This window comes from Netta rufina, assembly GCF_964035555.1.
Source record: "Netta rufina genome assembly, chromosome: 19".
NCBI classification, from domain to species: Eukaryota; Metazoa; Chordata; class Aves; order Anseriformes; family Anatidae; genus Netta; species Netta rufina.
Window position 1 is genome coordinate 2298597 of NC_140143.1, and position 72089 is coordinate 2370685.

At 43.4% G+C, this 72089-nt stretch overlaps 2 protein-coding genes across 2 annotated transcripts; both read right to left on the minus strand.

The window, feature by feature from the left end:
- Positions 1–42698: 42698 nt before the first annotated feature.
- KCNJ2 (potassium inwardly rectifying channel subfamily J member 2) lies at positions 42699–53439 on the minus strand. The gene is made up of 2 exons (XM_084298643.1): positions 53300–53439; positions 42699–48219 (listed from the first exon to the last, which is right to left on the minus strand). Exon 2 carries the CDS (start codon positions 48001–48003, stop codon positions 46720–46722), a length of 1284 nt encoding a protein of 427 aa, XP_084154769.1. The 5' UTR covers positions 48004–48219; positions 53300–53439; the 3' UTR covers positions 42699–46719.
- A 16366-nt stretch (positions 53440–69805) lies between these two features.
- Positions 69806–71095, minus strand: KCNJ16 (potassium inwardly rectifying channel subfamily J member 16; the record flags this gene model as incomplete). The annotated part of the gene is made up of 1 exon (XM_084298291.1): positions 69806–71095. One exon carries the CDS (start codon positions 71093–71095, stop codon positions 69806–69808), a length of 1290 nt encoding a protein of 429 aa, XP_084154417.1.
- Between the last annotated feature and the right edge of the window lie 994 nt (positions 71096–72089).

A 72089-nucleotide genomic window follows, 5' to 3' on the forward strand; every position in this document is an offset into this window, starting at 1 on the left:
ATTTCACTAGAAAGGATGTTGAAAGAAGAGAGTTATGGAAACCTGAAATTTTACTGTAAAATGATGACATTGTGAGGATCAAAAAGGATGTTGTTATACTTGGGTACAACCAGACTTTTACGGCACATTTGGAACTGAAGTCATGTATAAATACTCTTTCTCAGAGTACCCATGGGATTGTTTTTTTCCCAAGGACTATGAGACTTTACAAGCTACTTTAAGGAAAACAGCATTTGCCCTTTCTGTGAAAAGCTGGACCATACGACCCCGATCCACTCCAACCCGATCTCTGCTCTTCTGGAGAGAGGAGGAAGGGCTTTACCAGTTTGTTTACCAATAGTTTACTGACAGTTACGTGGTGGATGCTTAAAATTACACCTCAAAATTCCTCTTTAGCCACCAAAGTATCAGACAGACTTGTAAAGCACTTTAGCACTCACCACCCCCAGTAAAGTCAATGTTTCAACATAACCACGCTTTGGCTCAGATCAATCTGTGGACTTTTTTTTTTTTTCCTAGTTTTTCAGTTAAGACTCAAAGCATTTTTTCACCTTTCTGGAAGACATTTGCGCACACAAGCTGTGCAGCACACCCACTCCTGCATTAGAGGGTGGTTAATTATTTCCGGAACTGTTACAGAAACATGTGGGTCGCAGCCTGATGTTTTCTGCACGTTTGTCCATGCAGCAGATGAACTCCTGCCCAGTTGGCAGCCATGGATGGGCTGGAGGCAGCTCTGAGGGTGGGCTCTGCCCCAGAAGAGCTGCCGCCGCCTGGGGACACAGCTCCCCGCTTCGTGAGAAAGTGCTCCTGTGGATCCTGCACAGAGCAGCTGCCCCCTCTCCACGAATATTAAATTCCCTGCGCTCAAACAAAAATCCTCCTCCTTCTCCTCCAAGCCTCCACGTACAAGGACTTCATATGCTGTCCCGCATGTCGGGGGTGAGCTGCTCAGATCCAGCCTGATAACACGCTCTCCAAACTGCAAAATCCTCACTTCGCCTGTCAAACCTCAGCACCGAGTATTTCACTTCTGTTTGTACTGGATATCCCCAGGGACCAGTGATAACATTTTGACTTGTGACAGATGCTTCCTTCATAAGGATATTTTCCAGGCTGACTTTTCCCCAGCCGCCTCATAAAAATAGTCTCTTTTTATTTGAAAAGAGTTATTTTAACTGTTGGGATGTGGGGGAGGGTGCTGGCATCCTTTAAAATTTGTCTTTTGATTAAAAATGAAAGATATAATTCTAAAGTAATTAACATGGATGTTATTGGATGTACACTGATGATTACATTATAGGACTGGTTATCAAAGGATTACAGTTAAGAGGTTTAATATTCTCCAGCTGATCCTGTAGCAAATTAATCCGGTCTGACCTTTACTGTTCTTTGTTATGTCACCATAGTATCATTTCAGCTATATCATCTCTTACCCCATTTCAGGAAAGTTAAATAAATAAATAAATAAATAAATAAATAAATAAATAAATAAATAAAAAGAAAAGTAGGGAACTTCTAAATCATATCTTTTAGGAGAAAGACTAGCAAAATAAAACCTAGCTTGTTCAACTGATCAACTGAGAAAAGTAAATCTGCAATGTGAACTGTTGCACCTCTGCAGATCTTATATTCCTGTTATAACACTAACAAACCACAAAGAACTCCATTGCCTCTGTGTGGTTTACATTCAGTACTAGATAAAATGTGAATTGCTTGACACCAAATACATATTGTATTGTGTCTTCTCCCTAGAAACAAATTAAAATATGAGGCCAATATTCTGCATTTAGCTATTTCACGTTCGAACACATTGTGTTTAATCCCCTGATGTCCACATGAAGCCCACACAATTAAGTGTTTATATACGACAATGCAATCTCACAGCCATGAGGTCATACTGAGCGGAGTGGATTAAAAACATGCTACCTCAGTATAATAGATTCAGACTTCATAGATAAGAAAAGCTGCATAATGACAGATCTCTGAGCTTTTTGTCTGACTCAGCAGAGAACAAAAGACTAAGCCAATTAAATAACTGACATCTGCTTTTATATACTTTTGTTCATATCCATGTAAAGCCATCTTAATAGGTATTTTTTACTGCTGTCAGAAGAGCAGGTTTGTCACTGATCAGGTCTGTGCTGATGAATCTTCCTGTTGGAAGTGTTAAAACTCACCAGTGTTAGCAGTCAAACATATGATCAAACACGATTACAAGAACACATACTCCAGGGCTCTGTAAAACCGGGAGAAGATCCAGCAAGCTCTCATGGAAACAGAGCCCGAGCCAGCTTTGCAAAATGCAAATGCCTTGCTGATAAGCCACAGGTGCACAAAACCACACTGGTTCAAAGGAGATTCAGAAGGAGGGAATTTTCTGTCCTGGCATCCCTCCCTCCATGGGGCTCTTTATTTAGCTCTACTCCTTCCCAGGCCGTTCATCTCCCATTTAGGATTCTGGGCTTAGAATGGCTGATTTTTTTGTATGCTCTTAATCTTGTAATGCCAGACCAATGCTGTTTTACCCTTTGCCTGGATAACAATCTTTATTTATCTAAAACTGTTGTCCACACTCCCATGAAGCTGTTCTAGCAGACCAGCTCCTGAATCTCTCTGTACATAACATCAGTGCTCCTCGGCTTCAGTTTTCTTTCTTGATATGAATTTGGATTGTCCCGTCTGTGAAAAGGTCACAGCTCTGCCATCTCAGAACAAATTGCTAGCCTGCATTTCTTCTTCTTTTCCTAGGAAACTTAAAGCATTACTCAGTATAAATATAATCTTGGCATATTAAGGAATTAAAACTCCTCTCCCGTCACAAGACTAGTGACACTGCTTATCATTTTTTCCTCTTCCTGGGAAGGGAATTAGAACTTCATTGTTCCCCTCAATCTGCTAAACCCTTGATTTCATATTATTGCAGTTACCTGTAGCAGAAAATACTTTTCTCATGACCCTGAGGAGTTGTGGCACCTCCCAAGCCTCAAGACAAATGATTACTAAGAGGAAGGCAGACAAACTCATGATCTAGTAGCTTGCTGAACATTCTTCTAGTGAAAGCAGCATACTCTGATACACCTTAAAACAAGCCTTGTAGAGTGATGGAGAATACAGAGAATTCTTTCTTTACCTTAGCCATTTATTAGCCAAATATTTGGATATCTGGTCTGAACTAATCATCCAGGCAGCTTCTTTGGTTACTTGAGAGTTAAAAGGCATCTTCAGAGATGATTCATCCCACCAGCCTGAATGAATCACCCCTTTCTTTCCCGGATCACTCTACTGGGAACCTGGGGTTCCACCTCAGCCATGATGCCCAACTCTTAGATGTTCAACATTACATCACACAGATGCCTACATAGCTGTCCCTGAAAATACAGCATATGTTTAGGGCCTCAATTCCTGCAGACATATTTTCATAGACCAGAGATGATATTGATTTCCTTTTTCTCTATTGTTTCCTTATCTCCTGTCTTTGTTCTGTACACATGGGAGCTCTCATTAGTCACGAAACTGAAGTATTTCTGTTGCAAAATGGAAAAAGTTTAGATTTCCCAGCATCCATTTCAACGTGGCATGAAAACACAAAATCTGTGTGTGACTGCATTATACGTGAATCACAACAGTTGGAAAGGCACACCCCGTGTATGGTCCTCCAGTTATGCAATTGTGTTTAAGAAATCAGGCATTTCTTCAGATTCTACTTTTAATTTGCCAAAAGGAATTGGTTGCCCAAGTCCGTTAGTTGCCAGGAAATGCATGATGTTCAGCTCTGCTTTGATAGGGCAACCTGGAAACACTAGTAAATAGGATTTATTCTGTGACTGATGCCATTTATTTCTACATGATTGTAAGTACCTATAAATTAAGTGGTCCACCTATAAATTAATCAAAAATTTCCCAGTCTGTCTCTCAACATTCCTTTTGGTTGATAGTAAGGGTAATAAATTCACTTTATAAGTGTCCTGTTAGTACTATTATTAGTTTTGTCCTCATTTCCTTTTTATAAGCTCCTGGTTTGGGTTACATAGAACACTGAAAAATGTTAATTGTTTGAACCAAAATTGTATGTGCTGGAGTGCAGGTTACAGACAATTTTTCATTATTTTTCCTCTCAAGTTAAAATAATACACTAATTTTCCCTTTAAAATAAAAATAAATAAATAAATAAATAAATAAGAGAGAGAGAGAGAGAGAGAGAGAGGAAAAGAAGGGAAGAAGAGAAGGAGAGGAGAGGAAATCAATTTTAATATCATGAGGCTTCGGGTGAGGGGCTTGGGACAGGGCCGCAGTTAGAGATGTGTGCTTTTTGCCTTTTGTGTGACAGTTTTCACATGTACATAATGTATGTGTATATATATTTATATATATACATATACACATACAGGCTGTACTTCAAAAAGTGGTAGGGAACTGTTATTACTTTTCTCTCTCACCCCTTTTTCTGCATCCCCTAAAACAGGAAACTTTAGGGCCGTACTTTGCAAAGCATGCTACATTGCTGGACACACATCCAAGGTTTTTAGTTTGCTGTTAGTTTACTGAAAGCTTAGCGAACTCTTCAAGTCCCCGAAGACTCTGTGCTGCAGATGGCATTTACTAATATGTCAAACTCCAGCTTGGGAAACTGAGTGGAAAGTCAACTCTTGGACTTGTCAATAAGAATGATGCATTAAAACTTGGTGTACAAATATTAGGTTTAGCAATGCTTTAGCACTACTTGTTAAGGAAAAAGAGTATTTAATGACCATATTTTCTAGTCTGAGTGTATTTCCAACATAAACTATGATACTAGCAAACACTATCATTTATTTGCTGTCCACTCTTAGCAGTTTATTAGATTTTCCAAGATGTATTTTTCATTTAATTGAATGAACAGTTAATGAACTCCTAATAAATACCTTTATATCCAAACAACACAATGAGATATCTCTTTGTGCTCTCAGAGCTGTGGTAACAGTGCAGTCAGGATCCCTGACTTTCCTGTTGCCTAAATCAAAGCTTTGATGTCAATATGAAAAGTAGCAGCTTTGTGTCAGACCCAGAGAAGCCATTGGAAATCTTTTTTCCCTCTCCATTATGGTTCTCTGGAAGTAAATCATCCAAATTCTTCTATTCTGCTTTTCCAGGAAAGTCTAATTTTCCATCCCGTGACAGAAATATTTATATATATATTTACATTTATGTTTTTATTATATTCAAAGGAACCAAACATACTAGTTTTCTTTTGCATAAAAAAAAAAAAAAAAAAAAAACATTACTCATATCCCAGGTCTCTTAATCTTTTATGTAAGCAAATAAGCACACGGAGAGGCAAAGAAGAGCACACACATTATGCAGAGGGTTGTTGTTGCTGTTATTTTTGTTTGTTTGTTTTTCAGTAAATCCATGTCACAACTAAGATCTCTGTATATTCAGCAGGACACTGTACTTCCCCCCAGAGCCTATACCTTAGTTAGAAATGATAGGCACAGATCATGTTACCCACTTTACAGATGATGGATAAATACAAAAAGAGGCATGATATTTCAATAGTAGAAGTGAAGTTCAGATCCTGTCCTCATGGAGTGCAGTCAATTTCAGTGATGCTGAGATCCCAGAAGAAAAAGGAGTACATAAAAATTGTGGTGGGAAAGAAAACTCTGCTTGAATGTCTTTTATTAAAAAGTAATGAAAGCTTTGCCTGTTCTGGAGCTATTCTGTTAATTGCTGAAATCTAGACCCAGGCTATCAACCGTCCTAAGGAGCACTGATCCTCACCTTTACCAGCACTGTGCTCATTCACACCAGCTGATGATTTGGTCTTTGGTCATTTGAGTGTTACCCATGCTCAGAAATGTTAATTAAGAATAACAGAACCTCTCTTGCGAATAGTGGTGGCTCTGTTTCTTTAGTTCTTTTAGTAAATACTTTATTTCTGAAACTTGAGCTTCTGAACTGATTTATGTTACAAGAGTAACTTTCCCTTATAATTAATTAATTGATTACTTAGTTAATTGCTTAGTGATGTGATCACTCAGGTCTGTTATGGCATTTGGTATGGTTGATAATGAACTCTTTCTAAATGGCTTGTTCCTGCTGAGGTCTCTCCTCAAAACATGGGGTTTGCTTCTGTTTGGATGTGAAACAGAAGGAGGGTTTTCCCACGCTCTGCTCTGATTCTACATTTCTTAACAAATTTCACATTTTGAAATCTTTTGGTAAGTTTTACCCATGGTTCAAGAGAAAATGCTATATGCATAGATTGATGCTCAAAACATTTCATGAATCGCTGGGTTCTAGTGAAAAGATTTTTATTTATACAGTTTATAATTAAAAAAATGTATATAATTACATCTCATTAATGGTTACAGTTCATGTTTTTTAGGAATAAAGAATATATGTGTTAAGGTTATTTTCTACTAAAATTATTTGGGTTTAGTTTTGCTTTTAGCTAGAGTTTCTTTCAGAAAATATAATTATAACAAATATCTAGTTCATTAAACTTCAGTATGAATGTTTGAAGGGAATTAATCATCTCTGGCCAGGTTATTTCTTGAATATTCATTTCTGATTACCATCAAAACAAGTCATCTTCAGACAAGAATTTGCAAAAATAATGTTTTGACTTGAGCATTTAAACTTCTATAGCAAATAAAACTTTTTTTTTCTAGTGAATATCATCTACATTTCTAAAAATTAATATACCCAAATTGAAATATCTATCCCTAAAAAATGATATTTTTAATTTCCATTAAAACCTGGATTGCACTCAGCTGCATTTCATTTCATAAAAGCCACCCTAATGGATTTTACTTCAGAAGCCCATCTTTTGCCCTGTGCAATGAGTTTTAATAAAGTGTCATCTCTGGTTTTATTCCATGTCTGGTCCATGATGAGATTTAAAAAAAAAAAAAATAAAATAATAATCCTCCTGTAACATATCCTATTTTCCAAAGACTTATTTTACGGTTAATTTTTAATGAATTATAACAAATCCCTGAACCTTGTGGAGTTGGAAGCCAGGATCAAGTTTTTCAGGCCAGGCTTTCCCTTAATATGAGATTTTCTATTCACCTTTAACTAATCTTAACCCAGGATTATAAAGCAGAAGTACATGGAAAAAGTATCTGGTGAAAAAGTAAGGAAGCCGTGCTTGAGTACCAAGCAGGTTTGTTTCATGGTTGACTAGCTCTCGTTTTCATTTATAAAATTGAATACAAACTACTTGTATCTCCTTTCTTTCTAGCTGTAACTGACCTGCATTAACCTGGCTACTCAATACCACTGGTTTTATCTTTCCAATACAATAGACATAGAAGTCCTTTATTTTTCCCCCCTTTTCTCTTCCTTCTCCTCCTATTCAGCTTCAGCACCATTTGGGAGAATGGAAAAATTAATTGATTTTCCTTAATGATGTCTCATGGAGCAGATCAGGTTAACTGTGGGCAGCAGCTGCAGTTTAATTTGTGAGCGTGCAATTGAAAATTACGCACTCCTTGGATTACTGCACCTGACCATGAGGCTGGCATGCTGCCTGCTTAAAAAATAAAACTCCCGAAAAGTCTACAGAAATTCTAGTATCTGTGTGGAGGTATAGAAGGAATATTAAATAGCAGAAAGGGGAATATAGACCCATCCATATGTGTCTGGACAAATAAGGAAGTTAGTCATTTTCTTAAAGAAATCCAAGAAAATTGCTCTCGGGATTTACTTTGATGTCATTTGGTGGTGTTAAACCCAACCTTGCTGTTCTGGAATTTTCTCAGTAACCAGAAGGTGAAAATGAGAAAAACTAAGCAAAAAGCATAAATGATAAGCCACTCAACACTGGTTAATAATCTAAAGTGCCAGGAAAGTATCAAAGTCTTATGATTTTGAGCATTTTCAATCATATTTGTAGTTTGTTTTGTTTAAAAAAAGGTAGCTTCAACCTGAAAAGAATATTGATCAGTGTTATCTTAATATTGGCAGTGTGTGTGTATTAAGTTGAAGCTTGGGGTTTTTGTTTTTTTGTTTTTCTAATACTTGACGTGTTTAAACTTAAGTCATTTCACTTCCAGAATATGCTTAGTTTCTCTTAGAAAACAACAAAAAACATATTTTAGGTGTCCCTAAAATAGAAAAAGAAAAACCAGTGTTTGGACCATTAGATTTTTCCATTTGAAATCATTAATATTTTGCAATCTGGATGAAGCTGTGGATATTTGTACTCTGAAATGTCAGCCAGAATCTTACAATTTCACATACTTGTCACCATTTTACAGGCTTCAGGTTCATATTACAAATTGGTGGTAATATTTTTCAGGTCAGCTAAGTGTTCCCTTCTCCTGTCTCCCTTTCCCAAAATCTCGCATTTTAAAGAAAATCAAGAAACAAATTGGAGTTCCAGACAAATACATCACCTAGATATCACAAAGGCAGCCCTCCTGCAAACCTTGGAGCAGGCTGGGCTCCTGCATGTCCAATACAGCTCTGTAACACCATGGGCAGTGGAAAACCTGAGAAAAGATGCCTACAGACTGCAAAGATGATGGCTGGGTAAAGGGACGTAGGGGTGAGTAGTGGTCTAAATTCTGGAACAAAGACTAACCAAGAAGCTGCTTCAGAAAAGGTGGGAAAAAATCATACTTAGCTGTTACAAGATAGTCCACCAAAGAAAAATTCCCATCTCATCTCTGGAAACTTGGAGCCACCCCCAGATTCTTCATTTTCCCTGCTTTTTGTCAATTCTTTTCTTTCAATGCATTTCCTTACATGTCACAGGGAATTCCTGTGCCAGCGCTCCAACAGCACAAGTGACATGCAGTGCAAGACAAACTTCCACTTGCGCTCCTAACAAATGCACAAAGCACAAATGTATGAAGCACAGCTGCACTCGTACCCTCTAAATGTTTCAAAAGGGTTTGTCTTCCAGGAAACGTGGTCATTTGTCAGCTTCCTACACTGAAAGTGCTTTAAAGCAAATAGCTCTGCAAAGGACAGCCCTGCAAACTACTACTTCCATTTAGAATTACTTATTTTTTCTGCAGTCCATATGAGAGGAGTGGAGGAAGAAAACTCACCATATTCTACATCTTTGCAACAGGAGAGAGGGGCAAGCTAATGCAGTTCACCTGTTCTGCTCTTCTGGCAGGGTAAGTTTTTCTTCTATGCTTATATCTTGCCCAAGCCAACATAAAAGGTTTCTCTGTCCAAATACTAGTTCTTTTGCTGCTCTGAGCTCAGAAAATGGAGAGAATTTATCACTTACAATTTCGTATTGTCCTGGTTCAGAGGCGAGAGATGCAGTCTCGAGCCACTGTTGACATTCCTGGCATGTATGGATAGCACAGGCAGTTTACATTTACAAGCCAGAAACATAAAGAACAACCTTTCGTAAGCATTTGCTTTTATTGTGACATCTCAGCTGTGCAGCTGTGCTGTAATCTCCATGCCAAGGAGATGAAATCATTAACTTGCTTGAATTCTTGCTTTTATCAGAGCAGAGCAGCTATCATAATGGAAGGAGTAACTTCTCGCTAGGTTAAGTGGTTTTAATTTGTTCTTAGCAGGAGTCTTTTGACTCGACTGTCAGATGGCATTTATATAATGCCGATCCTCTTCAAAGCACTTCTGCAAGACCAATTATCTCAGAACACGCTCTTGCAAACTCATTGTTGCTGCCCTTCCTTTGTAGTGAGCGAGGGACCGAGACACCAAGAGCCTGCTGGCCTGGCTGCTCGGGGCTGGGGCTCGCACCTTGCATTGTCCCAGGCTGCCACAGGAGGAGACATCACGGAAAGGCTTAGGAGAAATCACAGGGATGAGGGTCCCCTCTGCACTCAGAAAAATAAAAAGTGAATTAAATGGAAAGCTAAATCCCCAGCGTCACCCAGAGCAGCCCCTGCCCTGCTGCCCAAGCTACTGATTTAAATGGAGAAAAATACTGCATACAAGGAGGATTTTAAAGGGAGTCTCAGGTTCAGGTATTTGGGATGAAACGTAACAGTTTTCTGCTCTTACCAAAAAGTTCATCTGGTGCCAGACAAAACATCAAGTCAGGAACATAGTGGGTTTTCATGGAGGAGAGAGGAATATACGGCAGTGTTAGAAGCTATGTTTTTTAAATGTGGAAGTATTTATTAAAAAAAAAAAAAAAAAAAAAAAAAAAAAAAAAAAAAAAAAAAACTTTGAAACTAAGAAGACTGCTTTCTTACGAGAAGTTCAGATCCTGTGTGCCAAAGTCACTTCTGAACTTGCAGCTGTGGTGGATTTGGTAATTCAGTAGCATCTCCTGTGTTTTCACCTTTTGGATGAGGTCTGATGCTCTCTGCCTCCTCTGTTTGTGGCCTGTTTATCTCAAGTAATTCAGTAGTGAAGACAAAACCTCAAGGGCTTCTAAAATCAAGAGAGGTGGATGAAAGCTAACCACAAACACAAACAAAACATTCAGGAGCAGGCACCTTCGTGCTGGTAAAGCTGAGAGCAGGAAGATCTGGGATTACACTAAGGTGTCTGAGGTCAGACAGGTTAGAGTAAGGTCTAAGGTTCCTAGGCTTCAGGAGGACCAGTTGCCTTCTCCCATCCAAATTTTGTTGTAGGCAGGCAGTTTAAAATATTTGTAACAAAAAGAAATAAGGTATAAAATAGGATTTTGCTTATACTACACCCCTTTCTGTGATTCCAGGTGTCCGATGTGCAAGGGACTGTGATTCTAAAGCAAACAGTGACCATGGCAGTCAATGTAATCCCTGAGGGGCTGATGTGTGTTTATATCATTCCTCTAAGGTTCCACATCTTCTGTGTAATGAGTAAAAGAAAAATATTCCCAGAGCGGAAGAGGTGTGTGGCTGAGCGAACACTTTGCTGAGGAAAGGAGACAGCTCAGAGAAGGTGATGGGAGAAAACCATTCACGAAACTTATGGAAATCTTATGAAAACATGGACCTTTGTCTCCAATAATTCTGCACAGAATGTATTCTTCCTTGCACTCAAATTGTCCTCTCTATGAACATTAACAAATAGAAATAATATCTGTCAGGAATAAAACCTGTGAATATCCTGGACACAGCATCACTCCGTTCCAACTTTTACTTGAGGGAAATCAGGGTCTACATGCTTTCCTGTGCTGTCATTACAGCTTAGACAGGGCCTCTTTGTACCAGCTGTCTCAGGTTCTGAGAGCCTCTGCCACACAGCTTCCAAACCATAACTTTCTGCATTATGTTTCCTGCAAGCTGTTCCTAGCCATTCCTTGCTCAATTGTATCGAACTCGAGCAGGCTGGTGTTATTTCAGAAGAGCTCACAGACAACAAATAGCAGCATTTGCTGAATACATGACTGCCAGATTCTACGTGGAAGAGTAATAAAATGCAAAGTACATAACTCAGCTCCACATAGCTTGGTCTGGCTGCTTGCCCTTTTGCCTCTGAATGGCTTTTTGAATCCCTGCCCTGCCCAATACAAGTGAAATTATTCTAATTATACAGTTTGAAAGAGTCCCTGGTGACATGCTGGATAGTGATCGTTTCCTAGTTCACTGCAAAACAATTTTGCATATAATACAGATTACACAAAGGGTCATGAGCTCATAGAAACTCTGAAACCGTCTTTCAAAGCTTTGTATTCACTCCGAGTCTAGGTCACTTTTGGGTATGGATTAAAGAAAGATGATGAACCTTCTGATATTTTCAAGTAAGCTTGTAGACATTTTATTCTTCTTAATTTCAGACTTGCATCCTCTAAAGAAATAGAAATAGATCGGCCCTTTTCCTTATTCCATTTTCAGATGCATGATGAATTAAGCAGGTTGTGCTTGTCATCTCTGTTTATTAAAATGGACCAAAACCAAGCCCCAGAACCCAAACAACATTCTAACCAAAATAAGTTCAAAGTAGGATCCATTTTTTTTTTGTTTTTTTTTTTTTTTTTTTTTTTTTTTACCTGTTTTCCCCTTGTAAATGACCCAAACCCAAATTTTAAGGGCATTTTCATCAGGATTTGATATATGTGTGATCACTAAGAGGACCTGCAAAACAGTCAAAGTCTATAGTTCAGAAGAAGATAAAATACAGATATAGAGGTCTGACTGTTCTTCAAGAATCTTTTTTCCAGGCTATGATACAAAATCTTTGCCCAGGAGGATGGATATAACACCTTCAGTTATCACGTTCTGCCTGTGCAGGTTTCCCTTCCCAACCGACTCAGACAATGGCAGTCTTCTGCAGAAACATTGTCCCAGTCTGTAGGAGCAGAAGTAGTAGGAATGGTTGTTGTTTTGTCTGATCGATGGTCTCATGCTCTAAGATGTGCCGTATCCCTTAATATGTGCTTACAACTACAAATCCGTGTAATTTGGGCCATAAAATTATATGGGCAAACATGTAAAACTACTATTGTTAGTCAGATCGATCACTCATAGGATAAAATGAGGACGCACGCATGCACTTTGCATATCCTGCGTCAAACATTTTCCAAGTTGTTGTATAATATTCTGTCTTGAATGTTGAATTTGAATCAAAAACTCAAAAACAGGAAATTGTCAGCAAGGCCCACCAACAGCTTTGGGCTTTCCACCACAGAAAATCCCCTGTGCTGAATCCTTAACTTGGTGCTTTGTCTGTGATACTGTGAGGTTATGGGCTTTGATTTCAGGCTGGTCATGAGTGGCATCAAAAATATGAAGTGAGAAAGAACTACACTGAAAAGAAATGAGGTCTCCCTCTCTCCCCTTTCCCTATTCCAAGCTTGATGTATTTCCAAGAGTCAAAAACAAAAGATGTGGTCTGCTGTTGTAATGACCTCACCTGCAAAACACTACGCAGAGCCATGCCAGCACAGATTTTTCATGCACATGTAATATTCAGCTATCCAGCACTGTTTTTCATATTATTTTTTTTTCCCTCAGTAGTTTCATCAACAGAAAAATAGCCATGCACCATGCAACAGCAGGATGGCAGTGGGGAAATGCAAAGAAAGAACACCTGGACACAAATTCAGTCCTTGTGTTTTTAGGAGTCTTGTTCCAGCCTCTTCACTCCTTTATTTCTTTTACTGTTTTGTTACTGTTCTTTATTTGATTTTCGTATCCAATGTAGCAACGGAGATAGAGAAATGCAGAGATCTATCTGAGGGTAACATTTTGCTATCTGTAGGATGCACTGCCTCCCACATTTGAAGCAAAACTTCATGCTTTGGAAAGCCAGAAGTCAAGTTAGGTAATACCTAAGTTTTTTCATGTTTTTAAAAAAGAAAGAAGAAGAAGAAAAGCTGAAATAAATCAAGGAAGGGTGCTGCTATAGAATCAAATCCCAGCCTCATTGAAATCAGGAAAAAAAAATAAAAATCAGATAGGTCCAGGGGTTCACCTGTGGTATTTTTAATCCCAAGAGAATAGGGTTGACGTGCTTCAAACTGTCATCCAAGGTGTATGTATTACCTGTATGGATGTTTAGCAGTTCAGAGGAGGCTCGGGTAAGATCCCAGCTGAGGGGATCCGCTGCCTTATATCCCTCCCTGTTGACTAGGTGTACCAGTGACACATCCACAGGGGCTGCACAGCGCTGCGGGAGCAGTGGGAGGGCAGAGGCTTGTAGGCACGGCACTGTGACCTGCAGCTCCCCTTACACTGCCTGCTGGACATCTGCAACCACTTCTAGAAGCTGTTTTTTTTTCCCCCCAAATGCTCCCTTTTCCCATTTTCTTTTTCAAGAGAGAACTGTAAGGAACACATCTTTAAGGATAGGTTGTCCCTCCTCCTGCAGACAAGCTTTTAAAACAAAATGCATGAAACACCTGTCGGACCTTAAATAGGTGGATCATTGTCCTAGTGGCAGAAGGGTGGCCATGGACCAACAAGGAGCTGAATTCCCACCTGAGCTCCACTGCAGACATCTTGCTGTATCTCAGACTGAGGTAGAACAATCCTTCCAGCACCATGCCCAGATGCCCGGCTGGGGATGTTTCATTTGGCTCTTTCTGGACGCAGGAAACTAGCTCCACCACTCGTGGTCTTTCCAGATGCAATTACAAGTGGCTTGTTTTGGTGGCAAGAGCTCAAAGTTAACCTTTCAGATCTTCTGGAGTAGAATTAAAAGCAAAAATAACTTTGGATTGCAAAATCTGTAGTCACAGTGCTTACACAGACAGCTTAAATCATCTCCCCCAAGCCCTTGAATCCACCACGCTCCTGCTTACGACTGCTAGCAATCTTGTGCAGGGGACTGAGATTTTTTTTTCTAAATTAAACTTGGACTGGATGTTTTGGTGAACTTGTCTCTTTTATAATAAATATTTTCCCCTACAATTATGGAATTGTCTGTTTCGTTTCAAACTGTTTCTTCACCCCAGGATTCAGAAAGAGTGATGTTATTTTAATGTGGAAATTTCTTGCACAGGTCCTATTGTCCTGTGAGCCAAATCCCATTTTATGTTTCTTAAAGATTTATTTATTGATACTTTTTTGGCCCACCTGATTAGTTACACAACTACATATCACAGACGGGATGTAACCACCAGTTTAAAAACCTTTTTGAAATGTGACTTGAAGCAGCCAAAGAAGCTTTATCAGTATCACACTGATTTATTTAGCACATACAATGATTTACTACAGCAATTGGGTTTTGCTTGAAAGTTTTTTTTTTTTTTTCTTTTTCTTTTGGTCTCTTCTGAAAAGTTGACACATCTAACCACTATTGTTTTCTATTCTAATCTTTTCAAATTTTTAGGGTTTAAATCATCTCTAATAAATAAAAACTTTCAGTAGAAACATGAGAAGGAAACTTACTTTTCTTTCCAACTACTCCTGACCATATGGCAAGTTAAAGTTTTTTTTTCTGTTTTCTGCTTCTGTTTGTTTTGTAATTAAGAATCTTCTTGAATGAGAGAAAAAATATATATCTTGCCGATCTTGGATCCTTCCTTACTTATAGAGCCAAACTTCTTTGAACTTTCTGACAAATCCCATTAATTTTTACCCTATTACATACTAAGGTTCCAATTCTTAGCTCAGGCTGGAAGTGCTGAAATGGCAGAAGCAGTCGGCATTGCAAATCCCAGGAGATTTCCAGTAAAATTTTGGCAGCCTGGAAGGCTAAGTTCAGGATATTTTGGAAAGGTATCTAAATTAATATTTTCATACTGGTGCCATTCATCAGTGTGGATGGACTAGCTATTAAGCTTTATCATTCAGGAAGGCATTGCCCAGAATGTAAGTGTGTATGCTTTTTAACATTCCTTCATTATTGCTGGAGAGCCAGCCCCACCGTGCACTGTAGAGCCTTTGAATAAAGAGATGCCCCTTTGTCTCAAAGAGCTTACTTTGTAACTGCATTTGGTATTGCAGCTCTTCCTATTTTCACAAACCCTCTATAAGTGAAGGAAGTGGGGCCAATCCTTATTTTAAGATGGGAAATAGAAGCTCACAAGTGTAAATGATTTGTCAAAAACAATGACAAGTCAAAAATGAAAATGCACAGCTTTTGACTTCTCCCCTATTGCCAAAACCACCACAGCATCATTCTCTCCCCTTTGTAAGGAAAAAGCTGCTGGTTCACGCCTCCTGAGGGAGATTTTTAAAGGCAGAGACTATTGGGATTTTCAAAAATACGCAGTTGCGTGGGAGTCTGGTACCTAGGCGTGAAGCAACTACGTGCTTTTCCAAACATGTCCTTCTGCATCTTGGAAATCTGACCTTTTTTCCATTTCGTAGTCCATTCCATTTTTCCACATTTCGTAGTCCATACTGTGAACATTCTAGATCTCCCTCAGAGATCCAGTTGTCATTTTTGCCCTATTGCTAAAATGTTTTTAGTGCCAGGCAGAGATTCGACAGTTTGCCGGGAAAGACTGTGCCAAGCTCTTCAAATGCAATTCTAGTAATTTTTCCAACTGATAAATATACTGCGGAGGACTCCCAACCCTTCCTTTTCCAGAGACGTAAACAAGCTACAGACCATTCTGGGTTTGAATCACATTCTGGGTTTTGAAGTTGCAAAGTCCTGAAATCCAGCACATTATCTCATGTTAAATACACTCCTGTTCTATATGATTAATATGCTTTCTACTTAATTGAAGCGTGACACACAAAGCAAAAAATGTTAATTGAATGTTAGAGCTCATGAAAGTTGCCAGGTTCTTGGGAGATAATTTTGCTGAGGGGATAACTTATCTTTTTGAGCTTTATTTCTTTTTGGTTTTGGAAGCATTGAAGAAGTATTAGCTTAGAGAGAAAACACATTTATTTATTGGCTTTCATTTCTTGCAAATAATGGCTATTTTATTTTTCAGAAAGCATGCCTAGCTTGGCTCTTAACTATAGGTTTTGAAAAAAACTCATAAAAGAAGAAAACCTGTTCACCAAACCTCTGAACTTGAGCCTTATCCTAGATTTAATCTCTGTTTGAAATGAAGTCTGACTGCTGACCTTTTCCAGTTGAGTACCCCATCACCTGCCAGATTTCTCTTCTGAAAATTACTTTTATGTTTCCTGGTAACTTAGGCTGCATATAATTTTATAGTAGACCCTTCTGGGAAAGACTGCTCAAGATTTGTGATTTGCTTTACATGACCAATTAAGACAAGAAAACAGACAATTAGAGTAATTGTGATAGTAATGACTGTTATAAACCATTATGCATTGATTTCAGTTGTTTAGAAGTCTGGGTGGTTTTTTGGATGTTTGTTTTTTTTTATACTCTGAGTATTGTTCAACACATACAAATGAAGATACCGCTAAGGTAGTTGTTTCTTCTGCAAGTCGATGCAATATATTTAAAATTCATTAGCACTAAAACTATTATCCCCAGTGAATAAATTTGGCAGCTCAATAGAAACAAAGTGGTGATCAGATGTCCTAGAAAGTGGCAGAGTCCCCCAAAAATGGCATTAAAGACCTTTAAGATCTCTGGTACATAACAATCACAACTCGTAATATCCATCCTCAGCTTCATTCGTGCTACAGCAACTGACTGGCAGATGACTGCATATCAAGCACATTGATACAGTCTGTGTTTTTAAACTACATTATCCTCATCCCCGTTATGAAGAAAGGCAACTCCTTGCAATCCCCACTACACTCCTGCATAACTGTGAACAATCTGCTGTAGTCTCTAGAGAGAGATCTGTGATTCTTAGAGTGCTTCTGACTAGGGTTTTAAAAAGCATTGCATTAAAGCCCACATACATTCCTTGTATTTTGTTCAGAAACCACAGTAATAGGCTTAAACAAGAAATACACTCCTTGTTGATGCAGATTTTTTTTTTTTTCCGTTTTTGGCTTTTTGTGTATTCCACAGAGGAAAAGGGAACAAGAAAAAGCACAAGAACACGTACATGCTGAGTGGAGGATTTGCAGAATAGCTGAAGACCTGATCTTCCTTGTTAATTTTTATTGAGAATAAGAACATATCAAGCATTAAACAAAAGTGTATTTTGATATATGACATAGCAAATTTCTATATTTTCTCAGATTCTGATCATGAAGTCTCTGGATATGATTTCATATAAAGGTTTGATAAGAAATCCCATGCTATTGGATACAAGGTTCACAGCACTAATTTGGGCACCTCATACATGACTCCTACTTTTGGATTAATGAATGCTTTTGACTGTGTGCTTGATAACCTGCTCCACTGAACAATTTTCTGGTGTACCATGCGAGTACAGAATGTACAATACTAATTAGCTGCTTTGCCCATCTACTTAAAACATTTTGCACATGCCAGCAAATGTAAATACACAATTAGGGCATATTTAGTTAAAAGACAAAGCAAGACAAAGTACAACTATTATTAGCCAGGAAAAAAAAAACAAAAAAAAAAAACTTCACAATCTTCATCCATATTGAGGTCTAATTAAGTTGCAAAATGTGTAAATCAGCTCAGGTGGCTAGTTAAGGTTTGGGAAACAACCCCAGATTAGAAAGTACTGTGCTGAAAATTTAGATGCTGAGGGTGACTGTGGCTTGATAACTATTGTTACTATTAGCTGTTGTTTGTCTACACACTCACTATAAAAATACTCATAAGCCAAGTATGAAAGCAATTAGCATTAGGAAGTTGTGTTAATAGGAATTAGAAAAGTGGTCACAGGAGATCATTACAGATGAACAATATTAAATGTCAATTGTATCAGATGTTTTGGGTTGTTATATGCCTTTTCTACTTACATGTAGGAAGTGAATAAAATTCAGCTCATTATCAGCTCAGTTTAATGACAAAAACAAGATTGAGGGGAAAGAAATAGATAAGCATGTTCTCACTCTTCTTGAGCTCTTGTCAATTCCATATCCAGAAATATTGCACTTTGCAGTGCTTGAGGTTGTCCAGAATTATAAAGTGCTTAAAGAGTTAGTGCCAGAGGAGATAAAATGAAACTTTCCCCCAGGGAAGAATTTGAAACATTCCTCAGTGCGGTGAATGCAGGATTTTCAGGTTAGAGGTAATTTCCCTCAATCTGAAACACGAGGTCTTGTATCTGAGCATTGCCCTGACACAAAGTAGTGCTTTGCAACAGCCTGACAGCTTCTTTTTTTTTTTTTTTTTTTTTTCTTTCAGACTTACATAGGGAACTAATTAAAAGAGAGTTGCTTAATTTCCATTGTAGGGTGATTCAGCTTGTCTAAAGGCTGACTGAAGCATCCAATTCACTGCTTTGAAAATGAGTCCTTGCATGTCCAAGGCATGCAAGGTTCATACACACAGAAACAGCAGCGTCCTGTGGCAAGATCTGGATGCAGAACTCACAGCTTTTTACTGAAAGCTGGTCAAAGTTTCCAGTGGGTGATGCATGGCATGGTAATCATCACTCCATCTCTCACATAGTCCAGTGCCTCCCAGAATTTGCCCACCTGGGCTTGATTCCTACCTGTTTTCTACATAGTAAAGTGGTTTCTTTCCCACACTGTGTCAAATCTGAGGAGGTTTCAGCGAAGCGAGTGAGAGAGAAGCAATTGAGAACTAATAACTACTGCTGTCTGATAACAAACCCTGGACTGGCAGGGTTTATGCTTGTTAAATGTGTCTGCAAGCTCTAAAAAGCTAATTAAAGCTAAGCATATTCTTCTCATCTTACAGGTGCTCCATGTCTGTGGGCTATAAGATACTAAAAACACTTATGTTTCCCTGGCCCTTTAACACAGTGTCAAAGCGATGAACCCTAAATGAACTTTCATCTTTCTTGAGGTGTTGCTAGGTGCTAATTAGCCTTGGGGATATAGAAGAAGGGGAAAAAGTGCAGCAAGGGATTTCTGTGGAGTTTGTTTTTGTGCTCATTCTCTCGAAATCAGACCTAAAGCCTGTCAGAGGCTGCTGTGACATTTGTTCCCATGTTGTGCTTCTTACAGGTGTGTGCACATATTAATTTGTGTATATATTGCTGCTTCAGTGGGTATTTTAGCAAACTGGTTTTCCTCATTCTTTAGCCAGGGCTTTCTGTAACATTAACAAAGCAGAGGGGAAGCCACAGCAATGTTTGTGTTTCCCAGGTCATTGTTAGTTCGGTTCAGCTAAGGAAAACTTTCATCTCAGAGGTCTGTCTGATAACTGCTTTATTACATCTCTATAAAATGATAAAAAAAAAAAAAAAAAAAAAAAAAAGAAAAACAGAGCATATTCTACAGTCTCAGGTAAAAATGGGCAGAGCTGAAGAAAGCCACAGGTCTTAATGTTCCTCTCTCTGTTAAATTCCCAGTGTCCCCCCAGGAGGAGGAGTGTGAGGTGCCCTCGGTTCCTGACAGCCTCAGCTCTACATGCTCGAACACTCAGGCACTTTCTAATAAAGGGCTTTGGGAAACTGGATGCGGACTTGGCCTACCCAGATACCCACTCTTTTTTTTTTTTTTTTTTTTTTAATGTTCCATTTACTGAGAAGGAAGGAAGTGGTGAGAAAGTCGAGTTACGTGCCCAGCCACAGAGTCCCAGAAGTTTACAGTATTCCCATATTCCCAAGGACGCTCATATTCTTGGCAGGCTGACGTTAGTGGCAGGCTCACCTAAATGCGCTTATGGCTGCTGTCAAACCCTTCATAACATGGCAGAGTACATCTTGTTTGTGGATATCCTAGCCTTTTCTTATTCAATTTCCGACTGCTAAATTACCCAGCGCACTCTTGTAACTATATAATCACAGTCAATTCCTGCATTGTTTGGGGTGATTGAATCCAAAGCTTTTGGGCTTTTTCAGGTCATGTGTGCCAGACCTCAGAGTGACCTTAACTAACAATCCCTTGTTTCTCTTCCTCTTTCATGTACTTACTTTCCAGGATCAATCTCTTTCCAAAAATAATATTAATTTTGGCCTCGTACCTTACTCTATGTCTCTCCGGTATATGTCTGAAGCAGTAAGGATAAGAACAAAGCCCTCTGTCTTTAAAACACTTCTCTTTCAGCCACAGATGGGTCCTTTATATCCACTGTACTTCTAGGGGGAAAGATGGAGTTTTTTGCAGTAACAGAACTCCTTGCCCAGAGTTAGCGACTCATGCAGCATCCGTCAGGACTGTCTGCTGGACTTGTTCCCATCACATTTTAATACCCTTCAGGCATGAAGGGCAATTCACAACCAGACAAAGCAATCCAGGGTCACTAATGCACAATCGCTTTCTTCCAACTTAGAACATTTGTCCAACGCATTCTGCATTAAAAAGGTCACAGAACAAGTAAAGTGCAGAATAATGTACATTTATTGCAGTGTAAAGGGACAGAAAGGGCAGGAGAGGCTGAACCTGGAATACCGTGCTCCGTTCCAATGGCTGCAGAGAGAACCAGTAGCTGGTTGCCACTGATTGTAAGATTGCAACAAGAGTTAGATCAATGTGCTTAACAGAAGAGCACTATAATCCTTGGAAAGAAATTCCTGCCAGAGTCAGTGGATCTTTATCTCTTCAGAGCAAGACTGGATGTCTTTCTGGAAGATACACCAGGCGAAAAGCCCAGACTCCAGCAGGCTGTGAACTGGGGGAAGGAGACTAAGGCAGAGACAAAGTGAGACTTCACCCTGTGTCTTAAATTTTCATGAAGCTGTGAAAAACAGACTTACTCCTTTTGAATGCACAAGCTTTTGGCCATGACAATATTTCATAGGCCGTGTACCCATGAAGACTGAAGGGCAGGTGTGTTGAGGTCACAGTATTTGCTCCTGGTAAATGGATGCAAGAGCTACCTTGGGTAAACATCCCTGTAATATTCCTGCAAAGCAGAAGGTGCTGCTTGGTACTTCATTCAGCAGCTACTGGAAAACCACATCTTCTTCCCTGTGCAAATTAATGGGGAAGGAGTTGGACTACAAACCCACTGAGTACTGAAGTCAGACCCTTTCCCCCTCACTTTAAAGCTCACAGAGCTCTGGGCAGGGTCCCTGCTCCCTGGGGAGGGCAGGTCACTGTCACATCAACAGCAGTCCGGGGTGGAGAAAGCTACTGTCATTTGTCAACATCCCCGTTTTTGTTGATTTAATAACGGGAACAGATACATGCACTGTGCTGTGATCCCGGCAGATAAATGTGGGATAGGATGGGCAGCTGAGCGAGAGCAAAAGGATGCAGAGGCTTCTGTTCCATTTGCAAATTGCAGGGCAGGGCAGGAAGGGTGAAATGGAGAAGTGCTAATGCTCCATTAGCTTATCTGATGGGTGCAATCAGGACTGTTGGGTTTGAAGGTTGTTTTTGTGTGTGTGTGTGTGTGGTTGTTTTTTCATCTTTCCTATTGACAAACACTGCTTCTCTTGCTCTTCCTCTCCTGGGGCAGAGTTAATTACATTCCCTCCTTCCTTTCCCTCTCCACCCAAGCAGGGCTCTGGCTGCTGATGCTTTGCAGGGCTTGGTGTGGGCACCTGCCCCAGTGCTTCCCACATCATCACACATCATCTCTGCTTTGCATCCTGAGCTTTGGGGAGAAATCAGACTGTTTTCCCATCTATCCCGATTACCTCAGCAGGCCTGACCTATTTTCACTGCCTGTGGTTCTCGTCTTTCTGGGAGCAATGACACTGGTATACAGTAAAGAAAGGGCCCTATCTGAGCCAAGTACTATTTATTTAGAAGAAAGATTTTTATTTAGAAGAAAGACTGTTAAGAGAAAACAGATTTTAAGGACTGTAAATCACTCTGTATCGCTCTACCTAGAGCTTACTTATCGCCCAATGCAAGATCAACATTTTTGATTTTTTTTTTAGACTTTTGTAGAGATTGTCCTTTTTGGACAGCCTTCGACTGCCACTGCGATCCAAGGAGGACCAGTCCTGTGATTCCTTACACCAAGCTGTGGCTCAGCAGCTGTTTCAGTGTAGCTGGGACCTTGAAATTAGGCCATACTCTTGTAATTGAGTCCTCAGCATTTGTTGAGAGATGGTTTATTGTGTTGTCCTGCCCATTCCCTTCCCATTCAGACAGGAAAGTCTTATACAATAACTTCACCTCGTGGAAAAGGTCATGCTCAGAGTTCACAAAACACTGTCTCTGTAGTCCTTTGTTTATTGCTTAGTATCCCTATGCCCATCCCATAAGCCACAAAACAGGGGAAGATATTTAAAAATAATCTCCTTTTTGGCACATTCCCCATAATTTGGCAGTATTTGGGTTGAGGCTTTTGGTTTACATTTATCCGAGTGTCAGAAAAATCAGGACAAAGCTCAGCTGGAGTTTCACAGTTTTGCTGAGCTCCACAGCGAACCCCCATGCAGAATTGCCGCAGGTTTTATAGGTCTCCATCCAGCCCATAAATCAGTTGAGGTCGACTTGAAACTCAGCCCAGGTATGCCATGACACCCCAGCAGCCCCAGGACTGATCCAGACAGCTGCACAAAGGCTCACACAGCTTTTGCCTGCACTCAGTTCCTGCTCTGCCATGAGCTTTCTGCATGTCCCAACCCTTGGCCTCAAATAATCCATTGCCACCAGGCTTGCCCAACACGCCATCAGGCAGCCCACGTGCATTTACACCAACATCCTCACATCAGCGGTGTCCCATGGTAGCACGAGGCAGAGCTGTTATCACTCACTGCAAACCGTTCTTTCCTCTCCTCATATATTATTTTTTTTGAGCGTCAGATGTGGAAAAGCGGACAGGATGATCACTCAGCATGTACCTTGTCTCTGCTGCCTGCTGGAAAGTCATGGCAAAAAATGAAAAATGAGCGAGGGAAGAATTTAGAACGTACTGAAAGGCAGTGGGGCAAATTAAGTCCAACTCCACTGTGGTTTTGCTGGTCTTGATAGAGTTGCACCAAGAGACGACTGCTCAGATGTTCCACTGATTTGTCAGCAGGCAATTGGTAATAATCTTTTAGCACTTTTACTTAACAAGTGATCATTTTTTCTTACCGCAGAACTCCTGTGGGTAGGATGAGGCATTCCCCAAAGAGCACTAATGATCTCATCCTAGCTGACCCTACGCAGAAACCTTAGGCCCAAGCATGAACACTGATCACTTACACGGCACAATTGCTAGCTGATGCTCTTTCGTCTTGCATCAGTTTACCCACAAGGGTTTCCATGGAAATTAATATACGGTATCATACCTGCTATATCATGCCCTGATCTTCTGGTTTTCCATGAGGTGTACCACATGCTAGCCCTATAAATCCTTAAAGAACCATGGATCTATGGGGTAGTAATTACCCGGTGTCTGTGGAGTAAATCCAAAACATCTCCGCCCCTGTGGAGCTGTAATTACACTACAGACAGCACAACCAGCTGACTGCAACAGGACTTCTTCCCCATCCCAAGGTGTAACATAACCCTTGCACCACCCAGAGAAAACAGAGATGTGAGAGACAGAAAGAACTTGTAATGTTAAAGGGAAAATCCTGGGTTCAGGTTGGAATATTTATGGTCCAGCTGTGGGATAAATGGGAGTAACCACACAGTCACATCCAATGCCTTAGTTTAATTTTCACCATGTCTCATTAAAACAGCCTCTGGTTTCAGCCACCACCCCTCAGAAATCCTATTGAATTACCTGTAGAGGAAAACTCAGCGGTGCTGAGAGCAGGCTATTTTCAGTAGCAGAAGCTCTTTCCTGTGAAATGAAGTCCTCCGAGAACTGCTTTGGACAGCAAGCCTGGTCACATTCAGACCAAGACTCACGATGTATTCGTCTGTCCACCCCTGTCAGTCAGATCTGCAGGTCCTGCCATTATACCAATTAATTATGTCTTCTAGTGTTTACCCACGTTGATGCCGCAGGGACTTGAAGGTTATTCAATGCATGCTTGGGGCAATATAATTTCATATCCTTCTGAAACCTCAGAAGGTACAGCGAGATCCCTGGAGCACAGAGAGCTCTGTGAAGTCCTTGTAAGAATACTGATAATTCATTTGCTTTGCTCAGAAGTTTTATTTTTTATTCCAGGCACGATTTCATGTGGGACTCTGGAATTTCTCATAACTTTGGTACAATCATTTCTGAGAGTTACTGAGACATTTTACACATGTTTACAGCTGGGGTGTGTGGCAAAAAAAAAAAAGGGGGTTGATGGTAGATATAATTGAAATAAAGCTTGCCAACTACCACTAATTCCTCAAAGGATAATTGTGCTGATTAAAACTTCACCTGTTTGAAGTGCCTGTACCACATATGCAGGCAGTGAGTGCTGAGCTGACAGATCTTAAAAAAAAATCTGCAGTCGTAGCTGTGATTTTTTGAAGGGACCTCAAGCAGTCAGAGGGAGTCGCAGGCATCTGGACTGCCCCCAGAAGTAATGATCATTAGCAGTGGTCATCACCCAGACAGAGCCCCATGACCACAGCAGACATGAGGGAGGGGAACAGCCTGTTCTCCACAGGGATCTCACCACTGCCACATAGCAAGGCACCTGCACAAATCCCAAGTGCTGCTCTCTCTGACCCACTCAGCTGCTTTTACCATGGACAGGAGCTTTGTTGGATATATCACCAAGACAAGAGAAGCAACACCAGCAAGATGATCAAACTGCATAGAATATCTGCCTTTTTCCTATGATCCCCTCCTGCAAAATATTTGTGTTCTCACCCTCTTGCTCTCGATGCGGTGGACGCAGACACAACCCAAATCTGCAAGAGCTCCAAAAGGTTTTGCGTGTCACTTTGTGGAAGGCTGTGTCCACATTAAGACTACGTATTTGAAACAGCTACTCTTCCTGTTCTGTTCTTCAGCTTCTGAGTGGTGAACTGGAACAAATGTTACCGAAAGCCCATTTCCATCCTTTAATTTATAAGGACAGCTATTGGAGCTTCCAGGACTTTAATGGCAAGTAAAGTTGTTTTCTCCTTAAGAGACTGATAAAGTGAAACTTATATCTTGCAGCTGCCTTAGTCATTCTCTTCAAAGCATGCTCACCTCGCTCCTCCGGGCAGCAGGAGAGAACCAGTGCTCCCCTCCTGGCAATGCCCGCTCCTGCGCTTGGATGGGGCTCATCAGGAACAAGAGGGAACGGGGCTTCTGCTATAAAGGGGGTGGATGCCTTAGCTGCAAAGCAAATAAACTGAATCACAATAGAGGTTGCTGGAGAGAGGACTTTTTAAAACATTTTCTGTTTCTAATTTTGGTAAGGAAATAGGCAATTACTGTCTTAAAAAATTAAATGTCATGAAATTTCAAACTCCATTTGTTTCTGATAAATATCTTGCAACTTGTGACAGAGGTTGCTGGAAATCTCCCCTAATAGCAGTGCCATGTTGGCCAAGGAACGTTTGATCTGTGCTTTAGCCTTTTCTTCATGTGGGCTGGACTGGCCTATAGTCAGATAAAACATCATCTGGTTAGTTAAGGTTTTAAAAATAAATGTGAGTCTGTCGGTTTTCGCTTTATAGTAGCAATGCCCAACCTATCTGGAAGAAACTAGAAACGGGCCAGTATTAAAACACCATTTGCCAACTTAGGTGCACTTCATAGAGGGAGTCTGGAATCTTGATTTATGTGTCTTCAAGCCTTGGCCAAGGTTCAGCTCTACCTTCTACCCAAGACAGCTTGGTCGGACAGTGTGTACCCTGCTGCAGAGTGCGCGAGGCAGACCAGCAGTGTTTGTACACGTTGGCATCTGAGTTACCTACATGCTTCACTAGGTCATAATTTCAAGTGTAAAACGTGTGCAGTAGGTGGGGTCTACATGGACACACAGATATGTGGGCGTCAACTTGTCTTTAGACTTTGTCTTAGAAGGTTTATTGGACTCTAATCCAGTTTTATATGAACCTCTTACTGCACAATGTGGTCTGCACTTAGAATATTCATTTGGGTTAGGGGAATACACTCATGTTTGTTCAACAGATGAGCATCAAAGCCCACAGGCCAGGTTTTTATCTGCAGAGACTGACAATGCACTGGTCACCTCCTGAGATTTTCCAAAGGACTTTTACATCTAAATCCCATTCATTTCAATGAACTCAGTGGCTTAAAAGCAAGCATTTACTTTCAGAAATTCCACCACATCTAACTGCACCATTGGCCCAAAGCTTGTAAACAATCTCTTTTTTTTTTGAAGTTGAAGTCTCATCAAATGAACTCTTTAGTGCTTGCCCTGAAAGTTGTGAATTAGTCTTCACACTTTAGTGTTCAACTTCAGAGGTGCTGATACAAGACGCTTTTTTCCTATAAATGTGTAGGGCTTGAAGACTGGGCAAGGAAGGGTAAGTAGGTCTCTTCTGATGTGTCACGCTACTATGAACTGGAATTTCTTTATGTTTTAATACTCCTTGTTGAAAATCTCTCTGTGTGTTGCTTTTGCATTGCCCTGGTTGTATCAGAAGCAGCAGAAGCAGAGGCAAAGCCACTGTACGTGGTGGGTAGAAAGCCAACTCTAGCACAGCAGCTTGGGCTTTGGCTTACGTTTGTGATGGAGCATAGCTCATCCGTCACCGCTACTACAGCCTGCCTGAGGCACTGGGAATTAATTACAAAGCCTGAGAAGAAAATTCAATAACAGAATTGAAATATTCCCATCACTTTCCCTTGAATTAGATCACCCAGATAATGTCTGCAGATCATAAAATACGATGCAAGATGAGACAATATTGCTAATTAGACGGACACTGCACCCAGTCTTCAGTCAACTCTTGTGAAGCTCCATGAAGTCATGCATGAGCAGGCTCCAAGGATGAAGGCAAAGTATTGATAAGGATGACTTTATTTCATAGATTCACCTGTGATAAGCACATTCCAATGAGTCATTGCAGGATGAGTTGGTGTGAGAATTCACATCCATGTGGATATAATGTAGTATAGACAGATTCAGTAAAGGCCTTTTTTATTATTTTTTTTTTAACAGATTCTATTTAAAGAGATAAGAAATAGTAAAAAACATAAAAAATAACACAAGCAAAACACATATTCAGTGACTGCAGATATTTACTGTCATCCCAGGATGCAGTGCGCATGACGTAGTACTTTGGAGTACAGTGGGGGAAAAAAAAATGCACAAAATTACTTCCAGTTGGTTCTGAGGTAGGCCCTGGGTGACCAAAATCCCTGTCCCCTGAAACAAATCCAGGTCATATTAGCTTTGCCGGCTGGGTTCTGATTCAGCATGGAATTTGTTTTTCCCATCATGTGAGAGAGAAAACTTCCAGTCCAAAGAGGGAGATGTCAGCTCGTACGCAAATTCATTCATCAGAGAGAAACGACGCCACAAACACGCAAAGCAGAGAAGTGGGCTTAGCAACATGATAACTTGCTGTATTGCCTTGTGGACAGAACCGTCTTTGAAGAATTAGTAACTAACTGAAAGCTCACTGGAAATATCTCGCTTGTTTGTTTTGGCTTCCAGAGCATTTCTAAGAGTAATTACTAGCAGTTGAGAAATGGAGAGGACGAAAAATGTGGTTAGTGCACAGGGCAGTGGCTCAGGAGACCTAGGTTGATTTCTAACCTCTGCCATGGTCCAGTGTGACACGGAAAGGAGCCCTTCATCCATCTGCAGCTCAGATACCCCCTCTCCATGGTGGGGCTGAAGATGCCCCTCACTGACATGGTTCCCAGGCAGAGCCCCTGGCAGGATTCAGCCCTTCCCAGCCTGCAGATGTGAGCTTAACTCAGCCACAGCCACATCCCTGCCATAAGGGCCAGTGCTCGTACGTAAGCCTCTCTTCATGGTGAAGCACTGCTTCAGAGGGGGCAAAATCCCCAGTCCCCGTGCGCAGATGCACATCCGTTTAAGCCAGTGGATATGAATGGATTTGTGCTCCGCGGCAATGAATGTGTTTATTAAGATACATGTTTGCCGGGCAGTGACAAATCTATCCTCCCGAACCCGGTGATTAAGGTTTAATTTTATTCCGGATTACAGCCAGCTCCGTTTGCTAACCAGCCCTCATCCAAGTTTGCGCACATATTGCCTGGAAATGAACGTTACTCTCCAACTGCTTAAGCAGCTTTGGGTAAGAAATGATGGTTTCAGGGAGATTAGGAGCGTAAGAAAGATCTCCAGGCTCAGAGGAAGTTAAGGGAAAGTGTCATCACGAGTTCAGGAAGAAATTCTGCCACCTGTGAGGGTTTGAATCCTCCAGATCTCTTGGGAGAGTCCAATAGAGCTGATAGAAGACTGATGGATTAGTGAAAGCAATGAACTTGCAGGTGGTGAGCATGAAGCCAGCCTATATATACATATATTTACACATGTATATCTAAACTGTCAGAAGGAAAATGTATACACTTCAGAAATAGCCTCTAGAAACAGCCTCTGGGCTGAGGACAGCTGGGGTGCGAAGGTTTGTATCTTTCTCTAGAACCCTGCTCCTGCAGAGCGCATCTCCTCTGCTGTTTTCTTCATATCCTGCCAGATAAAGGTCCTTAAATAACTCCTATTTCTTGTTCATAAACATATGTTATGTTTCTAATGAAAAGCTCCATCAAGAAAGAAGCTATGCATTGCATGGCTGCAGGAGGGGAATAGACACAGCCTGGGCAAAATTGCCTCCTGCGTCTGTGCTTCTCCTCATGGTTTCATCTTCTCTCCTTCCAGTGCTTTCTGGGCAGAAAGTAGAGCTCCAGCAAGTCCCTGTGATGAATTTGATGGTAGGAGGAGGCCAGTAAGCAGAGCCGGTGAATATTTCACCCTCGCTGTAGCAACAGCTTTGATTTGTGAAACAGCTTGGAATAAAATTCTGGTAGTTTTTCATGGGAAAAAAGTGGACGTAATTTCTGTGTTTCGCAAAAGGAACAGCAGCAAACTCAAATGCCTGGGCCTGTCATTATCTGTGTGCCAAAGTTCTGGGTGGACATAAAAGTTAACCTAGAGAAATAACATCACAATCCTCCCTAATTAAGTAGATTCTGCTTGTTTATTGTCTTCAAGTATCTGCAGCTCTGCTCATCAATTTTTCACAATATTCCTTGGCTGTTTTCTCATGTTCAGTGTCTGCCAGTTTGATGTTTTGTTCTCTGGAGATTTCTTTCATAAATTTTTACTATTTCCTTGGAGACTTTTTATTATCTTTTTTTTTTCTTCTTTTTTTCTTCTTCTTTTTTTTTTTTTTCAGATGACTGTATTCACTGCAATACCATGCAGTGAGAGGAGAAAGCCAGGCAGTGGAAACTCCTTTAACTGAATGACATGGAAAATCCCCTCTGGCTCCCAGGCAGCTAAAGAAGGTCAAATGCAGTCAGAGCTGTAACTCTGTCAATGGATCCCAAATCCAGTATTTAACATTGATCTGCAGCTTCATAAATACCGTATTGACACCAGTGACATCAGTCCTGACATCAGAGTGATGAAATACAACCAGGACATATAAAAAGGACTTCATGCTGCCAGATTTGCTCATAGCAACTACCGGAACAAAAAAGAAAAGGAGCTTTTGTAAGTTTAATTAACAACTGGTAATACTGCTTTGGTAGAGGAGCTGTGCAGGCCTGGTGACTATTGCCAGCTTGCTTGGTCAAGGGACCAAAAGTGATCTTCATCTTGGAAGGAGATTGCTGGAGATCGTCTCTGTTTTGTTATAGCCCAAAATGAAGCCCGGGGCAATCTGAAGGCTCCCACGTAGCACTGTTTGTAAGGCAGTGCTTCACACACCTGGAAATTCAGATGCAAATCTGACTGTCCCCTGGTCAGCCTGGGGACATCCTTTCTGAATTCAGAAGCACCTAGAAGCAGTTCCATTACATCATGCAAAGACCACTGGAACATTTTGCAAAAGAACGAGTGCAAAGTGACCAAGGTGGTATTTAGGGAAATGGTTATGAGTTGACAGAAATTCAGATGGTAACTCTTTTTTAATAAAATGAAAGGGGAAGGAAGAGAATGATTCAGATATTCCCTTGAAAATTTTACAAAACTACTTTTCACATACCTCAATTATCTCCACCTTCATTTTATATATGAGAATCTGTGCCTACAGAATGAGTCAATAAAAGCCAATAAAATGAGAACAGTATGAGACAGATCTTTGGATTGTATAAATAAAGCATGAGTTAGGTGACATCACTGGGGCAACAGTGATTTATACCAGCTGAGGATCTGGCCCATAAACCAGGAACAACTCTTTCTGTGCAGTGATTTATGTTCTCCAGTTATTGACTGCTTAGGAATAAGCCCTCTGTTATAAACAATCTGGGAAGCGAAGAAGGCAATTGTATCTTAATGAGACCGTGGTTCAAAGCACTGCCCTGTTACACTGACCCTTCTATAGATCAGAAAGTCTCCTTGATTTAATTACAGATCCCAGACCAGACAGCTCCAAAACTCATTTATGCCCTGATTTTCTTTTTCTTTTTTCTTTTTTTTTTTTTGGGGGGGGTGCACTTTATGGTGATTTACAATTCAGCCTAGAAGACACTTTCAGGGAACCGATGAGAATTGTTTAGAGGGGGTTACAGTTTGTATGCAATTATATTTTCTTTAAGAAAAAAAAAAAAAAAAAAAAAAAACACATTTTGAGACTATAAAGGTCTTGACTCCCTTCCCAAGCAAGACTTCCCTTCTGCCTTTTAAATCTGAAGGAGCAAAAACTTCAAGGATGGATTTATGAGAATTTAAATCAGAGTCAACACACTGAACACGTGTGAAAGGTTCCCATTTGAAAGTTCACTATCCAGAATCACACACAGCTTTTAGCAGATATTACAGAATTGTTCCACTAGGGTTATCACATCTTCAAGGAGATCTATTAATTAATTAATTTATTTATTTATTTATGCTAATCTATGGTATAAAGAAGTGGAAATAACACAGCATTCCCTGTCACATGCCCTTCATGCCCAGAGATGGCTGATGGCCACTGAACCAGCATGGAAGTTGTCTGTGTGCCATCAAAAGTCTTGATAAATATTCAATAAACAGCTACCTCCCCACCAAGCCTTTGAAAAATCTCCTCCTTAAGCTTTTCCCTCATCTCTGCGGATTCAAAGACTTTCATGTTACAGTTGCCAAAGGTCCCTGCATGATTTAAAAGCTGAAATCCCACTGCCTTTTCATGATTTACACTCAGTTTCCAGAGGCTTCTACTGAAAGGCACAATTCCCACTCACCTGGCTGCACAACTCCATTCTGCACCTCGTCTTCCCTGATTGAGGATCTGCATTTTCCCTTTTTACTAAATCTTTCTCTCCCGGTGCCTACACCTGGCATTTTCTGTGTCTTTCCTTTCTCTGACCAGTCCTTAATGTCATGGTCTGGCCTTGGCACACCTGCCAGTGCCTGTCTCAGCTTCAAGGGTCTCAAAAATAAGCTCCTGATGTAGAAGCAGGTCAGGGACATGAGTACATGACCTGTGCTCAGCAAGGCACTGTGCCAGGTGTCGTATTTATATGCTGCCATTAATTAGCTCATGCCATTAATTATCATGAATGTTCACAAAATTTTGGACAGAAAGCATACTATATATTGGCATTTTTATAAACTGTGATTATATTGTTTTTTTTGTCTTCAAGTCCCTTAAGCAGAAACTTATATTCCCTCAGGAATGAAATCTCTTGAGCAAAGTTATAGCATATATTAAGAGGGGAACTTTAACCCGTGCTGTAAACCACATATTAATATTTAATAAACCCTGCCTTCTTTCAACACAAATAAAATATTACGGCTCTCTGAGCTGAAATGTTTTTAAAGGGAACAATGATTTATATTTTTCCAAAATAAACAGTCTTCGAGTGAAGTCCTGAAATTATTTTAGAAACATTTTTGTGAATGAAATGTGTGCCTAAGAATAATTTTGTAGATTATAAGATCTGACAATACCAATAATTACACTGCTGTAAGTCAGCTTAAGTGCCCTACCTTCCTCTGAGTATCAGGACTCGCTTTTTCTCCTTAAAATCTAGGGCACTTTAATGTATTCAAGTCGAACATTTAAATCTACAATCATAAGCTTCTCTGGAAAATAGTCTTGTATTTTTAGGACTGGAAAAGGACATGGGGAACTTGTTTCTCCCTATTAAAATAATAATCAGTGTCTCTACTAATAGGAGAGGGGAAAAAAAGAAACAGAATAATGTGACGATTGTAATGATCCCGCTCTGTCATAAAACAAGTATGTTAATGGTGAAATGCAGCCGTCGGGCTGCGGAGCCGCACCGACATCTGGATGGCATTACAGAGCTGCAGAGATGTGCCCGGGAATGGGGACGGGGCAACTGCTGCCATCGTCCTCCAGGACCACAGGACCGGTGCCACATGTGGGGCATGGACCCTTAGCCATGGGGATGCTGCTAGAGGGACACCCACAGCTCGATCCTCAGCCAGCGGTGATGCTCTCCGCAGTGAGACAGCCCTGGTGTAAGCGGGTACATCTTTTAGGCTGCCTGGGTTTCTGCAGGGCCCTTTGTGTTGTCAGGAGCCATATTTCAGAAAGGTTTCTTGGCCTTGTGTGCTGCATCATCCCACCAGACTCGTGTCCAAAACTCCAGCCCTGGAAGGGGGACTTGTGAAGGGCTGAGGAACCAAACACTTGTAGGGCACTGGCCTCACCTAGCTCCTGCTCTTCTGTGGCACTGCCAGGTAATGTGGTGCTTGCACACACCAAATTAACCTGCACTGAAACTAATCATGCAAATGAACACCAGAAAAATCACCTTTTTTAGTTATTCTGGTGCAAATGCTAATACTGTGCAGCAAACAGTGTACAAAGCATGGAAGGATAAGAAGAAGGACCCTTTTCTTTTTGTACATGGACTCTAACAGAAGGAGTTTTTGCTCCATAATTAAAGCTCTCTTTCTGTGCAGTAATAGTAGGAGGACCCAACCAACCAAGTACTACCACCATGCTGTTCCAATTCCCTCCATCTGTGCTGTTTGGGAAAATGTAAAGGCAGCAGGCTAACGATAGGACTCCACAAGACACAATTTCCAGTGCAAAACACTGCTTCTGGAAAAGAAGGAATTAACCCAAAATAAATAAATGAACTATGGGAAACTATACTTTTAATGGACAAAACAGATAACCCTATGCAAGGATGGTGTCACTTTTATAGTGTGGTTAGCCAGCTGAACAAAATGAATGTATCTTAGTCATTTCAAATTTAAGGTAAAGATGAAGATTTCCACAGGAAAATCCTTTGTCTGTAAAAGAATTGTCAATAAAACAGTAGAACGAGTAGCTCTTCGTGTGTTTATGCAGAAATCCGTGACACAGGGCAGCTAATTATCTTAATAAAGGGACCTAGATCCTTAGAAGGTGGTGACATTCAATCCAACGCAAGGCAGCTGTGCTGCCTAACCCAGCGGAGGTCTGGCACCTAGAGAACCATTAGCAGCACAGCTCCTGGAGGATAAAATACAAAAGGTAAACAGCTCGATGTGAAAAGAAAAATGACACCAATAACAACATAATGATGCCCTCCCACGTATCAAATGGCTGAAATGGCTGCAAGCAAATCCTCTGTATTATGTGGGAAAATATGATTAAAATTATGCCCGTAAGCTCCTTAAGGGGACAGATATGAAAGCTATATCTACTTCAGGGCTTCCCTGTCTCTTTGCAGTCAGATTTGCAGTTTTCTGTCATAAGGAGGGGGGGGGTCTGGGTATCAGACCTGTCTGGCAGGGTGAGCAGCCTCCCGGTCCCACACCACCTCCACTGCCACATTGGCACAGCTGGACAAGCTGATCCAGGCTGCTTTTTTTGTGCCAAAAAGGGACAAGAATAGCACTGATGCACGCTATTGACAATGCATCCAGGCTTTTGACTAATTGTAAATCAACATCATACAATGGGCTTTCAGACAGTAAGATTGGTTTCGATGTTAGTTCAGTAATCTGGAGTTTCTTTAAATATTAACCAAGACCTGCTCTGTAAAACCAGAGCAAGTAAAGGGAGAAAGCAATTCTTGCAGGACATCCCTTCCCCTTGACTTTGTGCTCAATATTATTAAGTGCTTTCCTTAGCCTAGTTTTCAGTGCTCCCAAGTGATGGGGACTCCTATCCAGGCAGCAGCTGAGCGGTCCTGTTTATTTATAAAAATCAACCAGAGCCACACAAAAGGTTATGGCCACAGGCCAAATGTCTTTGACATCATAGCCTGTCATTAATGGCATAAATCCTCCGTGATTTCATTTCCCAGTCAGCTAACCAGCATCTATCACAGATTATTTTAAAGGAAAAAATGTCTAAACATTTACCTTCAAACCCCAAACAGATCATATCATTCTATTTTGCCTTCCCGATATTAAATATATTCTCTTGGATATGGCATTTTTATTACAGGTTGCGACCAGTCAGGGAGCATGTCTCAGAAAGAGATATGTATAAAGAGAAGTTTTCTTATTGTTCCCTAAGGGGAAAAAAACAAAAATGGCATTTCATTTAACAAAACCTTTGCTAACCACAGTACTTTGCTGTTTTAATGTATTTTTGTTCCCCAGCTTGTTCACCAGATCTCTATCTGCTTATTCATTTTAAGGGAGAGAAAAATTAAAAAGGTTGCTCTCTGCGCTCCAGCTTCTTAAAGCTGAGAACAGTTCGTGTGGACAGGCCAGAAGAGTTTTACTTCAGACTTTGCCTGTCCCTTCTTTTGCATAAAATCATTGTGCTTACGTTCAAACTTTGGCAAACGGATCAGAGCATGAAAGGACCTACTATACGTATAACTCCTTAGTATTATAGTTTAAAACACCTTGGTATTTTGAGTCTTACTGACTTTGGTGTACTTGCTGATGGAAAATACACTGCTTAATAATAAGCCTTGATATTTGACCATCCTGTGCTGTTTACGTGAGATTGGGCCCCAAAAGCATAACTCTTCCAAACCAGGGCTGGTGCTAAACCCCTAGGGGTGACCAGGGAATTCTGCTAAGCTTACGTGCAAACTTAGAGTTTAAGTCTCACTTTTCTGCATATAAACCTGGAAACACTTAAATTCACCCAAACTGCACCAGTTGAGAGCAAAAGAGCCCGTCAGTGCTGCCTCCAGGGGAAAACAAGAGCAATGTGCAGCACTCGCTTATCAGCTCCCATCTCCAGAGCGCCCTGCAAGGAGAGGTTAATTATAGGCAATTACAGATGAAGTCTGAGATCCAAATGAATTCAAAGGAAGAAGACTCAGGCTCAGACCAAGTGCAGCCCAGCTGTGCTGCACAAAGGGCATGTGATGCTGGGCAGGTCACGGGTTCCCCCATGCCAGTGCATGCTCCTGGGGCTGCGTTTTTCAGCCCCCATGCCTGCAGGTCACGGGGAAGGAGCCTCGCAAGGAGGGCGAGGCAGTGCCAAGGGGCCAGGGCATGCAGCAGGGCAGCTGCCACAGCCTGGAACGTACATGTAGACTCTCCCAGCATGTTACAATGCAGAAAATAACAGACAAGGTCACGCAAGCAAGGCTGTCCGAGCAAATGCAGTCTTCCCACTCCCTCTGGCCACCCTGCAGTGTTCAGAAGAGAAAGGAGAGATCTGGAGTGTGAACACCACAGTGTGAACACCATGTTCCCATTCAAGCCATCCCTCTTGCCTTCGTAACCCGTTAACGCTGCACCCAAAGCCCTCACCACTAGCAAAGAGGAACAAAAGGACCTCACGCATACCTTAGCAAATATAAATTAGATGTTTCCTTTTTTGAGCTGACTGGAATCTCAGGAGACACCCGCAAGCAAACGCTACCCAGACGTGCAGACAGCACGGATGTGTCAGAGCACTCATGTGAGAGCCAAAGCTAAAATACGCCTGCAAAGCACCAGTAGCTCCATTCTTATGAGTAACGCATCCCAAAGGTGCCATAACATGCACTGATGCAATGAATTCTGGGGCGCTGGAAGGAGTACAGTGAGAGGAGGAGCTGGAGTTTCTTAGGAAAGCCAGCAAGTTATTTTTCCACAATTTATCATGCTACTTTTACACTGCAAGTTAGCCTTTTCCTCCAACTGCAGAGATGAAAAGTCACATAATTCCAGCGTGGATTAAGCCAGCCAAGAAAAAGAAAAGCAGCTTTCTCTGCTCCCCAGGGCATATATTATGCCTATTTGTTAACATTTTTGATATGTGGAGGAGACGAACTTCAAGGAAAGAATGTGGACATCTCCTATCTGAAACCAAATCTACCATGTTGGAACGGGCTGAACGCGTTTCGTTAGGAAGATGTGTTAGGGGCAGCAATATATTTGAGTGGTAACGCTTACATGTTTCAGCACAAATAATACAGTGTGGTAAATAACCATCACATGAGGGACTCTCACAGCCCTGCCGGGAATAGCAAACATCTGCCTGCTGGCAGCACAACACGACTTGTGCCCAAGCAGGGCAGGTTGGAGGTCGGCAGCACTGGATTGAAGGCAGACCCCAGCCACCAGTGGCTGCAGAAGCTCCCAAGGTTAATTTGCTCCCATGGATAGAAAGCCGAGTCTCAGTGAAGCTTCATGAGCCTTTAGAGCACATAAAGGTACCTGAAAGCATGTTGAGAAGCTCCCTCTGAACAGCCATCAGCACCAACCATCTTCTGAATCTTTCCAGGGACATGGAACTATCCATGGAAGGAGACCTGCAAGACGGGAAGTGTGTGGCATGAGGCTTTCAAGAAATACATAACCAATTATATCTCAAATGCATGCAAATAATTTGCATGTGGAACAAAATCTCCAAGTCTGAAAACCCAGAAAGTGAAAGATTGCGACTATTTAATCATTTACTCTAATAGCAGCATTGTCATTAAAAAGGCGCCACAATGCGGCTCTTGCAGCAGATGAAAAGGAGGGACAATGCATGCAAATGCTACTCACATTTTCTTTTCCTGCTCTCCCAGTAGTTTAATTTATATCTGATGAGACTACACTTTTAAGAAGGAGAATGGCACATTAGTCTCACTGGTAATACCGCTTAGGATGAAAGCACTCTCATTATTTGCACTGAAAGATCCAGATTTGCTTAAACAAGAACTGTCACAACAAGCTGAGGTCCAGGGATTCCTAGGGGAATGAGTCTGACATATTTGAAGCCGATTTGCATTAATTTATTAATATTACATAGTCTGTTTGTCCAACAGTTCTGAAGATGTTTAGTCAATGCATACCTTGAGTTAATTCAATAGAAAAACTGTCAGATAATACACCGAGGGATGGGCACGGCAATTCTGGCAACCCCTCCTCGTTAGGGACCACAGATAAAGAACTGCAGAAGGTTCTCATTGTAGGAGTTAAAGAGCTATAAATATGGAAAATACTGAGACATGCCAGCTACTTGGAAACGTTGCAACTCTAAAGGTAAACGCACAACCTGTGTTCATCCTTGAGATCAAAGCCTGCCGAGGGGTGTCGCTGGGAGACACTTCTCCCAGGGTGAAAGGAGGGAGAAAAAGAAGGGGAAAAGAAAGCGAAGGGTGGAAATAAACTCCCAAGCCTGCTGGGAGAGGGCTTTGGAAAATTTGAGATAACGTCTCCAATGCAGCTCCAGTGTTGGTTCTAATTAAACTAAGTCAGGGCTTTTAATTGCTTTTAATGCCCTTGGCTTCTCTGAAGGCAGGAGCAACTGCAGCCCTGCTCTGGAGCATGTGGAGGCGAGCATAGAGGGTCAGACACCTGCAGCCTCTGCTCCTGCTGCTGCTCATGGGACAACTGTACCCACGGGATCGGGTCCTTGGGCTGGCCAGGTACCAAGGGGGAGGAGGGAGGCCAAGGATGCTGCAATCTGCAAGAGCACCCATTTCCATCAGCAGGGATTCTGCGATGCAAGATGCAGCTGACTCAGTGCCATTTAATGAATGGCTTGCCTTTCTCCAGAGGTTTCTGTTACCATCACCCCAAAACCCTGCAGATATGCATCCTTTGGGTGGAGCTGCCGAGCTTACGAGAATGAACAGACAACATTTTTGCACTCGCTCTCTCACTTACACTCAATTACCTTTGAAATGTGGGGTGAGCATTTGAGCTGCTCCATAGCTTTGTTCACTTTATTTTCCTTTAAAGCTTCCCTTTCTTCATTTAGCTGCTGGGCTTCTTATTAGAGGGTGGACACCTCTTGCCAAACGCCCTTGCAGAAGGAAGAAAGGAATTCCCTCCTTTTCCATCTGCAGATCACAGAGCTATCCCGAGTAGACTGCAGACAGCCCAAGCTCTCTTGCCTAGGGTGTAAACAGAGAAAATACCAACTTTTGATCTACTGCTACCTTTCCAGCAACATGCAGTCATTGCAAGTATTAACATGGGAAAAAGGGGGGAAAAAATGATTTGCTGATCTGTCTTGAATTCTGTGTGTGTGAATGGGTTAGCATGCAAAATGCTCACACAAATACAGAGATAAGGATGGAAATGTTCTGGCTAAAGGCAGAAGCTCATCCTTCCTGGGAGCTAACAGCCACTGCACCATTCAAGAACCTCAAAAGGTTTCGAAAATAGAGCTAAAGCAGTATTATTTCCCTGGGTAATCTCTCTGCCCCAGGGTAAAATTCATCCCTGTTCATAAAGATCCTGTGCTATTTAACTATAGAAATGCACCCTTTCCTGTTTTCAGCCCATTATATACCAATTAATTTAAGCTCTGATAACGATTTGGGTGGCAGAAGTATCTTGGAGATTATTAGTCTCAAGCAACACCAGCAATCAGATTTTTTTGAAAGCCAAGGCATTTCTCAGGCAGCAAAGTCAAAGCACCCTGGTTTAGTTTGTTCTTTATTTTCCACTACAGTCAGGGTTTGCAGGCTGGAGCCAGCAGCAGTCATTTCCCTGCTCCCATGAACTCCATCCCAGGTTTAAATATGGGCATAGCCACACAATACAATATAATTAATGAGTTAATTTGCATATCAAATACAAGTTATGCACAGCAATACTTTTTCCCTTGCCTCCTCGAGGAGACCACGTGCTTCACGTGTCAGGAGGGAGCAGGGCTTTCCTGGAGCTTCTCACCCGAACTGCCTGGTGGTGAGGATCAACCACAGCAAGGCCAAACCCAGGTGAATGAGACCTCATACCTGCTTTTGGCCTCAGTTCCCAATTTACCCTGAAATCTGCATCATCTGGGAGTTGCAAATAGGTGGGTATCCAGCCAGGACAGGAGACTTATTCCATAGTCAGTGACTCCCTTTTGCTCAGCTTCCCAGCCCAGGTGATTTAGCAGCTATTACACATTTTAATGTATGTCATTTGTAGGAGTCTCAATGTGGATGCTATTTAAAAAAAAATAAAATCTGTTTCCATAATGTATGGATGAAATCCAAGTCAGAAAGGAAGAGGCAAGAGCAGTAATTTTTAAAGAGAATAATATAAAATGCATCTATTGCTGAAAGAGGTGTTTCTGGCCCCTTCTTGTCCTGCCCACCGTAACCGACATGTATAAAAAGCACTGACTTACATATAACAACCTGTATTCGCACCCTTGGTAATGCTGTAAGTAGTGGTACTGGATTAAAGATGACTTTAGGGGAGACTTTGGAAGGAGAAGGAGAAGAAGAATATTTGCAAGACCCATCTTTCATTTTTATGTTCTTGAACTTTCCATAATTTTCCCAGCTTGCACTTGCCTGTCCTGTCCCCAGACACTGGCAAACCCGCGGAAACATTGCAGCATTCCCAGGAGAGGACAAAGCGAAGGCGGTGTGTTAGGGTAAGGTGAAATAGAGGGAACGATGTTCCCGGCTTCAGGTGGCCGTGAAGGTTACAAAATGAGGTAAACTCTTTACAAAACAAGCTCTACCCAACGCACAGGATAAATGGAAGGATTTAGCCATGGATTTCAGCTCCATCTGGAGAGCTGCCAAGAGCACGGAGCAAAACGCTGCGGGTCTTTGTGCGGCGTGGCAGCCCGTGTTAATGTGCCTGGAGGCGATATGAATAGGTCGTGCAATGCCACTGGTGTTCCCCTGGCAGCGTGTGCGCCCGGTATGGCATTCCTTCCCTTTCCCCTAATAGAAAAATTACAGGACTGCTGTCAGTGGTGGCATCCGGCCATCGCTTCCCACCTCTCGGTGGCCATCATTCCCGTGTGGGTTCTCAGCTGAATATAAAAGCACCACGAGGGAGTTCACCAAAACCTGCCCCTGCTCCCTCACCTTCAGCCTGTGTATTTAAATCTCAGACTCCGCCAAGTGACCCCACAACCATTCGGTTGGTTTTGCTCATCCTCTAATTTCAGCAGAATGCCACTGCCGTGACACTGAGGGGTGATCGGAGCCTGGCTGTGCAGCTGCGGATGTTTGGAGGATTACAGAGTGCTGGAGGGCTCCTGCTAGCTTTTGGCTTCCCCGCAAGGATGTGTGGCTTCTGTGTTTGCAGCATTAACAGTCTTTTTCTGACTTCTACTGCAACATCTGAGCTGCAAACAGGTCTAAAGATCACCACTTGGTTAAATTTAGACTGAAGTTTGCAGGTGCAGAACCTCCCTATCTGGAAGCCAGTGAGAGCTGCACTGCCCGAGGACAGGGGAAACTGCCCAATTTTGCTCACAAAAGAGCAGATGGAGAGAGAAGCAAAAATCAGTCTGAAAAAAATGCTGATTTGTAAAATTTTCTCCCTTTTTCTATCTTATACAGATTTACAATCACAGATCGTGGGTCAGCACTGCAAGAGAGTGAGGAAGGATCGCACTGGTGTAGCTAAAGAAATGCAAACTCTTCATGTGACTGCACTTCATGCAAAGAGCCGGGACTTACACTTTGCATGCTGAGCGTGACTCCTCGTGCTGCTGCCCTGAGCAGTGCAGAAGCCTTGGGGACCCTGTAAGGGCACTGAGACCCTGCAGCACTGACAGCTCCTTCCCTGAGCTGGTGCATGCATTACACCAGGACAAAGGAGCTAATCCTTACTGGGTGTGTGTTGAATCCCAGAGAGCACATCTTGTCCAAAACCTTCCTGGAACAGCAACCACCACCTGCCTGGAGTTCAAGCCCATGCAACAGTCTCTCCTGAAATCATGAGTTTTCCTTAAACATTTTTGAAAGAATGGACATTTCTTTAAGCATTTTTGCCCACCTTTTATAGATAGGAAACCTGCAGCCTTCAGCATGAGCTTGGCACATCGAAGGAATCAGCAAGCACTACTTGTTTGACGAGAAGGTTGGGAAAAGAAGGAGCAGTTGGTTCATGCATCTGCCTATAACACAACTTTCTATGCTGCATCTAGCTGGTACGGGAGGGGAGAAAGTTCAGCTCTTACCCTGCTAGCTACCAAAACATGCAGTCTGTGTTTTGCTGCTATATTTATGCTGACTCCACCTGACCACCCCAGCAGCCAGCAATAGGAGAGGGTGCTAACAGTGTAGGCAGCGGGAGAGGCAGACCCAGCAGTGCCCCGAGCAGTGAGGGCTCAGAGCAGCCAGCGGCTCCCGCGGGGGTGGATTTCTGCAGGGACAGCGAGCAGATCCAGGCCGTGACGGCCAGGCGCTGTCCCTACATCCAGCCCTGCAATTATCATTATAAGCTTTTCAAGAGACCATTAGTTTTTGAAATGGGAATTTGAATTTCTAAATGGAGTCCTTCTGGACAAGGTCAGGGCTCCATCAGCCTTCATTTCAGAGCTGTATTCGAAGGGCTTTGCAGACTGATGAAAAGTCGGACAGTTCAGCCGAGGGGTCAAAACTGCGCTGCGATATTGCACGGCCGTCCTCAGGCTTTGTAGTGCATTTTATTCCAGTTAGATCAGCGTTTTCTAGCTGAGTCACAGTTGCGCAGCTTCAATGTCTGCCCCGGAGGCCACACACAGCAGCGGGAAAGGAGCTGCCCGGCCTGACAAATATGGGCACTGAGTCCCCGTTCGGATACTCCCAGCCCCTTTCCAGCAATGCTTCCCCGTCCCATTACACAAGAATCCAGCCCCAAAGGCTTAGGGCTCCAGATAAAGAAGGCATGTGTTAAGATTACAGTAAATGTGTTTGGACTTCAGGTCAGATGAAGAGCATCATTTCCAAATGGGGATGATCCAGGGAGATATGAAACATGGGGATTCGTGGGGATTTGAGGATGTTTCCTGCCTGATTTTTTAATCCCTTCCCAAATCTTTAAGTGCGCTTGCTTATGCTCTGCATTTTCATTTCCCCTCTCTCCCTGCCTTGTGTTTTACATAGACTTTGAGCTTGCTTTCTATTTCAGACAACTTGTAGCTAATGATCTGGAGCTCTGCAGCTTCAGGTATGACCTTAAGAAAGTCAATCAGTCTCTCTGGGATAGATTTTCCTTTGGTGCAAGCTGCCTTACACTGACCGCAGAGTCCAATGAGGATCATGTTTGTGTTCCCATCTGGCAAATAATGATAGTATCACCTTTCCTCCTGCCTTTTGTCCAGGGAGGGAACGACCTGTCTCTTCCTAAAGTGCTTCAGACAATGGCTGTGCTCAGAGACAGGCATAAACACAGCTCCGTAATAACGTCCTGACCCCTCTCCCCACTTCATTCACATACATGCTGCATACACCAGTTCATTCTCAATTTTTTTTATTTATTTAGAAATAATAAAATAAGACATAATATATAAAAATCTGTACAATCCACAATTTGTGCAGTACATTAGGAAGACTTTGATACAAAAAGGCTGCAAACAGGAAAATAGTAATGGACAACTGTCAGATGCCTAGATTGTTCACCTTACAATAGCTGCAGGCCAAAAGTCATTACAAAATAAGTTTCTCGTTGGCTGTGGGATGGCAACTACGCAGCACCCTTCTACTTTACAATGGTCATGAGCAGCCATAATTTAAAGACATTACAGTACTTCTCAGTTTTACCTTGTAATCCATTATGAAAAAAAAAAAGAAGACCTAAGGAGAACAAATCAAACATCTGGACCCTTTGTCTTTCCCAAGAAGAGCAAGTGCTAAACTAACAACACAGAAGATTGTCGTGTCTGGGAGAGGGTATTGTTAAACACAGCCAATAATTAAGGAGTTCTACCCTTGCTACCTAAGAACAGACAGCTCGCACGGAAGAGACAGAGGAAAGAAGAGATCCCAACCTGCCTCGGAAATGTTTTTCTTCACTGTATGCAGTATGTTTCAGACAACAAGTGTCTCATTCAAGTATTTTCAGGGAAGGGCAGAAATAACATATTCCCCCCAGACCCTAGGCAAAATACAGTATAAACCTTCTGTGCGAGCCAGGTGAGCCGACTTTATCCTTGATAAAGAGGCTCACCCAAAGCCTGCAGGAGCCGGTGGGTAGAGCTCAGTCAGTTTAAAGGGTTCCTAATTAAGCATCAGCGTGGCCCCAGATCATCAGGAACAGACCAAATGCCGTCAGTCACTCTGTACTCCTTAAAAATAACATTTGAAAAAATGACCAACCCAATTTGCTGCTGGACAAGTGTGCTACAACTGCCTGTCCTGTACTGGGCTTACCAAGGCATGTTCAGAAATACAGAAATGATGGACGAGGGGAAGGGTACCATGGCGTGCACATTGCAGGTCTCTTTCTAGCAGCTTCCCAGAGCCAGAGGCTGAGTGCAATTCTGCAATGTCAGAGTCCATCGGCAAAGACAAAGGGTTATTAAAAAAAAAAAAAAAGAAAAAAAAGAATGCGGCAGAGAGTGTAATGGATTACCTCGATGCGCACCCTCGACAAGACTAGCACTCGGAAAGCTGGTAAGTTTTAAAAATGCCAGTAACTAGAACATGTTTTCAAATTAAAAGTCCATGCGTAAAAAATAAATAAAGAGAAGTTCATAGCATTAGGAATCCTATAAGGCTTGCAAGTATTTGCTAAAAATCATGCTAACCGGTAGCATCTAGGTACTAGCTAGCCGAGACTGCCGAGCGGAATTTATACTTTTTGTGGCCTTTTCTGTTTCTTCTTCTCCTTGTCCTCCTTTACAGACTTCTATTTACATTTGGCTTTAAATATGAAAATACTTGATAAACTTTATAAAATGTACATTTTAAAAATATTTCTGAAAAACTGACTTGAAAAACAAAACAAAACAAAAACAAAAAAAAACAAAACCCCAAACCTCTGCACCAGAAATATTAAGGGGAGGGGATCTTTCTTTTTTTCTTTTTTTTTTTTTTTTTTTTAATTTTCTCTGAATTCCTTTTACTTTAAAGAAAAAAGCTGAAGTCCTGGATTCCCCTTTCCCCCATCTCTTATCCCTCCCTCAAACATCTCAAGTATCATCACCCAGTGGGAGCTCTGTGCACCTGGGGCACACCAACCTGGAGAAGGGGTCCCCTTTCTCCCAGCCGGCGTCCCATTTCCACCCCTTCCCCTTTGCATTTTCATGCGCTTTCCGTTTCACTGAATACTCTTTGGTTTAGGTATTTTCCTTGTACAAGTATATCACAATAGCAGCACTAGCAGCACTCAGTTGTCTTCACTACTGTTGACCCAGAAACTGCAATCGAGTCGCTTTGCGCGTTCAGCTTTCCTCTCATTTACTTCCCCCCACCCCAGTAATAGCCTTGTACTTGCACTTAATCGTCTGCCCTCTCTAGTAGCCAAATCTACATTTACAATGTCAAATTTCCACAGTTTCGAACCCACCCACTGCAGATACCATCTTATCAGACACCATTTCATTGCAGGCATTTCTTTCAGGCAGGGCTGGAAGGGGCCAGCGGCCTTCACAGATATCTGTTTGCAGAAGACATTAGACCTAGAACAAGCTGTTTTTTAATGGCATACAGTGATCCAATACTGTAACAGTGGACTAGGGTTGCTGTCCCCACCGCCTCCCCTCTCCACCTGCTCCTCGGGGGAGCCACCAGTGAGCAGGCGTGACGTGCAGTTTGGTTGCATCCTTGATCTTAGAGGCACAGAGAATTTAAAGTCTTCTGGGCGAAGGAGCCAGGGCCAGAGCATCGCAGGAGGTCACAAAACCTGCTCAGAGCTCAGCCATGTCTCTCATCCACTGATCACTGATGTTGATGTTTGCGGGGAAAAGGAGGCAGGAGATGGAGCTTGCCTTGCAGCCTCATCCTCCCAAATAAACCCTCTCCAAATGAGCTGGAAAATATACTTTTTCTGACACCCTTGCCCTGCTGAAGAGAAGCATTTTCACAAAATGCCACCATTCCTGTGCCGTTCCCAAGAGCTGTGTTACAAAAGCCTTTTTTTTCCTCTCCATTACCCTCTCCCAAACCTCTTCCTGGGGATTTATACGTCTCGGCTCATCTGTGCCCAAACACCCGCGCCAGAAGCGCTTTGCCCCGGCACAGCTCACCAGCTTCCCTGTCCCTGGCAGATTTTGCCTGGTAATGTGGGGGTCCCACGCCTGCAGCATGGCGGATGGCTCAGTTTTCAGGGCGCTGAGGTCTAGCGCCAGTTTGGGAATGTGTGCACTAACACTCGACCTTCTGCTGCAGCCCAGCTCGGCGAGCGACTGGGGAGGACAGATGCTTGCTCCTTTGCCTTCCCCCAGCTGTGCTTCTCCTTACCAGCAAGGAAGGGAATTTATTCCCCCATAGAAGGGAAAAGGGGCAGGGTAGATCCCTACCTCACTTTAGATCCGAGTCTTAAGCTTTTAGAATAAGGTGCAAAATAAAGGTCGTAAAAAGAAAAACAAAAAAAAAATCAAAAGAAAAAAAAAAGTGTCTGAGGTTTGAATTTTTTGTTTGTTTAAAGCAGCCTGTTTCTTTTTTTTTTTTTTTTTTTTTTTTTCCTTAAATAAACTCCACTGTGCAAAACTGTGCATTTTCTTTGGTATCCACTTAGGTAGTTTTAACTTAGTACTTTTTTCTATGTATATATATATTTCATTTTTCCTTTAGTCAGAGAATTAAATTCTCCCCCCAAAAATCTTAATTTTGCTGGAGGCTACTGATTGGCCTGATATTACATAATGCCCCTTATGTAATTGGAAAGAGAGAAATTGATTCTAGCTATCAAACTACTGGCCTCAAAAGGAGTTTAGACTTCCTGGCAACGTTGGCCTCTCTGTAGTGATCACGAGCTTTTCAACCCCAAAAGTTCAACACTGACTTTTTTTTTTCTTTTTAAATTACACAAGAGAAAATAAAAACTACACTGCAACAAAAATAACCATTTGTGTTCATGTAGTTAGCAGCAGCTTTTTTAAAAAATAATTATAATAATAATAATAAGGCAGATTCTTGCCTTTGTTATGCCATTAAAAACATTCTTGTTCCCTAGAGAGAAGCATTCTGGAAAAAGTTGAAAAAAAAATAATAATAACCCAACCAAAGCTTGCCTGCAAGTTCAAGTTTTGTAAAAAAATATATACATAATTTATTCTACAACATATGTGCCTTCTGTTCATACTTAGACATGTTTAGTGCTTTGTGTTTAGAGTTCATTTTCTGTTGTCCCTCCTACGAGGACAGCCCTAAAACCAGCCGGGGTTTCTCAGGTCTGCTTGCCTTCACACCACTCTTCAACAGTACCGTTGTCTGAAGACTGTTCTGGGCCAACTTCTCAGGTCAACGTGCCTTTGACCGATAGATTTTTTTTATTTTTCCTTTCAACCAAAAGAGAGAGGAAGAGTTTGTCAGTCATATTTCCGACTCCCGCCGTAGCGGCCGTGGCTCTAGAGGCACCCCTGCTTGGTTGTGGTGGTCCATGTCGGGGTGGGTGTCTGTGCTCATGCTCTCAGGCACCCCAGTGTCAATCTCCTCCTCCTCTTTGCTGGTGAGGGCCACTTCATTCTCGTAGCAAAAGGAGTTTGCGTTCGAGAGAATGTATTTCTTTTCTGCTAAGTCTCTGGCACTGCAGATGGGTGTGTTGGGCACTTCGTATGTTTTGTGGAACCTTGAGTAATCCACTTTGTAGTAGTTTTTCTCTTCAAAGAGTACGGGCTCATAGCGGTGGCCCCAGAGGATTTCATTTGCCAGATATGAGCTACGGCACTGGGTCGTCATGGCAGTAGCTTCCACCATGCCCTCTAAAATTACTACAATTTCAAAGTCAGCATTGTCCATGTCTTGTTTGCTCAAGTCATACAAAGGACTGTCTTCATCTATTTCGTGTACTATTGTAATTGGGGAGACCAGGAATATGCGGTCTATCCCGCTGTCAAACCCTACGTTGATGTCTATTTGATCCAAAGGGATGTACTCCCCTTCCGACGTGATCCTGGATTTGAGGAGCTGTGCTCGCACATGTGCCTCCACCAAGTGGCTTTTCCTCAGGTTCCCGACGCGCCACATCAGGCACAGTTTCCCGTCTCTCATGGCCACCACGGCGTTGTGGCTGAAGACTAGAGTTTCGTTTCTCTTTTTTGGCTTAGCCATCTTTGCCATGACAGCACCAATGATGAAGGCGTCAATGATGCAGCCTACTATAGACTGGAAAACCACCATGAAAACTGCAATGGGGCACTCGTCTGTGACGCACCTGAAGCCATAGCCGATCGTGGTCTGGGTCTCAATGGAGAACAGAAAGGCTGCAGTGAAGCTGCTCACTTGAGAGACACAAGGTTTGTTATTCTCTTGATTCTCCAGATCCCCATGCAACAGCGCAATCAACCAAAACACACAGCCAAAAAAAAGCCAGGAGAGGATGAAAGTCAGGCAGAAGATAACTAGCATCCACCTCCAGCGGATGTCCACACAGGTGGTGAAGATGTCTGCCAGGTATCGCTGTCCCTTCTCGCCCACGTTAATAAACTGGACGTTGCAGTGGCCATCTTTTTTGACAAAGCGGCTCCTGCATTGCTGTCTGGTGTGTACCTTACTTTTTCCATTCCCAAAGCCGTTGGCAACGGCCATGGTTGCCAGCTTCATGCCGTCCTCCTCCGAAGACACGATGCTGTAGCGGTTGGTTCGCACGCTGCCCATCACTACTGCTGTGGACTGAGGTGCTTCTGCTTTAGAAAACAGTCTAAGTTTCTGCAAAACCCTTTGGAGAAACAGTTTTGAAAGTTCTAGAGGAACACACACACACAGAAAAACTGGGGAGAAGCCGGAGTCCCCAAAAGCCCTTGGATCAACCAAGGACAGTCTTCTGGCATGCAGAGTTAGCTTAACAAGTAACCGTCATAGAGAGGGCATGGTCTGCAAGAGAAAGAGAAATGTCGTATTAGATCTTGGGGAAAAAGGACAATGAATCAAGCCTGCAAGAATCAAGTAAAACAACTCCTCTGGGTCTGCAGGAAGTTTCCTTATTCTTAACAACAGCATTTTCTGGAATGCACAGTTCTCCGAGCGCAGTTATATACTGACAGAGGTGACATTGTTACTACAGAGAAGCCACTGCTCTTCTCAGTGAAAGCACTGTGATCATGTTGCACAAGTCTCTAAGCAATATTCACTTTAAAGTCAAGCATGCAAAGAATCTATCTGCTGCTTACAACCGCGCTTTCTGTTTGTTTTGAAACAAAGAATTAGCTTTAGCCTCCATCTGTTCAAATAAAAATACTGAAGCAGCTTTTAACGATGTACAAGGTCTGTCTCCTGGACTGTTTTACCTATGGCAAACAAGGGAGTGTGCAAAAGGGAGGACAACATGTGCTGAGAAAAATAATAGAGTTGGGAAATGCAAGCATAAGTATCAGTGATTTCCTTTAAATTAGCATGAAACGGTTTGGGGAAGAGATCTTCAAAGCTCATCCAGTGCCACCTCCTGCCATTGGCAGGGACCCTCCCAGCCAGTCCAGGCTGCCCAAAGCCCCCCCAGCCTGGCCCTGGGCACCTTCAGGGACAGGATACCCACAGCTTCTGCCTGGGCCAGGGCCTCATCACCCTTAGTGAAAAACAGCTTCCTTATATCCCATTTAAATCTGCACTCTTGCAGTTTAAAACCATCTCCCCTTGTCCTGCCACTGCAGACTCTCTTTCTTATAAACCCCCTTTATGTATTGAAGTTACATTGCATAGAACTTATGGGGTTTTTTTTGTTCATTTGCTTGTTTGTTTTTATTAAGTGGGAGTTAAAAAGGCATTGTGTGCTCTCTGCAAATCAGAGGAATAAAGGCTGCATCAGTACCCGTAACGCCATCAACTTGTTGGGTTCTGGATGGCTTTTACATTTATATCAGGTTTAAGCCATATGAATCAAACTAAACCTGGTAACAGCCAACATCTGCCCCTGTGAATGAAACCAGCAGAAGGCTACGGTGGAGTAGGGCTGGCTGAGAGCCTTCGTAACACCTTTGGTGGAGAGTACCAGCACCTTCCCCTCGGGAGCAGGAGGCAACCAATTCAAGCTCCAAAGGGCAGCGGTTCTGAGTGTCCTCTGGGTCTTAGATGCCAGCAATTAAGACTCAGCAGAGAGGCTACAAAACCTTCTTCCGGAGGGTAGAAGCTACCAGACTTGTTTCAGGGAGGTCTGGCTTAGACCCAGGCTTAGCTTTTAACAAGTGCGTCATCCATTAAGTCATGCACTGTACATCAGGAAATGTAATTGAAATGCTGCAGAGGAGAAGAGATGCATTATTGCAACTGCTCCATCCATACATGCACCCCACGGAGGAAATAAAACCAAAACCAAGCGAGGAGGAGCGTCTGCTATCTGTTGTCATGGGAGAGGAGACTTAAACACCGTTTACGTTAGTGGGGGATTAAATTATGATACTCTCCGTAAGGGTCTATCTCCTTTCCCAACAGCAGCGCCCAAAGCACGGATGAGGTGTTCCAACAACTTGAGGGATTTCAAACAGTTTCTGGGCCCTCCCACATCCTTCCACTACATCACGAGGGCTTTAGGTCAGCAAACACTTGTTGGGAAAAGGAGCAGGTGACAAACAGAGAACAACAGCATGCTTGCAGTTGCGTGCAGGATGTTTTTCCCTGGAGGACGTCTTCAGGGTTTTCTTTTACCTTCTCTTTTTTCTCACTTCTGTTTGTTGTGCAAGAATGGGTCCAACCCCTACTTGCCGACATTAGTCATCTGTGACTTCAGCAGCAAACAAGACATTTTGGCAACTTTTGATGGGTTCATTAGTGTCCTGTTTGAGTGAAATGTAGATTTACGGGATGGTATAACTGCCCTTATACTAATCTGACTGTCTGGCCTATACTATGTCGGGAGTCACTTTTTCCCTTGCACCTTTTTAATCATGGGGTTTCTCAAAAACCACAAAGGAATTCTTTTAATGTTCACTTAAAAAAAAAACAAAATCTTAAAAATACTTTTAGAAACCTGAGTAGAGGGGGAAAGTGAAATTGTTTATGCATTCCACACACAGAACTCCCTGAAAAAGCATTGCATTGGTTCACAAATTGATCACTTTTCTAAACCACATCCTATAATCATAGTCGCGTTCAACTTCCACATTCAGAGTCTGCTTTGTTCCAGGCTGATGGAAATACACAACCTAGGGAACAGATTATTTTGAAGTCCTGTTTTTACCCCCCCCCTGCATCGTCTCTTGGATTTTAGAGGAAAACTTGCGGTGGAGGGAAAGATAAGCTGTAAAGTCTCAAGTGTCAGAACATGCAGCTCCCCCCACAAAAGGCTTGACCCCAGGACATTTGTTTGAATTCCACAAATCACTGAAATCCTAACGGCAACTTCCTGCGGTGAGCTGGCTGAATTTAGAAGTTTGGGACCCGAGTGAGGTATCGCACACCGCCATATCCCCGCTCGGACCGTCTGAGCACGTTCTGCCTCCTGTACATCTGCACAGCATTTCTGTGTCCTGCAGAAAAGCTTTATAGCTGCACGCTGTCGGCACTCTGCCCCGGGAGCAGACCTGCACCTCCTGGTCTCCGAGGATCCTAAAACTCGGAGGTGCGCCCAGGGGCACACTTTGCTAAGTTTACAGCCTGCTCCTTGAAGTTTATACAACAAAGCTCTGGCATGCTCCGCCGCTGCTGGCGGGGTGGCTGTCTTCTTTCTGCTACACAAATCGCCTCTCTTCCTCGCGAGTGCTCGGCGTGGGGAGGATACGGGGAAAGGAACACGGCCAGCACTGTGCTTGGGCCCCACAAGGTCTGTGTTCACCCCGACCTGCACAGCAAGTTTCAGCAGAGTTCACCCAAAAGAAATCCCACGAACAATCAAGTGAGCCTGAGAATTTAATGGTACTTCTTATTTTGCTAATCCACCTGCTGCTGAAAGGCAAAATGAGCCTGCTGCCCCCACACACCCCGACAGCAACGCGTTGGAGGCTGGAGGTGCTCAGCTAGCGCGGGACCAGCCCCACAAACCTCACCAGACAAACCCAGAACCCGCAAACCAACCCAACCCTGTGTGTAATTGGGCTCAACACACTGCAAACAGGCTCACACACACAGAGCTGTAAAGTCAATCATCACTAGGTGTGTTATTATTATTATTAATTGACACTACTGCTCCTGCTGGAAGAGGATCGGAGACCAGAGCAACGCAGCTTGTAATTACCGGCACTGGCACCGACGCAGCGTTACCGGGATGGGATGGGATGAGGTAGGATAGGATGGGATGGGAGAGCCACAGACTTACTCTGCTTCAAGGGGATGCTTGGAGGAGCAGAGGGAAGCAGGGCTGTACTGCTTCTGCAGCATTTCCAAGCCAACATTGGTGTGAATCCCACAACCAGAAACCCAAACCCCCACTTTCCCCTTAGCAAGCATCCCCCTCAAGATTTCCCCAGAGGAGAGACATTTACATCACATGTCTAAGCACCGCGACCAACACCTCGAAGGGAAGTTGTGCAGAAGGTTTAATACCGAGCAAAAACTGTGAAGTGCAAGAAGAGCGGGGGAGAGAGAGGAGCACTAATGAGCGCTTGGAGCAGTTATTCCCAGGCTGACGCCACGCAGCCCCGCAGCGTGAGCAGGGCACATGTTGCTAAGAGAGCACCGGCGCTACCTTAGCGAAGCGCCTTCCCCTGCTGTCCTCAGTAAACAGAACAAAGGAGCTGCTCGCATGAGTGAAGCCCGTTCCCACAGTCCCTGCTCGCTCACTTCTGTGTCCAGCCACCCTGAGCACCTTCCCCCAAAGCCCTGCGGCACTTGGACGTCGCTGCCCAGCACCACTCCACTTGGCAGGGCTCACGTTACACAGGGTACGAAGCAGTGAGGTGCCTTCAGGAGGATCTGTCCTTAGCCATCAGGCAGTGGGGGGAAAAAAAGGAAATAAAATAAAATATAATGAACAGATGATGCAAGGAAATGGGTATGAAGAAACAGGAGAAAGGAAAGCACAAGTGGCGTTTGCATCTGCTATCCCGCAAAGGAGCCGGGTTCGGGATATTTCTAGCTGATGACAAAATAGCTACAAGTGAAATAGTCATCACCAGGGGGTGTACTTGATGCACCGGCTGTGAGGATGGAAAAGCAAACAAGTGTAAAGGTAAGGCTGAAGCACCGAACAAGTGCCGCTGCCTGTGGGCCGGACAGGGCTGCGTGGCCCCAGCACCGGACACCAGAGCCAGCGCGCACCTGTGGCAGCCCCAGCCCGGGAAGATGACAAAGCAGTCGCTCAAACCCATAAATAAATCTGCCATTTCTTATCAGTATTTTTTCCTCTAGCTGTCATGAACTACGTTGAAACAATGCAGCCTCTTCACCGGCTCCCCAGCTGCAATGTTGTTTTTTTTTTTTCCTTTCTTCCTATTTCTGGCAGGATGATTGAAAATAAAGAAAATCCCCCGTTTCCATAAGGGCAATGAATGAAGTTACGGGTTGGTTTCACACCCCTCTGAAACATTTCGGACACTCCTTTCAAAACCACGCATCTGATCGCTAAAGCTTGATACTTTTGACCTTTCTCTCGTACAGGAAACAACAGGCGAGAAGAATGGGAAGGGATGGAGCAGTGCTGCTCCTGCAAGACAGAGTTGTCATGCAAACTTCCAGCCCTTCCCCCGAATAAAATATCTCGGGGGGAGCAGCTGGTGCATGGAAAGTTATGAACATAAACAGATGCTGCAAGCAGATGCTCGAGTGTTCCCAGCATACCTATCTAATTATTTTAGGCACTGAGAATAGCTCGGGTCTGGTACATGACAAACGCAGGAGTTCCCCCTCCAAGGGGTTATGCCGAACCGTGCAACAAACTCCCCAAGCAAGGAAAGCTTCGGCTCGGGAATTTCGGGGCACTCTGCATGCCCCTGGCCAGCTCCCGGTGCCTCGCCCCTGCCCCCAGAAAGCAGGCTGGCATCTCGGGGGGGACCATTTGCAAGAGATGCAATAAGAAGGCTCTCCTTACCTGCCGGTGGCCTTAACAGAGGTGCTTAGAGAGTTAAAAGGGCGTAAGATCCAGCAGCTGGGGGGACGCAGCAAGCCAATCCCAAGGTGCCCGCCGGCCGCCGCCGCACCGCTTTGCAACTGAGCCACTCAATGAGCCGCTGCCCCTTTTTGCGGGCTGCCATGGGATGTTTAATAGCGGCCCGGCCGTCCCCGCCCTCGGCGCTATCCCGGACCAATGGGAGGCAGGAGGCCGGGCCGTGCCGTGCCGAGCCGAGCCGCGCCGAGCCGCGCGGGGCTGCGGGGAGAGCGGCGGAGCGGCCCCGGCCGGGGGGAGCCGCGGGGCTGGGAGCGGAGCGGGGCTGGGCGCGGGGCTGCCCCGCCGGGGGGCGCCGCGGGGCACGGAGAGCACGGGGGCGGCTCGGGGGGGAGGCGGAGGTGGGAGCGAAGAAGCTCCCGAGCGCCCATCCCCGGGGCGCCCATCCCCGGAGCGCCCATCCCCGGAGCGCCCGTCCCCGGAGCGCACAAGCCCCGGGGCGCCCATCCCCGGAGCACCCATCCCCGGAGCGCCCAGCCCTGGAGCGCACAAGCCCCGGGGCATCCAAACCCCGGAACGCCCCGGAGCGCCCATCCCCGGAGCACCCATCCCCGGAGCGCCCATCCCCGGAGCGCCCAAGCCCCGGAGCACCCATCCCCGGAGCACCCATCCCCGAAGTGCCCATCCCCAATACACCCAAGCCCCAGAGCGCCCAGCTCAGCCTTCCCCGAGCCCCAGGGCACCCACTCTGCCCCGCATCCACGGGTTGAGCCCGCGGCCACCAAGCACCTGCCCACGGGTGTTTCCCCCCCATGCTGGGAAGGGCTTTAACGGGCAGCTTGTGAAGGTGCTGGGGGATCTGCGTGTCTGCTCGCTCCAGTTTTCTTGTCTTGGGCTCGTGTCTGAGGGCCAGTGTAGGAAGAAACAATAGCAGGGAGAAAACAGTTTTGTTCCTTTCTGTAGTCACATTCCATCTTTATTTTGGGGAAGAGAAATGCTAAAATGCAGGGTATCTAATCGCAAACATCCAACCCTCATGTGCACGAGACACAAGTCAGGCATACCGCACTACCGCTATTTTAAATTAACATCCTTCTCTTTGAAATCTAACATCCCTTCCAAAATAAGAGCTTTGATCCCTGAACTAAGGTATTTTAGAGCAAAGCTGGAAGCAACAAAAGTGCCTGCAGTACGTGGGACCCATCTCTTCGCTTCAGAGATCACCTGTGGCAGTGCGATCAGCAGGCTGTCTGGCCACTGTTGAAATGTGCAGAAATCAAAATGATATTTAATAGCTTGTCCTCCCCACAGTGGACGTGGCCTAAGACATCTGACAAAGAAAACAAGGATGAAATGTCTGGCCGTGAGCCTTGCAGGAACAAAAACAGCCTTGTAAGCATGCTCTGAAGTTTGCCAAACTCCAGCTCTGATGGACAGTGCAGGGGTGTTAGTTTCCGAGGCAGGTGTCCTCTGCTGCAGCGCTCTCCTGCTGCCCGCGGAAAGCCGAGTTCCTGAATGCTAACAGCTGAACTGCATCAGAGAGCCCTGTGTGCTGTGCTGGAAAAATAAGAGCGAAGGTGACTGCTGAATGCAAGGCTCGCAGACCACACAAGGCGTTAGAAGTTGGCGCGAGCACCTTAAACTGCACCCAGGGCTGCAATGGTAGCTGCTGCAATGCCCAGCAAGCAGGCGCTGGGTGGCTTCAGGGACAAGGTGGCGTGAAGCAGCAGTCAGACGTTCTCCCCAGGGGACAGCCCGGTCCCCTCTGCCAGGGAGCTTCTTACCATGCCCACAAGAGGCTCTACAGATGATGCCCTGCTTCCCACAGCAATGCCAGTGCCTGCAGTCACCAGCAGGTCGCTGAAGCTCTCCTCCTCCTCACCGGTTTTGGGAGATTATAACTGACATTAGCAGTCTCTAAATACTCAATAAAAATGCTGTGCCTAAATGCTTTCTCATGGAGTAAAGGCTTGAAAAAAATAACACTCTCAGGTTGTTGCTGAACAATTGCCACTGTCACTGCTGTCATTTACAGTATTTGTCAAGTTCCCTATATTCTGAATGAGGAAGCACAGCGCTGGTACAGCAACAAACACAATGACCAAATGCAGCTGCTTTTATAAGTCCCCAGTGTTGCGTGTGCAGGATATGCAAAGTTTGCACGGTGGCAAGAGGGGAAGAAAAGACATTTCTTTTGTATATTGAGCAATCTGCCATGTTGGGCAATCATATTGTTTATGAATTATTCTTGTGTGGTTCTGTTCATTTTTAATTGAAAAAAATAAAAAGTCTTATAGCTCAGGTAAGTTTTTCCTGATTGATTAAACTGGAAAAAAAAAATCTGCAAGAGGGAAAGACATTTTTTATGTTCAGTAAGACCAAGGTCACCCATCCACAGGATTTGAAAGTCATAGGGACAAATACTACACAGTCCATGTAACCACACCAGAGGAAAAAAAAATCCCTAATTTCTCTCAACGTATGTGTGCATCCTCTGAACAGCTAAAATAGCAATGACTTGACCCACCTTGAGGTGTGTGCTCATCTGAGCGTAACTGAAATCAAGGTGCTGTGATACACTATAGCTACGAAATGCTCTGCTGACAATACATGCAGCGTGCTGGAGGGTGGGTTCAACAAATCTCTGCACAATACCCGCAAGATGTTACCGATTAAAGCCTGACCTTACAGACTCTTACTCAGCCTTTACTCATGTAAACTGACTGATAAAGGCTACTGACCTACGAGACCCAGAGAGCCCGGATCTGCCGATATGAGTAAGTCTTATTCACGGCAGAACGGACTTGCAGGCCAAGCCATTTAGCATTCACGGTGAAGAAGGCTAGAATATAAACATCATGGCTATTTTATAGCTTTCTTAAAGTTGAAGCAACTCTGCCCAGAAAGCTCTTCTTAGAATGAAATATTGATTCTAATCTATTACACAGATTATAAGAAGTGTAACAAAGCTGTCTCTCGTCTGCGTGAGCTTCAGCAAGAGAAGTACTCCCAAACTCCCCAAACAGGGAAGTTGAAGTTACAAGAAAGGTTTCTAAAAAACCCTTTCCTGTTGCAACAAGCCAGGACAAAGAGGGTGAGAGACAGCTGAAAACTTAACCCTCAAGAGTGAGTGAGGGTTTGTTTTTCTTTTCTCAATGTTTTCCCATTTGATGTAGTCTAGCTAGAGAAGTACCTTTCTGCCACCACACAGAGCCTCCTTACTGAAATATTAGAAGAGCTACAGGAGATCGTCATGGTCTGAGAGTTTTCAAGGCAAGATCCACTATCTGCAGAAGAAACGGCATCAAGGGATTGAAAGGGCTCTGGCAAAGCAGAATATTTATGTTTCAAACTAGTGTAGGAAGTGTAAGAAAAGGAGCCAGTAGCATAGTGGGATGCTTTTTCTCATACATCTTTCAGCCTCTCACATTAGTGAAAGGAAAGGCTTTTCTCTTCATACATCTATTTTCTGTTTTCCAGCGTCATTCTCACCTTTGCCATCACGGCCACCCTCTCCCTCAGTCTTGCAGAGATCTGCAGATGACCTGCAGAAGCAAATTGGAGAGTGGTATTGCAGGCACAGATCTTGCCAGCTGGGACCCAGAGGCTCTTGCCCCTGTCTTACTGCATGTTATTAAATTGGTTTTTCCGTCTTGGCGGTGAAATGACCTAATTATCAGATTGCATTAGTCTCCATCTCTTAAAGTGGCCAAATCTGCTTTGGTTCTCAAGGATTTTATTACCAGCTGAAAATAGCTTGATTGTATTGTATTTGCAAGGAAAACATGGTCTGGTAGAATCAAAGCAGTCGGTTTCCACAAGATGAGAAGAAATGCTGTAAATAGCGTGTTGTGCTTTTTGTTGGTCTCACCATTTCCATGCATGTAAACTGGCATAAATTAGCCTTTCTTCTCTAACCATTAAGTCAACTGGAAAAAAATCACCAGGAAAAGGTGGTTTCCCCATTCACATCAACCCCATGGGGTTTAGACATTAACTGGATCTTTATAGATCTAATGCTGGGATCTCCAAGGAAAAATGAAGCCACATTTGCAATAAAAGGAATGGGTGAATCCAATGGAAATTCCAGAGGTAGTCAGTTCCATGTTCGATAAGACTTGAGAGAGCAAATAAATATATTTTGTACCTTGCAAGCAAATAGGATATACAGATGTGCAGCCAGTGACATGGTTATACTGGATAATACTGTGCTTGTTCATAGAAGGAGTGAAATATGGCATAGGAAATTGAATTGTTTTATATCACCGAGAATAGCGGAATTCACACACCATTCACATTTTCTCTCTTTCTTTCCCAGATACTGTGTGTCCAAAATCTTTGCTGAAGATTTCAGTCTGTCTTATTCAGTCTGATTGTAAAGTCAAACCACCAACTGGTGGCTATATTTTGAAATATTAAAGTAAATGCTTTCAGTCATTGCTACTGCAGATGGTGGATGTGGGAAGCAAGGTGAAGAAATCTCAAAATAATGAATTACAAACAGTAATCCATAGCTAACAGTAACTGTATATAACCAGAAATCCAAAAGCAACCCAAGAAGTTCTGCCAAGGAAAACTTATTTCCAGCACCATATTCCATGTGGTTTGATTCACACTGAATTAAGATGCCTATTTTAAAGGATCTTTAATTTCCAGCTAAACTCCTAGACACAATAAGATATGGCTAAAAAAGGGGGGAGTGAGGGGACACAGATGACACAAGGTGTGGGGAGATCTCCCAGGTCTCAAAAGACACTTACCACTACAGGGTCAAAAACCCTAAAAATGATTAGGGAATGTAAATCTGCCATTTAATGTATACCTTTCACATTCTTCACTTTCTGGAAGACTTGCTTTAGAAAGACATTTGTATAACCATTTCGTCATCTATTTTCACAGTTTAGGATTATGGATATTTTTTTTATTTTTGGAAATGCAGTAAAGTTGAGGGACATCTAATATCATTTGTGACATGGCAATGTTGTTTGTTGTTTATTGTAATTCCTCCAGCCCTCAGTCAGCTATGGCAATTTGTCCTCAAAGGCAATGGGGAACATACGTTCAGATTAATGAGAATGACCTTAGAATAAGTGGTAAAACTGCCCAAAGATTTGTATATTAATAAAGCTAATATTTTCCTATTAATCTCTGTAATCATTTTCCATAGTTCCCATTCTTTGGATATCTCAAGGGAAAGGGAGTTAATGGTTAATAAAACTAGCCAGAGTGGTGAGAACATGCCCATGGAGCTGACATAGGGAACCTGACAATTCCTGGAAGGAAAAGGGTTAAGAGCCAGCAACTTACACATACAACACTGTGTGACTACACTTTCATTCTCTTCCTTACAGCTTCAGTTGTTTAGTGTTACTGGCCTGCCAGATTTTCTAAAATCAGGATAGGCTCACGCTCAGCTGAACAGAACAGGGTAAGAATATCTTTGTATTTCTCTGGCTTGCAAATTTTTAGTTATGTGAATACTGTATGGACGCAGGAGGGCTATCAAGGGAGCAGGTATTCACAGGGTTTTCAATGCGTACCCTGCTGTGGGATAGAACCAGTCAAGCCACCTACTCGCTCGGGAGCCCATGTCGTGCTTGGCCACCTTTCAAACGTTCACCTGCAGAGCCCTCTGAGCTCAGAGACGCAGGAACAAAACTTAAACCTCTTTCCCTGGAAGTTCTGAGTCTGATGAGTTGATCCTTGCAAATGGCTGTTAGCCAAGGTGTGAGGGTGGGGAGAGAGCTGCGTGTGAAGATGTGTTTCTGGTCCGCTTCTCTGCTCCTGCAGCATCTTGCCCACTGACCCTTCTGGCACAGCAGCGGAGCGCTAAGCAAGCACAGAGGGAGCTTACTTTTAGGTGTTCTGTGCAAGACAAGCAAAGGGCAATGCTACCGGCCCGTGTTTTTCCTAATTCCAGCACTGCTGTAAGAGAAGGGATGAAGTAGAGATCTGATTTGGCCTTTGTCACTGTGTGTGTGCCACTGTAGGTGGAAATGGGGGAAATTTCCAATGGGAAGAGATGGAAATTTTTCATCTTTTCTAAGCAAAATTAACACAAAGTATTTCTGCAACTGTCCTGACAACCTATTTGTATTACACAAGTTGGTTTACCTAAGTGATTCAGCCTTCACTTTCTCAGGTGATGCCTCGCAGTTCCTGAAGGAAAGATGATGTGAAATAAGTGGGATTCAAGATCTAGAAGTGACGGAGATTACCTCTGTTAAAATCCTACATGGCTTCCCTGCATTGCAATATGCATATTGTATTTCTGTTGATGGTCTTTTTTATTATCTATCACTGTATTTTACTGCTAATCACTGTAGCCACTCTAGTGAAAACTGTGCGTTGATAAACTCAGAGGCACCTGGTTTGTGTTAATTAAACACAAACCCTGTGAATTAATTACTGCTCTCCTAACTTTCTTAGATTTTTTAGTCTATTATATTAGCTTAGATAAAAATGTCCTCAGTTTTTTCCACTGGTTTGTACCAGAACGTCAGAATTGGCCTGGACTGCGTGGCCACACGGTAAATGACAACATCAGAGTTTATTTTCTCTGCCGGAAAGCAAATAAACTTTGCTGAAAACAGAGAGTTAGATCATTGGCCATTGTGGAAGGAAAAATACAGAATACAGTAGAAAACAAGCTTGAATTTCCTGAGGAGCCAGCACTGTGCCTATTTACATCACATGCGGAACTCCATCTTGATGGCCGTGGTGCATACTACTCCCTGATAGGAGACCGGGTGACTGGGCCGGCTGTTCCAAAGCATGTCACCTCCAACCGGGCACAGCAATTCCCTCTTCGGCTCCACAGCAGCACCCACAAAGGCCCCAGGACCTCTCACAGCCATGGTCTCGGCATCTTTTCTTCCTTTCTGGAGAGCCTGGCCGGGAGCTGCGCAGCCAGGGCAATCAGGGGAGTGGATCGCTGGCACAAAATGGCTGCCCAGCCCCACTCAGAACTCCCGCATGGCTGGGAAGGAGGTAGACGAATTAAATCAGCTGGCACCTTCCTAAATTTCCCTCAAAACTAAAATTGAACAGATGAGTAAAGCCATACCAAGCTCAGATTGTTGGTTAAGCTTCCTGATATTGTTTTTGACTGATTATTTGGACCGGGCCTTCAAGGCCCACCCACTAAAACACCTCTGTCATTTGAAAAATCTGTCGTCAGAGAGGAAATAATCTTCGGCAAGAAAATGCCACTGCTTCCTTTCTTTTCCTATCGTAATCTTGCGCTGCTTATTTGCTTTTCTGATGTCATTTTGTGCCTCCAGGCTAAATTTTGCCTTTCGCTTGTGCAGACGCAGAGGGAGGGAGGATTCCCCACCCACTTCTGGGCATCCTGAATTAAATTTTGGGCCGAACTGCATGTCCTGTGCTGCTTTGGCCCTTGGAAAGGATGGCCCCAGAAGGAGGCTCCCCCCGGTTTTGTGCTAGTAGATGTTGTGCCTGAGAAGGAATGAGCCATGCACTTCTTTGTAATCTCCCTAATACTTCAAAAGTTGGCTTTGATCCTCTAATATTATTTGAGCTAATGCCCAAACCTTATTAAGCAACCTTGTGACAGAGACTGGAGGGAAAAGGATTGTGCCATTTCTCATCAAGTATTAAAAAATCAGTACAGAAATTCATGAAATGTCGAAGTTGCTGCAGCCCACGGTGACACCATGGCCTGCTGCTGGCATTGCAGGCCCTGGGACTCCAGAGGTTTCCTGGGCCTGTGCTTGCTCTTCCCACGGGAATGGGTTCTGCAGAGAGTAAGGGGCATAGGGGGGCCAGGCTGGCACAAGTCAGCTTGTTGGAGGCATAAAGCAATCCACAGAAACACACTGTCAGACCTCGGCTCACAAAAAGATGGTCTGATTACAGGAAGGCCATGTTCTTTTGCTGAGTCCTGAGACAGAAACCGCCTTTATTCAGAGTAGCACTTAGATCCGTATTTCGCTTTGACCTAATCACACGCTTAACTTCAGAGCTGACTGCCTACCGAGGCCACCGGTAAGGGCTCGGGCAGAGGGAACGCTCTGCACTCGAGTTCTGACTATCTTGGTTTGAAAAAGGCCAGAGATCACATGTCGAGGCAATCAGTTGCAAAGAGTAAAGAGTGAGAGAGGCAGCCAGAGAGACAAAGAGATAAAGAGAATGAACAGAGGCTCGTCATGTCGCTTGTTACAGTACTGGAAGGTGCTTGTGCTCTCTGACAGAAAAGGTGACATAAAAACCTTTGCAAAATAGAGCAGAGCCGGGCACAACGGGATGGCTTTGTTCATCCTTGCTAATGGGATGGCTCCGGTGCTTAGGATCGAGTGCCAACAGCGCCAATCATTCCTGTGTGCTATGTTAAAAAAAAAAAAAAAAAAAAAATCCTCCAAATTTTCAGAAGTTAGAAATCACCCACCAGCTCAGCTCTCATTATTCACCACCCCTGGTTCTGGCCACCAGCACTGCCAGGTAAAGCCAGGGTGAGTGCACAATAAAGGTGAGCAGGTCTGAAAACATAAGTGAACACTGCAGAGAGCTGTTTGCTTTGCATTATTCACACTCTTCAAGCTCTGGCAAATTGCTTTTCCTCTGACCATACTGTAATTTTTTCAAGCTGAACTGGTTTGGATAGAGTAAATATCTGTTCTGAGTCCTCATTAGAAATTTCAATTGACTTTGAATCTTTTTGGAAGGTCCAGAGAGAAATAGAAGACTTTCAAGCATCTTTGTGCTTTTGGTGTCTGGAAGTGGCTTCTCTCACAGGAGAGAAAAGAAAAGAAGCAGATCTATTTGAGTAATTTAATCCGTATAAGGTAATTTACTACAAGGCAACACTTCAGCGCTCAGTGCTTTTTATTTTCCAGCACACAAGTATCCCTGACCTTGCTCTTTACTAACCTCAGTTGGGTTTCGGCTAGCTCTGTAAGAAGAAGCCTCCCTAAGGAACAAATCTACAAGTCAAAGTCATGACTTCCTTTGCTCAAAAAAGGATCCAGAATACTGGATCAGCTGTATGTATCTCCTCCCTTTATATGGTTAAGCTGTTCCAGCGCTTTCATCATCTCTGGTAAAATTAGCACTATAGTAATTACCCTGGGCCAAATACACAGCTGGTGAAAGTGCACATATTTCAGAGGGACGAAACTTGAGATGGAATTGGCAGGCGCTGTCCCACTTATTAAGGCAAATGTAAGGAAAGTGATGGGAGTTGTTTCAGTCCCGCATCCACATGTGTAGACATATGCACTCAACATGCAATTCTGCTTTTACCTGCTAGAGCTTTGCACCCAACTTCCTGAGCATTGCCAATGCCAGCATTTCCAAAATCATCCCTCTGCATCTTTGGTACGGACCGTACCAAGGGAAGTCTGTGGGGCTTGGTCTTTGCACCAACAGCCATAGATTTGCTGGAGGGTGTTGGGAGACAGCTTCTGGTGTGTAAAGCTGTGCAGGGCTTATGCCTCATGGGGGATTCAGCTAAAATGGGATGGTGAAGGACTATATTTGATGGTTTCACCTGGTACTTCTCCAAAAAGAAGGATAAAATGGGAGGAAAGGGAAAGAGGACCCAGTAAGGCATGGGTATTTGGCCCTCCAAAAGGAGTGGCTGCCAGTTCAGGAATGACGCTGTGCCATACCTTCATAAATGAAAGAAATGACAAGGGAAAGGTGAATTTTTTGCCTGTGGAAAATGAGATCACTGAATAGAAGAGGTTTTAATCAGTATATGCAATGAGTAATGCAACAACTGCAATAAGGTTACCAGATTTTTTTTCTCTACTCACATCCCACCACAGGTCCCTCTGGAAAGTGTGCTATTGAAATTGGTGGGGTCAGCTTTACTCAACATGAGTAAGGCCCTTGACCTGGGTGGGCAAGGAAGCTTCTCCCTAGAGTACATTCACTAGGGTCTTTTCTGATTTCTATTTGACGATCTGAAATGGGACCTACCCATTTATCCATAAGCCTTATTTTTCACACCCCACTTAGGGCATGCCTATCACAATGAAACACTTATCGGTCAAAATTTGAAAAATTAACAACACACCCAAAAGGCAACTCCACCCAGACAGTGTGCTGGACACCCAGTACGGACATTGCCCTGAGGCACAGCATGCAGCGGCGGTACCGGGGAGGCTTTGGGGCTGTCTCCTCTCTACTGCTGTTTTGTGCGATGGTCACATACAGGCTGTCAGCTCATTTTGGCACCTGGGCTAAGCAGGAATCGTGCCGAATGAACATCAGACCAAAAATAGTTCCTGCCCTGTCAGGCGAGTCTGAGAGACACCCTGTGATCAAAGATGGGGAAACACAAGGAACAAATACAATGCCCAGTAGTCGCAGCGGACCAGCTGCCTGACAGTTGTGGAGCTTCCTACACACGCTGCTGCGAAGGAGGGTTTGAAGAAAGGATGTGAAGGAGAATGATGATATAGATGGTTCAGCAGATGTTTAATTGGAGCTACTCCCATGCGTGAGAGAACGCACGAAGCTGTTCAATGGAAAATGTGCGTTCAGAAGTGGACATGGCACTGAATATGAGATAATTATTAAGGCATTTCTATTTTGGAGTCCTTCTGTGTGTAGCTTTGCATAATAAACGTAGCGTTGCCTTTCTACACGCACACACGTTCCCTGGTCCAAACAAACAAGCAGCTCTTTGCTTCTTGTCACTGATACCTCTTGAAGTAAGTATCTTTGGCCACAAATAGATCATTGCCCTATTTGAAAAGTTCCTAGTGGAGCATGGCCAGTTTTGACTGGCTATATATACCTAAGCTGGCAAATCAAGCAACCTCTCAGCTTTTGCTTCTATATATAAAGAGGAATGATATAGAATAAATCAGCCGGACGGAGCACATGTTGTATCAGTTTTTGTACCAAAACCGTTTACTTTCTGAGTTGGATTTACTCTACTGAGCCTCACAGGGCAGCTTCGGGAAGCTCTAAAGTCCTGTTCCAGGCTTCCCTAGGATGGTCGGGCAGTACCAGGGGCTGGCTGACAACAGGGTAACGCCACCTTTCCTCACACCCTTTAGGAACAGCCGGGACCCCACTGGGGACAGCACACCCGAACCGATTCCACTCCATCTGCCTCGGCAGCACCGAAAAGCGGCCCCCTGAGGCAGATCCCCAGGGTCAGGCCGCGGCTGAACGCCCGGACCCCGCCGAGCTCCTGCCCCCCGGCCCCAGCCGCTGAGGCGAGGCCCCGGCGGGGGCCGGGAAGGGACCGGGGGGGGGCCCCGGCGGCGGCTCCGCGGGCCCCCAGCAGGTGGCGCCCGAGGGCCCCGGCCGGAGCCGCGGCGGGAGCGGGGCCGGGCGGCTCCGGGCGCAGGTGGGCGCCGGGCCCTGGGCCCTGGGTGCTGGGCCGGGGGCTACGAGCCCGGAGCCGGCCGAGTAGGGGCGCAGAACCCCCCAGAACTTCGTCCCAGAGCCTGGGCCCTTCTGGCACCCCGTTTGTGTACCGAGGGAAGCAGAGCGTGAAGCCTGTGCTGGCTGATGGGAGGCGATATGACGGCTGCCAACAAAGCCTAGCTTTCTAGGGAGCAACAGGAGGTCAAGAAGGAGTTATCCAGTTTTCGTTTCCCCCTCCCGTGATGTCTGTCTGATTTCCCCTTAGTTGTCCCCTCAGCCCTTTGGACTGACCCCAATAAACGGTTTAAATTCACAAAGTTGCCCCGGTGTTGTGATTTTAGGCCCCACGAAAACGTGGACACACATTTTTCAGCCCAGCCTAACCCCTGAATGTTCTTTTTTTTCATTTATATTTGCTTCTGCCGTGCTCCCTCTGGAACCTGGAACCAAAGGTGCTGTCAGTCGCCTCCCCACACAGGCCTCTGAGGCTGGCTGCAGACACCAACTCTTCCTGTTTGCAGGTTCCCAGTTCAAAACCAGCAAAGATTTAAGAGCTAAAAAAAGCTTACAAACAAATTTTTCTTCCCACACAAGCACTGGTACCTGTTATTTCCTGAACTGCGAGTAACCGTGTAAATGTGACACTTCTTCTTAGATGGGCAGCTGGAGTCAGACCTCCTGCACAGTGTTTGAGAAACAAGGGATAAACAAAGGGATATGTATTATGTCCCACATCTGAAAATCAGCCTCACATAAAATATGCACTAAATGATACATGATAATGATACATGATAATGGGGAAGGAAATGCCAGCTGCCTTAATGAATGGTGGTAGGCAAATCTGGAAAAATAAATTATATAATAATCTCTTATTATATTCCCTTTGACATAAACTAATCTTGACCCAGAACAATACTCTTACTCTCCAAGAGAAAATAACTGAGATGCAGCTATAATCACGATACAGGAGTCCAATGCAAACTGGTTTGCGTTTTCTCTTTGTTGTTACAATTTTGCTTCATCTGGTAAATTTTGTGGAGAAGACAAGAACAGAGTGAACTACTTCCAGCTACGGAAAGAAAAGCCAATTGCTGCCCTGGGTGGCTGGGAAGCAGCCACTGAGCTTCCACCCAACGCGTTGCCTTGCTGCTGAAGATGCATGGAGTATATGCAGAGCCCTGGGCACGCAGGAGGGTGCTCGTACCTCACCTCAGCACCCAGCTCACCCAGCACCTTGCCTTGGGGTGGGTCAGGGGTTAGGTTGTTTTGCTGCTGTGATGATACGTGTGTTACTACTTTTGATGGGTTTCTGAGAGGCTTGCATGCCTTTTTTTTTTTTTTTTTTTGCCTTTTGACCTTGCTCAGCTCTGCAATGGGGATGAATAAAAAGAAAACCAAACAAAAAATCCTTGGAATACATCCTCACCTAGAAATAGCAGATGGATGAGGAAGGTTCTTCCTCCTACTTGCTCAAAACTGCTGTTCACCAGCATACATTAAGTGTCCCTTCTAGGCCCGCTCCTGGGCAAGGTGGGCTGGCCTTGCCCAAGTGCCAGATACAGGGGCTTTGTGCGGTGGGCTCTGCCTTGCACACCTCATTCCCGTCTCACCCAGCTTGTGCTGTCAAAGATCCATCATCAGGTGAGGAAATTGCCGGTTAGCTTGCAAGCTCGGAACCCGGCTGCCATGGGTGTGTGTACATCTGCGAGAGGGGCTTTGTGAGCTCACACCTAACAGCAAGCTGTGATGTCTTGAGCCCCCATTCATCAGAGCTCATATTAAGAAGCTGCAACAGAATGTACTTACAACTTTGTGAGTTTGCTCATGATTTGGCATCTTTTAAAGTCAAAAGACTACTCTGTGCCTTATAATTTTTTCCATTGCCTCTTAGTGCATAAGATACAGAAACTTAAAACAGTGACTGAATGGAAGAGAAGTAAAATGTGCTCTCACAAGGTGTGTGGCAGAGGCATGTTCTTTATTTCTGTGTCTTTATTCATAAAAATGCAATGCATGCTTTACTATATATTATAACACATAGTTTTTATACTCTGATAAATGAAATTAAAATATCAAAGAGAGAAACCCAGAAAAAGCCAGACGGGTTGAGACCAGTGGTTCAAATAGTATCCTGTCTCCAGCACGGGCTGGTATCAGATGCTGCAGATAAAAGTAGAAGAAACTGTATCGTAGCCTGTTATGAATTAACATGCCCAGGAGAAAAGTTTCTTCCTGACCCTCATCAGTTAGTGGTTGACTTATATGCCAAAGCATACATTACTATACATACGCACGTATTTCTATCTATCTATACCAAGAAGCATGTGACCAAATGCTAAATCAGACTCCTGGTACTTTCACTTACAGGAAAGTCATTCCAAGGAAAGAATTTTCTTCACCGCAAGAGGCTCACACGGTACATAACTGGGAGAGAGAAAGGCAGCTGATATTCACAGCTTAATAAGGGAAACTACCTTTACGAGCAGCACCTGATATGTGTACCTTTTGAAGATACTTTGGGAATTCTGGTTACATATCTCAGTAATATCTCAGATCTCTGAGTAGCTTTACCTATGTAATTAAGCAAATACTCACACATGTGTAAGTACTTGTAAAGTGACCTAGTTATGCAGACTTCATATTAAACATTCCCTTTTTCTGAAAATCATAGGGTCGTACAAAAACAGGGTTTGAAAGTTCAAGGCAAACCTGACCATTCTGTATCACTCCTGACAGCCACCTAACAAACTCCTGAGAGGCACCAGCACCAAAATTATACACCCCACAGATCTGTCCTGTGCTTTGCCTTCTTTAAGATAGTTTCTACTAATGTCTAACTTCAAACTCCTTGGCTTCAGTTTAAGCCCATGTCCTCCTGTCCTACCCACCAGATAAAGAGAACAGATCATCCCTCTCTCTTGATTTGCAATGTTTGAGAACTCTTTTTCCTAATTCCCTTCTGTCTTCTTTGGACTGAAAGCCCTTCGATTATTTCCCTACTTCCTTACTGATTTATTTTCAGTATCTCTGGATTCATTTTTTCCATGTCTTTCCCAAAGTGCGGTGCCCAACATTGAATCAAGTACCCAGCCAAGAGCTTTCAAAGACAGAGTGTGGAAGGATGACTTCACATGTCTCAATGGCTATATTCTATTTTATACAACCTGGATGGTATTTTTGCAATACCATATAAATACTGAGAACCTTACACATTTTCCCACTGAATTTCTTCCCATTTTTAGACTATTTCCCCAATGCTTGCTGGTGCTCAAATCTAGGATACAATGAGATGTTTTCTACTGCAGTTATGGACTGATGGTGGTGATGATTCAGCATATAAAATAGGCTAATTAATGAGCTTAGGAATAGCTACCTCCCCTCAGGCTTGTTAATATATTTGGTTTTATCTAAAGGGATCACATAGGATCCAGAACACAAGTGCTAGCAAAAAAAAAGAGAAATGCAAGATACATTAAAATAATGCAGTGATACTACTATATGCAGTAAGTTTCACAAAAGAAAAATAAAACAATCAGCATGCTGGTTTTCTTTTCATTAAATGTGATTAGCTCATAAAAACTTTGAATTAGTCAGCATGATGTGAATGACTCGTCAGACCTAATTTTAGCAGCTTAATGTTAGCCAGCATTTCAGAAACAGTCATCTCCTTCAACAATAAGCAGAGAGGGATGAGCAGTTCCAGGATAAGACCATCCTATTGCCTTCAGCTTCCTAAACACGCAGATTAGGATGGGATGAACTCCCCTGTGAAGACAGAGAAAAAGTTACAGCAGTCACGGAGAGCCTTGACCAGCTTTGACACTTCTTGCTGGCTGAGGTCAGGTGAGATAAATTCCATTTAAGGCAACCACAAATTCAGAGATAAATATTTTTAGGTTAGCGTGATAATTAAACATGATGCAAATTAACTGTAATCATTGGGGGGGGGGGGGGGGGAACATGATGAGATAATGACAGCGATGTGCAGAGCATGGAAATTCCATGTCACAGGCAACTTCAAAACATTGACATTTTCCCTGTTTTTCCAAATTGAGCTGACAGCTGAGTATGTAGAATTTCTCTGTAAAGGATCATTTTTACAGTCATTTCAGAAGAATAAAAATATTTCATTTTGACAAAATTATGCTGTTTGGTCTCCAGATTGATCCTTTTCCTTTTAAAGAAGCATAATAGACTAAAACGAAAAGCAAAGCTGACATTCTGAAATGAAAAGACATTTAGATTAAAAATAAAAATAAAAATTGCTAAGCTCACTCTAAAAACAGGGTGATCTTTTCTCCAAGGCTTAATATGATTTTGGTGATTTTGGTTTCAAACTTGAGGTCCCATTTTGGTTTCTGAATGGTGCAGATGAGCCAGTTTGGCCAACCCTCCTAGCCATCAGAGCCACATAACAAAATCTCCACGCAGCACCAAGCCAGCTGACGCACTGCATACCTCAAACTGCTGAGGGAGTGGCATTTCTGGGAATGGCTCACGACAAGGAAATGAGAAAAGCTCACTGGGATCCCACTCACAGCCTTGGGCAGGGTGTCAGCAGGTTTCCAAAGCTACCCAGTTGCACTGGGTTCAGTTATTCTTGCCAGTTTGCTCCCTCCTGCAAAGAACAGCCCCTCAGACTCACCAATGTAACCTCAAGACCAGGGTTTCATTTGAACCGCTAGAGAGGTGCAGCTGGCACACAAGCAATCATTTGCTGTGATGGTGGGGGCATTTCAGAGCCTTCTGGAGGTATTGGGAACTGGCCTTCCAAATAAATCAGGCAGTATTAAAAAAACATGACCCAGAGGGCAAGCTTCCTTGTTCTTGTTCTCTGCCTGGATCATTTTCTATCTCTGGGCATCTCCAACATTGGTCCCTGCAGGGTAATAAAGTTTAGACTAAGTTTGCTCAAGTACAGTAGCTGTCTAGTCAACCCAAATGTAAGCTGCTTTCTTGTGCCAGTACTAATCTGTTACTGATATCCCCGCTAACCATTGTGAAGCTCAGCACTGTGTTGTAATGTAGGCATGCTGTCAGAACGAGGTTTATAATGTAAATAGTTGTGCATATGAGTTCATTGTTTATATTCTAAAAGCTGTGCTGGTAGAAGTTGTTGGAAGTGTTTTTAATTGCAGTGGAAATCTAGATTTGTGATTCCAGTGACAGTCTACTTAAGGTCACAGCTGCTTTTTGATAAGAAACCTCTCCAGAAGGCTGACAGACAGTTGTCACTGGGTCTTCTGGATCTTCACAGCTGGTGATGAGGGCAACTGCATTAAATGACTTCTGGTTTGTACTAAGTGACTTGATCTCCAGTGCTGATGTCTCTGCTTCTTTTTCCAATGTCTTCTCTGTTCGGTTCCATTCTTGCTCTTTCCGATCCAGTTGCATGGCACTGCAGTGAGGAGCATAAACTTCTGTGGTTTCTTCAAACTGTAGGCAATCCACTTTATAGTATTTTTTCTTTACGTGTAAGACATCATTAAACCTATAGCCCCAAAGAATCTCTCTGGGCACGTATGAGCTTCGGGACTGATGGGAAGTTCCCGTTGAATCACCTGTGTAGACAAATGTGACCAAGATTTCAAAGTTGTCCTTGGCCAAAGCTTTCCGGTCCAGACCATACAAGGGGCTCTCACTATTGATTTCATGTACTACCGTCACTGGTGTAACGAGTATGATCTGGTCATTCAGCAGCTTCAAGTCCTTGTACTCCATCGTCATTCTCCCTTCCTTGTCTTCCTTGTAGCGCAGCAGCTGAGCTCGTACTGAGCCCTCAACCATGTGGTTTGGTCGGAAATCACCAATGCGCCACATCAGGCAAAATTTGTCATCCCGTAAGCCCACGACAGCATAGTAGCTGAAACGAATGGTCTGAGCTCTTTTTCGCGCTGTGGCCATTTTAGCCAAAGCTGCTCCAATTATGAAGGTGTCGATAATGCAGCTCAGTACAGACTGCAGGATAACCATAAGGATCGCGACAGAGCACTCCTCCGTAACACAGCGGTAACCATACCCAATGGTCGTCTGGGTTTCCAGGGAGAACAGGAATGCTCCTGTGAAGCTACGGACGTTTGCGACACAGGGCGTTACTTCTTCGTCATTGAATAAATCTCCGTGTTGGATTGCTATCAGCCAGAAAACCAGTCCAAAGAACAGCCACGAAAGAACATAGGACAGCGAGAATATCACAAACATATGGCGCCACTTGATGTCCACCAGTGTAGTAAATATGTCCACTACGTAGCTCTCCCATTCCCCAAAGATGTGTTTGAAGTACACATTGCAGCTGCCATCTTTGTGAAGAAATCGCTTCTGCAGTCTTTTCGCCCCTGTTTCAGGGCTGTCTTTACAAGACCTTTTGTAACTGATCTTATTTCCCTGTATGTTCACAGGCCTATAGCAACCACTCTGTTCAGTCATCTTTCTCATGTCTGCCTCGTGGCATCAGTTTACAGAACACACTTGTGGTCCCAGGGGCTATTTGTTTTCTTTGTTCATTGGGAATCTATGAAATAAAAGAAAAAGTTTATTTTTGTTTTTAATTTCGTATGCCAGAGCTCTGTAAAACCAAAACTAAATATACACACTCTGTGGCCATCATGAGCAATTTTCTGAAGAGTACAGACCCTGACATTCATTACACAACATAGCCCAAAAACTTAGAAATTCAGCTAGAAAATCAACAAGCTAGAAACGTCCATATCAATCTTAAAATTTGTTACCTAGATAAAAACAGAAACCAAAAACCTTTGTGGGGACCCTGCTGTGAGTATCTCTTCTAATACTCTGGTGAAGAAGGATTCAAATCGGTATGGGCTTTCATGAACACTCACAAGAATGGCATGAGCTCTCTTAAAGTTAGCCAAATGTTTGAGGTGGTCAATTGTTCCTGTTTGTTGCATGTCTGTTTGTTTTCCTCCATTTGAAGAAGTGCCTAGGAAAACACCCTCATTTATCCATGAGACTTCAGTGGCATGGAGAGACGAATTCAGTGCTAATGTGTTTTCACCAGAAAATGTATTGATCACACAGTCATTCATCATTACTTGCATTTGAGTATTGCCCAGAAAAACCTGGTCATGGAATTGAATTTTACTGAGCTAGTGCTTCAGAGACATATTTGTTCAATTTGTAGAAAAGTATTTACATTTCAAATGAAAAAGAAACCTCTCTGAGGTCCTGGAAACCCTCACAAATAATTCCTTAAAACAAAACAAAACAAAAAAAATCAATCTGGCAGAAAGCATTTACATTTTTATTAATGAATTTGAAACAAACATGCAGTATGCTAATAAAATTTGTGGATAACACAAATTTAGGAAGTGATGTGAATTAGGAGATTCCTCTGTCAGATCAGAGAAAATAATGGGTGTATTTGCAGATTGCAACCATATGAACTTCAGCAGTATGAAGTGCTTGGCTG

Excerpts from the sequence above, each read along its gene's own strand:
- KCNJ2 (XM_084298643.1), bottom strand. The coding sequence starts at position 48,003 with ATGGGCAGCGTGCGAACCAACCGCTACAGCATCGTGTCTTCGGAGGAG.